This window comes from Equus asinus, chromosome 28 (assembly GCF_041296235.1).
Source record: "Equus asinus isolate D_3611 breed Donkey chromosome 28, EquAss-T2T_v2, whole genome shotgun sequence".
In the NCBI taxonomy this organism is placed as follows: domain Eukaryota; kingdom Metazoa; phylum Chordata; class Mammalia; order Perissodactyla; family Equidae; genus Equus; species Equus asinus.
Genome location: NC_091817.1, coordinates 23,094,586 through 23,160,948, shown reverse-complemented (window position 1 = coordinate 23,160,948; position 66,363 = coordinate 23,094,586). Strand labels below are relative to the sequence as shown.

Sequence of the window (66,363 nt, the reverse complement as noted above, 5' to 3'; positions counted from 1 at the left end):
GCAGACCAATAGTCCTAGAAAACTTTGTTCTTTTATCAGAGAGAAGACCAATTCTAATCTTGTTCAGTGTACTTTTGATATTAAAATTCATTCATTCATCTTTTAAAAAACTTAGATATATTCCAATCTTAGCCAGCTTGACCATACCTATCATTCTTTTCCCAAGATTACTTTTGCACAAAACTTCTATAATTTTGTCCTATATATACTTTTTCTTTTTCCTCATTTTGAAATAACCATCCTCAATTTAGGGCAAAATTACTTTCTTTTACCTCAAGAAAAATGTATCTCCCTTCCTCATACCTTCTCTTACTGAAAACACACATCTTACCTTCTTTGCATGCAGAGATGCTTCCCTTATTATTTCTAGTAGGTTTAATGACATATATTACAATTCTTATTCCTTAAAAGCCTTAATTTCCAGTGAAAATTAAGGAGTAAACAATTGTAGATTGTTCTGCCAGCATGCATTAGATTGGCAAATTTATTAATACTGTTTTGTGCTGCATCACAACATTTTATTCAATAACAGATGGCATATATGATGGTGATTACATATGGGTATAATGTAACTGAAAAATAACTATTGCCAGTGACATCATAGTCAATGTAATGTCATAGCACAACGCACTACTCATGTGTTTGTGGTGATGCTGGTGTAAACAAGCCTATTGTGCTGCCAGTCATATAAATGGATAGCCCATACAATTATATACAGTACACAATACTTGAGAATAAAAATAAATGACTGTGACTAGTTTATGAATTTATTCTTCTATACTTTTTCTCATTGTTTTAGAGTGTATTCTTTCTGCTTATAGAGAAATTTGCTATAAAACAGTATGCCGTATTATGTCAGCAGCCACTTCATGATCTTGTGTTTACCACATCTCTTGTTTGCATCTATCCTCTTGTTTTTGATTTAGTCTAGTGTTTTCTTGTTTATCAAGACGCCCTAGGCATACAAAATCCATAGATAACGTTTCAAGTAAGAGGTCCTATGAAGTGATTGACCCGAAAAAAACATTAAAAATAATTATGGACTAGAATGTTGGAAAATTAGTGATGGCTATTGTTCTCTAGTCAGGCATGCCCCATTCCACCATAGCTATGGTCTTGAAGAACAAGAACAAAGTGATGGAAGCTGTTAAAGGATCTGCTACATTGAAGGCAATACGACTAACACAATTTCAAGAAGGGCCTATATCCAACATGGAGAAACTTCTACCTGAGTTGAAAACCAGATACAGAAGCGTCCCTCTCTCAGTGCCATGATGATCACAGCCAAAGCATAAATTTATTCAGCTGTTGAAGGAAAAGGCTGGAGCGGATGCATATTAAATTTACTGCTAGCTCTGAGTGGTTTAAACAACTCAAGGATTGGTATTCATTACAAAATGTGAAAGTGAGTGGTGAGTCTGCAAGTGCTGATGTGAAGGCAGCTGAATAATTTTTGGAAATTCTAGATAAGGTGATTGTGGAGGAAAATTACTTGCCATAGCAAATATTCAATATGGATGAAAGCTCCCTAGTCTGGAAAGGAATACCTGAAAGGGCTGTCATCCATAAGGAGGCCAAGTCAATGCCAGATTTCAAGGCTTTTAGGAGAGGATAATAGTCTTGCTTGAGGGCAATGTTGCAGGCTACAAATTGAAACCCTTTGTGATCTGGCAGCGTAAGCACCCAGGGCCTTCAAGCACATCCATAAGCACACACTGCCAGTGTACCACAGGAGCAATGAGAAGTCAAGTAACCAAGAAGATTTGGGGAAACTATTTAAGTAGACATACCATATAATATAAGTATTGCTGAGAAGTTCTCCTAAAAACTCTTATCTCACTTATAAGTATCTAAATCATTGCTCCCCGAAATTATGTGTAGACTAACCATGAAAAATTCTTGAGATATTAGACAAAGTAAGCCATCATTCTGTTATTTTTCTTGGTGACGAATTTTGTAACGGAGATACTGTGAGATTTTTGACTAGTAAACCCAGGTAGAGAAAAAGTTTATGTGTGCATTATATTTAATCCTGATAACTCTGAAGACATATCTAATTTAATTAAACCAACAAACTTAAACTAGCTTTAATATCCGATATATTCCCAGATCACATGAACCTGAAAAGCCTTTGGGTTAATTCCTATTATATTTCTGTGAACATTAGGAATACTTAATTTAGCACTAGTTTGTGTTTAACCAATTAAGTAGAGCTAGTTTACAAGTTAATTTTAGGAATACCATCTGGAGGTAGAAAAATATCATACGTCTATAACATACATACATAGACATATATAAACATTCAGACAAACATAAACAGAGATCTTACAGCTTTTGTCTGAAAGTCTTATCCATGATACACGTATGATGATACCAAATTCACTAGTTATGAAAGAAGTTGGATCCAAATTTTGTTTCTGGCAGATGGAATAAATTAAGGTTACCTGCTCAAATGGCTAAAGCTTTTTACAAATATTTGTGGAGAAGATGATTAAGATTTTTCATTTGCCTAAGTTGCAAATAATCTTTCCCTATTTTGTTTTTCTTCTGATAAGAATTTCCTCCTTGAAGTTTGCATTTCAAAAACATGACCTAGATAGTGTTCCTGGAGAAGACCAGGTAGCATATTTCTATCTCAAAGGCAAAGGAAAAGAATGCAACTTCCTCCAAGAAGGACGTTTGTTTTCTGAGGTTAGAATTTGTACACTATTTGCAAGCCTCTTGAGAGAAATCGGGGAGTTTTTGGGATTGGTAAAAACGATAGGTAGACTTTGAATTGCTCCTAGAGCTGCATTTCTGGTTTTGCAAAGATTTGTAAGAGAAGGACGGATGCTTTTAGTTCTTCAAGGAACTGGGTTGCAGCTGAAAACATATCAAGGGCCTAATCGGCTTGTGCGACCATGCTATCTCCACATTGCTCTTTCTTTTATTATCTGAAAGACGATTTCCAAGCAGGATGGAAATCAAAAGATTTTTATGTTCTGGATTTAGAACTTTGCTTTTGGAATGTTTTTCTCTTCCTGTTGGTACATTTAGCGTCGGGGATGAGTCCTAGACAAAGTTTCTATCAGTCTCTGAATATCAACTTTAGTTTTGGTCAACTTTTGACATTAGAAATACTTGAAAAATCCTTTCAAATATCTTGCCAGTTTTCAGCTGGAACAAACAGTAAGTATTTTGGCAGTATTGATCAACCCCCATGGACCCAAGGAGCATCCCTAAAGAGGGTACAAAGACCCAATGGGTCAGGATCTGGACAAGAAAGTGCAACGTGAAATTTTATTTTTCTCTCTCAACTGGGCACTGCCGAAAGAGATTCAGGAGAGCTGACCCTGGTAAGAATTCTCACCCTTTGCTGGCTTCTGTCAGTTTTCCCAGGATCCCTTCTGTAGGTTCTAGTATCTACTAGAATTTAGCAAATTTTGCGTAATTTCAATTTTAGTTTCTCTTGGCCGTTTAAAGGAATAATGTAGCAGTTTACCAGAAATCCATAAGAGTTCCATCAACTCTGGGAAGCATCCTTAAGGGGGCCCTCTTATGAGGGTAGATATGAGCGTGTTTGTCAGGCCACTAACTTGGTGGACTTCTGTTTATGGTCGTACAGTCTCTTCAGGGTGGAAAGACAGTTCAGACAGAGGCTTGGGGACTATCAGTAGTAGAGTGCTCAGTGAAAGGAGGATAGACGGAAGCCATAGGAGTCTTGCCTGTCTTAGTCTTTTGTTTTATGTACCTCTTGTGTCTTTAACTTTTCCTTAGTGTTTTGCAATGAATCTTTCAGTGAAGTTACTTTGGGATCTTGAAGCCTTTTGGACGCTTCTGCATATCAATTAAAATAGTTATCCCATTTTGTCTTTTGATTTGAGAGCACTTGCTTTTAAATTCACTTCTTAAGTGAACAATGCTGTCTAATTGCAAAATTCCTCATAAGGGTCATTGTGATTTTAGGTTAAGGGCTGGCAGCAATTTAGTAGGATGCCAGCTGCAAATGAAGTTCAACCCACATTTCTGTCTCGAGATATCCAGCCACAGATGAGGTGCAATCCACACTTCTTTCTGGCCATCTGTTGGGGCCCCCAATGTGACAGTTATCAAGCCAAGTTCTCTGGACATAAAACAAGCTTAGTAATATTTTGCCATTTTTGTAGATATCTCCAGCTTCTGGGAACACAGTTCATAGACATAAAATCAGCGGTTGTGCTGGAAGGTGGTGTACTCAATTGTTTAAAACTTAAAGATCCTGGGGCTTGCCCGGTGGCCGAGTGGTTAAGTTCGTGCGCTCCGCTGCAGGCGGCCCAGTGTCTCGTTGGTTCGAATCCTGGGCGCAGACATGGCACTGCTCATCAAGCCACGCTGAGGCAGCGTCCCACATGCCACAACTAGAAGGACCCACAACGAAGAATATACAACTATGTACTGGGGAGCTTGGGGGAGAAAAAGAAAAAAAAATAAAAAAACTTAAAGATCCTATTTATTTAACTAAAGCTTGCGTCCCTCAGAGCCAAAATTAATACCTGAGTGATGTGCCCCTGCGTTGGAGACTGTCTGAGGTTTTACACCATACCTCATTGCACAGAAATTTGCTTGAGGCCAGGAGGTGACACAGTATCAATCTAACCTATTCGTGACCGACTTATCCTCACAAGGGAGTCTTAGAGTTAGGTGGTGAGTGCTCTAAGAGCTTTGAAGTGCTTGACCCATGCCCACCAATTTTGTGGCTTTTGGCCTCCAAGATTCCCATTAGCAATAGCCTTTTACTATACAAAAAAAGACAAAGAAGTATGTGCATATTAACACACAAGCAGTGAACAAAAGAGATCTTCCTGAAGACTGGCCAAAAAAAGGAGACGAGGCCTTAGGCGCACCCCACCAGTAGTTCTCAATATGGAACTAGGAACGGAAGTGGCAGACACCAATCGGTGAAGACTGTGGCCTTAATCAAGGTCTAGACCCTTGGGTTCTGGGTGGGACAATCTGCCAACTCAAGATGACTCACTGAGCCCTGGACTGGGATCATCGACTATCCAGAAGAGTTCAACAAATGGGGACTGCAGAATAACCCAGTGCTAGGGACTCAGTTCCAGGACTCAGGATCAGCCTGCCAGCTCAAGCTGATCCACTAAGCCCTGGACTAGAAAGCCAATTAGATGTGAAGCTCGATGCAAAGAGAGCCGAGCTCAGAACCAAGAGGAAATTACTCACAGCTTTTGGAAACGGTGTGAGAGGCAGAGAACCCAAATGATTTCTGGGCACCACGATTATAGAGAGCTGGACTTCATTACTGTAAGAACATTCTATCCCAAGATTCCTGTCTGAAAAGGTAGTGAGTTCACTGACCCTGGAGGTGTGCAACAGGAATCTGAATCACTTGGCAGGAATATTGTAAAGTTAATTTAGGCAGCAGAAGGGAGCCTGGATGAAATTTAAGAAGCTTCCAAACTTGGCAGCATAGAGCTCTATGAAATAGAAACCCAGGGAAAAGAAGAGATTTGTCCTTAGTTCCCCAGCTGAGCAGCTGTGGGGCTGGGAGTTGCTCTAAAAGTTTTCAAGCTTATTCTGAGGACGCCAAGAAAGCCGCCCCTTGCCAAAAAGCATCTATCTGCTTGTGTCTCCCTTTGGGAAGCTCCCAGTGCACTAAGGTTAGAGTCCCAGAAGGGAGCAATCTTTGTTTAGCAGATTGTTAAAAAGTCTGTGGCTATCTATAATTGGAGAGTTTAGTCCAGCACGTGTACATACAAGAGGATAATTCTCGGTGGGTGTGGCTTGGAGGTGCCAACACCCAGGTGATCTTCGGAAGGGAGGGAGCTTTTCTGTTATCTCCCGATTAGGCTATAGGGCGGTGGGTGGGTGAGGGAGATGGGAGGGCGGGGTCTGGGGCTCTGGGGCGGAAAGACCCAGCTCCTCAGATTGGCGCAAGGAGCCACAGGCCCAGAACCTGCTGTCCTTCCACGATGTGGCTCTTGGCTCTGGTCCTGGTCTCCCTTGCCCATTCCACAGCTTGGGGTGAGTCTTTCTGAAATACAAATAGCGAGGGGAGGGGATCACTTTTGGAAATCCTTGTCCTAGGACGAGGTGGGGGAGATGTTTATGGCTCATGACAGGTGTTGTTCTGCAGCAGCGCGTGCCCTCCATCCAGACTTGGAGCATCAGAGCCTCCCCAGCCCAGGGCTTGACAGAGACGCAGGGCACCATTAACACCAGAGACCGCAGCTGCCCGCGCCATGCCCAGGAGGGCACCAGCTAACCTCATGTCTCACAGATGAGGACTTTGGAGATCGCAGTTTATTTTCTCCTGATTGTTAGTCTGCATATGGCCAAATCATGGAGAGCAGCTTAGCAGAATTTTAAAAGTATTCACTCTGGAGCTAGAATTCTCGGGTTCGAATCCCAGCTCAGCACTTACCAGCTGTGTGTCCTTAGGCAAGGTAGTTCACTTTTCTGTGCATCAGTTTCCCCCTCTCTCAAATGTGGATGAGGACAGTACCTACCTCATTGGGCTATTGTGAGAATGAAATGGGTGATTGTTTCTAAAGAGCATAGTTCCTTGTATGGAGAAAGTGCAAAAAAAAAAAATTCGTAAATAAAGGGGTTGTTTTAAAATATAGTGTATTAATAGGGATTTGAGGTATAGTATGACCATCAGATCAGGAGCCAACTGCCGTTGAAAAGACAGTGTGCAACTAACAGTTCCCAAGGTGAGGCAGCATGTCACCACCCTGGTGGGCCACAAGGTGAGTTGGGGTGGGTCAGGAAGCAGAGGGAGGACGAGGAATTGGGGACATCCTGGTTACTGTGGGAAGGAAGGGGTTGATACAGGGTAAGCAGGATTAAGTGGGACAGTGAAGAGGTGGGGCAGGATAAGCAGGTATAAGATATGCAAACTAAACACACTGCTCTGGGGCGTGGGTGCCCTCCACAGTTGCCAGGTACCTTGCCCTGGAGTGATTATGGAAGGATGACAGTGGCTTGGCGTGTAAGAGCCCCGTGAAAAAGTGGATCGGGCTATGGGCTCTGGCATGCTGGAAAGGACCAGCTGATTCCTGCCTCTAGGAATGGCCGACTCTGGGAGGGGTGGTCCCTCCAGAGTCAGCAAGGCCCCCAGTGTCTCAGCATCTGATCAGAGAAACTAAAAGACACAGTTAATACAAGGGTGCAGCAAGGTCCTCGGAATACATCTGTGCCATTTGATAGATGGAGAAACTGAGACTCAGACAGGGAGATGTACTTGTCCAAAGACAACTGGAAAATCACACTCTGGAATCTATCTGTGTCTCCTGAATCCAGAGGCTGTGCTCCGGCCATCTGTGTCCTGACAGCCCAGGCCCCACGTGGACTTTATCTTCTTTCTGGTGGTGTGACACCATGAGAGGCCTGGAACTGTGTCTAAGGGCAGAGTAAAAATTAGGAGGGATCAGTCGTGTGTGGAACCACACCACTTCAGTAACCATGCTGTGGTGGTGGCTCACATAGAAGCACTAGAAGGACTTACAACTAGAATTTACAACTATGTACTGGAATTTTAGAGAGAGGAAAAAAAAGTAGAGAGAGGAGTCTGGCAATAGATGTTAGGACCTTACTGGTCCCTCTCTCAGGACACTGACCACTTTCTTCCCAGCAAGAGGGTCAAGTATGTTTGTGGCTCATTCTCCCCACAAGGCTCAGAGCTTCTGAGAAGAGGGGCCACCTCTTGTCCATCCTCCCATCCAGCACGCAGCTCAGCGCCAGGATCCTAGTGGATAACTGTCTCCAGGGCTCCTGAGAGCGCAACCCCAATGTCTGCTTCACTCCCAGCAGCTCTCCTTCTTGCAGTTCCTTCTCACTTGATGCCGTTTTACCTCCATGTCCAATTTGCTCCTTAAGACAGCCCTGGGAGTTAGGAAGGACAGTTAACCTCCCCTCCCTTTTACATAAGAAGAGACTGAGGCCTAGAGAGTTGAGGTGGGTCATTCAAGGTTGCATGCTGAGAGTGGCAAGACCCCTGGAATCCAGGTCAAACCTTTCACTGCTAACCTGTCTCATTTCCTCTTGCTGTCCAGCAGGGCACCCATTCTCACCACCTGTGGTGGACACCACGCAGGGCAAGGTCCTGGGGAAGCACGTCAGCCTGGAAGGATTTGCACAGCCCGTGGCTGTTTTCCTGGGGGTCCCTTTTGCCAAGCCCCCCCTGGGATCCCTGAGGTTTGCTCCACCACAGCCTGCAGACCCATGGCCCTTCGTGAAGAACACCACCTCCTACCCTCCCATGTAAGCCGGGGGCTTTGGCATCTTTCAGTGGGTGTGTGCCTCAAAGTGACGCAGGAAGGAGCCAAGGCCATCCTCCAGGTGCCTCACACTTTGTTCTGGAATCCTCAAGATATTGTAGATCCTTAGAGACATTCCAGAACTCTCACACCATTCTAGAGCCCTGTATTCAACACATGGTTATTGAGTACCTACTGTGTGCCAGGCATGTTCTGCATTCCTGGGATCCTCTAGTGAACAGAACCAAGATCCCATCTTCATGGAGTTTGCATTCTAGGAGGGGAGACAGATAATAAACAACATGCAAATTAACAAGTGAATTATGTCATATGGTAGAAAATGGTCAGTGCCTTGGAAAAAAAATAACAAGTTGAGCAGTTGGGGGGATCAGTAGTAATGACTCTATTTATTCTTCTGTCTTGCAGTTTGCCATAGTTGGCGAGTAGGGTGAGCCAGGAGGTGTGTAGGTGGGGAGTGCTTTGGGTTGTTGGCTAGGCAAGTTCTCAACTTCCAGGTGCGTCTAGCCACCTAGTCATGAGCAGAGCATTGGTTGGTGTGTCCCAGTAACCCTGGCCACCCAGCCTTTCAGCCGCCCCACAGGGCACCTAGGAGGCTTTCATGCATCCATTCAGACCTTATACTTCTCAGGACGGCATTTCTGGAATTTCCCGGGTCCTTCCTCATGCTCCCTTCTTTTCTTTTTTCCTCTTCTCTATCTTTCTCTCCTTTTTTTCCTTTCTTTTAAAAATAAGATTCACTGTTTTTACTTCCCGATTGCAAGTGTAATAGATACTTACTACGGAAAAGTGAGGAAATACAGGTAAGTAAACTTAAGAGACTGAAAATCGTACGCGATTCTACCCCCTGGAGAGAGCTGCTGTTTATATTTTAGATTGTGCTTCTCCAGTTTTTGATCATTGCATATTTTCTCCCTTAAAAAGAGAACCACATAAGATTCTGCACCCTACGCATTTGTGCATGTTTTTTTTCCACACTAACAAACAATTCTCTGACACCAACTGGGTATCTTACAATTCAACTAATTCTGACATAATCCATCCCGAGACAGCATCAGATTTTAGAGGTTAAGGGCTCAGTCATGTAACACTGCCCTCAGCTTTGTATACCAATTCTAAGTCCAACTTGTTACTTGTGTGACTGACTGACCGGTTATAAATAAAAATTTCCCTTGACCCCCTCCTTGGGTTCCACTAATTTTCTCAGGCAGCTCACAGAACTCAGGAAACTAGTTTACTCAGTAGATGACCAGTTTATTACAAAGGATATTGAAGGATATGAATAGTAGCCAGATTAAGAGATCCATAGGGCAAGGTCTTGAAGAAAGGAGCTTCCGTCCTTGTGGAGTTTGGGGCCCAGCACAATGGCATGTGAAAGCATGGTTGTTCACCACCCTGGAAGCTCTCTGAACTTCATCCTTTTGCATTTGTTCAAAAACAAAATTCACTGAGTCAGTTTTAAAGATCTTAGTTGGATTTACTCAGTGGTTCATGAATTGGGCAGCATCCCATCTAGAAGATAGAAAGGGGCTCCAAAGGGCTGGACAAAATGAAAGACTTATAGGCAGAAGGGGGAGGGACAAAAAAGTCACCGAAAAAGACTATTGCTAGCAAGGCCACTTCCTTTAGGGGAAGGCTAGGGTTGGTCAGGGAAATTACCTCATTAGTGCTGACCTGGTAATTCCAGATTGACTTGTTTAAGATTTCACTTGTAGGAGATGTTGAAACTGTCATTGTTAGGCATTAAATCTGAGTTTGGTGACATGGACTTAGCACGTGTGACTCCAATTGTGCCTCTTGTCTCTCTTTAACAATTCCCTCCTTTTGATCAGCCTCGGAGCTTGGCTGGGAATTGTGATCAAAACATAAGGCATTGGTGCCACTCTCCACTACCGGTATGAAGTTCTCACACATTTTCTGATCCTCTGTGTGGTATTCATAGGTCATGACATTTTTTGCTGAATCTCTGTGATATTCACAGGTCCCGACTTTAGGTTCCCAGTTGATCATTCTCTTCATTCCTTTTCTGACTTTCAAGTGTCAGGAAATCATTTGTTTGGTGGTTAGTGGCTGCAAACATGCATTTAAAGCTTTTTAGAGAATACAGTACAGCAGGGAGACTCCTGCGATTATTGTAGGCAGGATAATTCTCAATATCTGGAAAGCATTTCAGAGCCATGGTTCCCAAGACCGACACCAATCAAAATGAAACAAGTTAAAGAAAGACCGCGTTGAGGGAGTCCCTTTCTTATGCTAAGTGGCTTGTTTAGTAATCTTATGTAGCCGCTGTGGTCAGGAAGCCAAACCAAAGGCTTGTCATCATAGTTTACCTGCAATACCTGTAGTTTGGGTGAGTTCCTCTCTTCTCAAGGTCCCTGAAAATATCCTGAGGTTCCTGGGCCTGCTAGGACGTGACCTTCTTTACTCATCTGGTAAGGCTGCTGAGAATCCTACAAGCAAGGTACCAGGCCAGATTTTCCAGGAAGTTGCATAAAGATGTCTGGTCGTAGCTGAGCCTATGGACATCTCTCTGAAATTTGACCTTTCAGTCAATGCCTTGGTAATAAAGCCAGTGTTTCCAATTGTATTCTGTTATAAGGAGAACAGATTCTTACTGAACTTATGCAATTAATTAACTCTATTGTCATGAAAAGAATGTTCAAGAGTTCCTGAATTCTGGAGTGATCAAGTAGGGAGAAAGTAAATGTCCCGTCTTTGTTCACAAAGGTATACTTTACCAAATTGCTATAAGTCATAGATAGCTTAAGAGAAAAGCTTTCCTTAAATCTGGAAAAACAAAACATTAAGGAACCAGCAATGTTTCAAACAAAAAGTCATAAAAAGTGGTAATCACCTTCCTCAGTTCATTCAGTGCCATGTAATTAATGCTGGTTTTGTTTGAATCCTACTGATTTTTTTTTTTTTGTGGAAGATTAGCCCTGAGCTAGCTACTGCCAGTCCTCCTCTATTTGCTGAGGAGGCCTGGCTCTGAGTTAACATTGTGCTCATCTTCCTCTACTTTATACGTGAGACGCCTACCACAGCATGGCGTGCCAAGCGGTGCCATGTCCTCACCTAGGATCCGAACCAATGAACCCTGAGACACTGAGAAGCGGAACGTGTGAACTTAACCACTGCGCCACTGGGCCGGCCCCTGAATCCTAGTGATGTTGAAGTGTTTTTCCCTTCTTTGACTTTTTAATTTCTTGTTTTATGAATATTATGCCCCTTGCTCTTGGTAATCTGGGCAAAGTTCCCCCAGAATGGAAATCAGGAAGTCATCTTTATGGGCTCTGACAGTGCCACTTGACAGCTGTGCCATCCAAGCACTTTAGTGCCTCAGTTTCCTCATCTACCTACTGGGGGCAGTGAGGCCTGCCTTCTGGGTACATTGAGATCAGGACACATTGCTTATAATATCCTTGGAAACATAAACACTCCATAGTATGGATCTTCCTGGCTGTGTGACCTTGGGAAGGTTCTCTAACATCACTGTGCCTCAGTGTTCCCCACTGTAAAGTGGGGATAATAATAGAACTTATGTTATGGGGCTGATGTGAAGGTTAAATGAGTTAGTACAGAGGAGGACTTAAAAAGAGCTAAAAGAGGCTGGCATGCTGGGAGCACTCAATAAACATTACCAAGTATATTGTCTGTTGGATCTTTAAGATCTGTTATTAAGTCAGCCAATAGCGCTTCCCTGGGATCAGTTGATGGTAGAATCTCAGCATATCAGGGCTGTAAGACCCTTGTAGAAATCACTCCTCTCACCTAGGCCTTTCAGATTTAGGCCCAGAGCAGGCGAGGAGTTCACCCAAGTGGACCCAGCAAATTAGTGACTGAGGCAGGACTAGAACACAGTTATCTCGGTGTGGCCCCACAAATATTACACCCCTGAATTGCTTCTCACATTAAATATCTGCCATTTGAGTGACTTCTCATGCTTTATGGAAGTGTGCTATGGACTAGAACACTTGGTTTACCTGGTGGAGATGCATGGTCGCCATGCATCCCAACGTACGGAGGCCAGTTGGGAGCCAGGCTGAGTCAAGGGCATGCAGGAAATGGTCCTCTCCCAGGTGTAGAGTCAGCCTCCTATTCTTGACCCAGGGCATCCCAAAGGCTCTGGGAAGGGGACAGGTGCCAGGCCTCCTCACCATACGCTGGCCTGGAAGATCTTAGTGAACCCAAGAGTCCCCCACCCAGATTCTCAGATGCTTTCCTGCCCATTCCAGTGTCTCCAGTCTGCTAAGAACACCTCTGTTACAGGTCTAACTCTCCAAGTCCAAGGCCCAGACTGACCGCAGGAGACTTCTCCTTGCTTAGCTCTGACTGGCTCAGGACTTCTTTCTCCCCACTCCTCCCAGATGCTCCCAGGACGCAGTGGTGGGGCAGATGGTCTCTGACATCATTACCAACAGAAAGGAGGAGATTGCTCTCAAGTTTTCCGAAGACTGTCTTTACCTAAATATTTACACTCCCGCCGACTTGACAAAGAAAAGCAGGCTGCCGGTAAGTGGTGAGAACCACTGGTCAAGGCTTTTCAGACTCAAGCTAGAGGTTGGGGAAGGTTCTTCTGGAAAAGGAGGGGATCCCTAGGTTGGAGAAGTGAGGGGTGTGAGCACCCAGCCATCTCCCAAGGCACACCTGACATGATGCCCAGGAGTGGAGGAGAGCATCTGTGAACTTGTGACTAGAAGTGGCACTGCATGTGGTGGGGACAAAGGTTCACCCATTCTTTCATTCTTCTGTTTTGTACTCAGTGCTCCATATGAAGAGCTAGATTTGGGGGTTAGGAGAAAGGAGGAACATCAAAGCATTACCAAGCAGCCCCTGCTCTCGAGGGTCTTAGTGTCTGGGCTGCACAGACGGAGACTAACTTCAGTCAATCTCTGCTGCCCTGACCTCGGCTCAGCCTTCACTCAGAGATGACTCAGACTCAGCCGCTCCACCTGGAGGCAGGCGGGGATCGGAGGTGTGGGAGGAACAGGGGCTCTGGGACCCTGCAGGCAGGAGACCTCTAGTTTTGGACACAGTTTCTGGAACTAGAGTCTCCGCTGAAATCCTGATTCTGCCTTTTACTCGCTGAGACACCTGGCTCTGTTTCCTCAAAAGGAGAATAATCATGTGTGAGGATTCAACGATGATGATCAGGCTCTTTCTCAGTGCCTGGAAGCCAGGACAGTTCTCCTGACACGTCACTTAGAGCTGAAGGCAAGATCTTCCTCCTTCCCTAACAGCTGACCTACTGCACCCTTGACATTGGATGTAGTGTGCTGGGTGGCCCATCATGTGGATCTGGAGCCAGACCGCCTGGGTTCAAGTCCTGCTTCCACCACTTATTAGCTGCGTGACCTCGGGCAGGTTAAGTGCCTCAGTTTCCCTGTAGGTTAAATGGGACAATAGCAGTGCCTAGCTATTGGATGGTTTAATTTTAAATGCTTAAAGAGTACTTGGCACATAGTTTGTGCTATGAGTTATTTTATTAACAGAATTGTTACAGGGGCTGGCCCGGTGGTGTGGTGGTTAAGTTCCCATGCTCCTCTTTGGTGGCTCAGGGTTCACCGGTTCCAATCCTGGGCCTGGACCTGGCACCACTTTTCAGGCATGCTGTGGCAGCATCCTACAAAAAATGGAAGAAGATTGGCACAGATGTTAGCTCAGGGCCAATGTTCCTCACAAGAAGTAAAGAGATTAGGAAAATTATTACAATATTATTATTTTAACCACTCTCACTTCCTTGCCACGTGAGCTCTTTAAATGCTCTTTAAATGGAGCCTTGAGTCATGAATTGTTGTATGCACACTGATCCTCAATTCTTATCACACTCCCGGCAGATAGTAGGTTCTCAGATCAGTTTAGTCAAATGATTGAGGACTTCTTGGAGGAGGTGGCTTTTAGGCTGGGCTTTGGAGTATCGGTGGGATTTGGGGATGCAGAGGAATCTGGAGGGGGCAGAGGGAAGTCGTATCAGGAAGACATACCACTGGGGGCATGTGTCCCTCTTGAGATAATCATTCACGCATGAAAGAAGTTTAATTCACCACATAAGAGGTAACTAAGATGAAGCTGAAGTACAAGGGCTGCCACACGCAGAGTATATTGAGCTGGGTGAGGGGTCCAGGCATGAGGATGATGGGAGTGTTGGGGAGAAGATGTCACTCTGAGCCTTGGCTGTTCCCATGATGGTGTTCTCAGCAGGAAGAGCCCTGGAAGGAGGAGGCACTGAGGCTGGGGAGACACGCAGGGGCAAAGAGGATGCATTGAGTGGGGTGGTGGCCTGGGCCCCAGCTGGGAGAGTGGGGGAGGAGAGCAACTGCCTGCTCAAACGTGGCTTGGGACTGCTGGACTTCAGGGCTCCTTGAGTCATTGCTAAGAGATAGGCGACCAAAGCAGACGGCCTGTTGAGGTCCTTCTCAACTCTGCTGCTTATAACCAGTGTTCTTGCTTCCTCCCTGTGCAGGTGATGGTGTGGATCCACAGAGGTGGTCTGGTTGTAGGTGGAGCATCAACCTATGATGGGCTGCCCCTTGCTGCCCTTGAAAACCTGGTAGTGGTGACCATTCAGTACCGCCTGGGCATCTGGGGATTCTTCAGGTAAGATATTGGACTCTCCTCACTCCACATTGGCGCCCAAAGCAAGGGTGCTAGGACTCAGCTCTTGTCATGTCAGTGCTCAAGGGGATCTTTGCTAAATTCCCTAGTAAGGCCTGCAAGTCCTTTCATAATTTCGCTCCACCTACCTCCTCATTCCCCAGGCACACTGGTCCCCTTGCTTCTGATCTTTTTTTATTTTTTATTTTTTTTATTTTTTTCTTTTTCTCCCCAAAGCCCCCCAGTACATAGTTGTATATTCTTTGTTGTGGGTCCTTCTAGTTGTAGCATGTGGGACGCTGCCTCAGCGTGGTTTGATGAGCAGTGCCATGTCCGTGCCCAGGATTCGAACCAACGAAACACTGGGTCGCCTGCAGCGGAGCGCACAGACTTAACCACTCGGCCACGGGGCCAGCCCCTTGCTTCTGATCTTTTGAATGTAATGTTCCCTCTGCCTGGAATGCCTGTTCTAGCTGACACACTCCTATTTATTATGCAGGGCCTGACCCAAGTGTTACCTCCTCAGAAATGCTCATCTCCTTTTCACCTGTGCTGCCCCAGCACATTGCAGCCTCTAAAGTGACAGTTAGCATGCAGCACAGCAGTTAGAGGCTTACACATCTTACCTCATGGGAAAGGTAGGCACGAACAGACTCACGGTGGGAGCTCAATGAATGCTTGTGGGTGAAGGAATGGGTGGTTGGAGCTGGGTGATCGTCCAGCATGTAAGCCCTGTGGACAACTTCCCAGGAGGAAGTTTGGGTTGATTCATCCCATTTCCTTCTGCATTTGGCACATGAGTGAGACAAGGCTAGAGTTTTCTCCGTTGCATCAACTTGCATCAACACGGAACCAGAACCAGGTTTCCTGCAGGACGCAGTTACTATGAATCTTTTCAGAATGTGCTGACGCAGAACCTGTGACCCTGAGGTGGCTGATGGGAAGCCTAGGGGAGGGATGGACTTCGTCCTAGAAAGACCTGTTGAGCTTCAAGAAGGTTATTTCAGTGAGTCATGTCGCAGGATGTATTGCCTTTATTAAGACTCATCCCTTTCACCCAAGGTCCTTCTCTCTGCTCCCCATTATAGTAAAACTGCTACTTTACACCTTCGTGCTTCCTCTCTTCCCAGTCTATCCTCAAACTTGTGCCAGTCAAGTATTCACCCCAACAATGCCATCACTGTTCTGATCCAGGTAACCAATGACCAATGGCTCTTGGCCCACCCTTGGCAAAAGTTCGCAAACGATCTTGGCAGCATCCATACACAGTTGCTCACTCCTTTATGAAATGCTTCCTTCTCTTGGCTCCTGGCCACCTCCTACCTCACAGACTGATCCTTCTCAGCCCCTTCACTGCACTCTTTTCCTCCTTGTCCTAGAGCCTCTGTGCTTGTCTCCCTCTGCATTTGCATTGGTGCCCTGAGTGACCTCAGGGACACTTTCACTGTCCCAACTTTTAGCCCAACTTCTTCGAAACCCAGATGCACATCATTGACTACCTCCTTCTACCTCCTGCTGTCTCCACTGGACGTCTAAAGGGCACCTCCCACTTCACTTGGATAATCTTAACCCTTGACTCCCACTGCCCCTCCCCCCAAACACTCTTTCTTTCCCTACAGTGCCTCCTGTTCAGCTACTGGCAGCTCCATCCTTCTGCTTGCTCAGGATAAAGTCTTTGTGGTCAGCCATGACTCTTCCCGTTTTCTCACATCCACATCCATTGGACCAGAAAATCCTCTTGGGTCCACCTTTAAGATTCATTCAGAATCCAGACACTTCTCATCTCCTCCCTTGCACCCACCCTAATCTAAGCCCTCTGTGCCTCTCACCTGGATTATTGTAACAACCTCCACTTTTATAATCCTGCTACTTTTGTACTCTGTCTGATCTGCGCAGTAGCCAGAGTGATCATTTAAGACATAAACGGAGTCATGACCTTCCCCAGCAGTGACTTCCCCCTTTACTTACATTGACTACGATGTCCTTACCAAGGCCCAAAGTACCATCTGTAGCTGGGTGTCTTACACTCGCTCTTTATTCACTGGACCCTGGGACCTTTGCACTTGCTGTTTCTTCCACCTGGAATTCTCTTCCTTGGATATTTGCAAGGCTCATGTTCTGATTCACTCAGGTTCTACTGAAATACCAAGCCTCCAAGAGGCCTTCCCTGGTCATGTGATCTGAAATAGGATCCCACTGCCCCACCTCTGCCATTTCCCCTACCAGGTTTTATTTCTCCTGAAAGCACTTTCACTTCCTGACATAGATTGTATACTTCTCTCTTTATTTGTTTATGATCCATAGTGTGAACTCTGTGTAGTCAGAGGTTTGCCTGTTTTGTTCTCAGACGAGCTCCTGGCTCTTAGAACAGTGTTGGCACGTGGTAGATGCTCCATAAATAGATGCTGGATGAAGGAATGTAGAGCCCACAACAGAACAATGCTACAGGAGAGAAAGGCAGGTGAAGAGCCTTCGGTCAGGGCCGTGGAAGCTCCATCTTATTCCAGAAGGCTTGCTTAGAGCCCACAGCCCCATCTGTGGTCCTGAGAGCCCTGCCATGACATCTCTGCTCCCACCCCACCCTGTTCTCTTACTGAGAGCACAGGGGACGAACACAGCCTGGGAAACTGGGGTCACTTGGACCAGGTGGCTGCACTGCGCTGGGTCCAGGAGAACATTGCCAACTTTGGAGGGGACCCAGGCTCCGTGACCATCTTTGGGCAGTCAGCTGGAGGTGAAAGTGTCTCTGTTCTTATAAGTGTTCCTGGCCCTGTTGTGGCTCCTGATGGGACCCTTTAGAGACTAGCCAGTGTAGCCAGGAGTCCCTTTATTGACAAGACCTACATTCAAGACTGACCCCACCCTGCACAGCATCAGATGGGAGAAGAGCTAATGGCCAACCTCTCCTTGGCCCCCAGGAAGCTCAGAGCTCAGGTTAGTGTCCTGAGGCCGTAAGAATCTCCCGCTGCAGGTGCTACAATGACGTTCTTCTCTTCTCACTTGGTGAGCTCTCTCTCTCCTTCCCAATCATTTTGACATCAGGGCTCACCTCCCTTCTCTTGGAAATAGGGGTTAGTATCATGTATGAGTAAGAAGAATCAACCCTGAGAGTTGGGCAGAGTGTCATCGTTTGGTTTGAAGCCAAAGGTGTCAGGGGGACACGAGCACTAAGAACCATTCAGAGGCCTCCTCTGAGGTGGTCTGATGCCTTGTCCATGCCCAAGAGGGAGGGCAGCAGTCTCTGGGATGTGAGATGGAACTGGGCTGGGGAAGGTGAGTGAAAGGGAAGAGGGGCCAGAAGGTGGGATGGGGAGGGATGTGAGAGGGGATGTGGCACGCAGACATGACCTGGGAGCCTGCTGTGGGAAAGGGGGCTGAGGGAGACACTGAGGGAAGCAAAGATAGAAAACCAGGTTAGAGGTCCTGGAAGCTGTAAGGAACCCTCCAGCTGCCTCACTGTTGAGCAGAGGGTCAGCACTATTACTGTACTATTAAAACACGTATTGGTTTTATTGTTGAATATGCAGAGGGAAATGTTTTACAAATGGAGAAAAAGGAAAAGTATAGATAACCCTAAAAAGGAAAAGAGTCATCCATAATTTAATTATCAAGGAATACCCATGACATTTTGACATGTATGACGTGACTTTTGACATGACTCACCCTATCTATCTTTCTATCAATCATCATCTATATTTGTCTATCTTTGATCTATCATCATCTATATATTTATCTATTAATCTATCTTCTATCATCTCTCTATCTGTCTCTCTCTCTCTCTCTCTATCTACCTAGGATATTTTTAAACAAAAAACCTTCTTCAACATTATAATACAACATAAATATTTCCCTAATTATTAAGTATTCTTCTATAATTTTATTTTAAAAGTGGTGTCGTATTCCATGGTAAGAATGAAAGATAGCTTATTTACCCAATCTCATAATATTGGGTCCTTAGATTATCTCCAATTTTTACTCTTATAAACAGCATAAGCATTCTTAGAAATAATTGTGTGTCTCCATGATTATTTTTCTTAGGATATATTCTGAGTAATGGAAATAAGGAATCAGAACTGTGTCTTTAAAGTGATGATAGGATTTTCCAAGAGTCTTTCAGATATGTTTGATTGTTATAATCACCACGTGCCACTACTTCCTGTTCTGTCCCACACTCTGTGCTCCTGGTTCCCTCCAGCTGAGGGAGTTTTCTTGGAAAAGCCGAGTCCCAGTGTCAACCTGGGGAACAGGCCAGGCCAGGCAAGGATATGTCATGTCCACTGAGCCACACAGTCTCCAGGGGAAGGGCCAGGGCAGAGCTGTGGATGGGGGTGTCTCCTGAAGACCCCTTTCCATAAGCGTAAACTCTCTTCATCTCCACTTTCCTCCCAGGTGTTATCTCCACTGGCCAAGAACCTCTTCCACCGGGCCATCTCTGAGAGTGGCGTGGCCCTCACTACCGCCCTGGCCAAGGAGGACTCAAAGGCTGCAGCTCAGGTGGGTCTCATACTGGGACACCCCTGTACCCTGAGGTCTGCTCTCCTGGAGTCTTCAGGGGTCTTTCTTGCCATGGGATCCAGATGAGACCCTCAAAGCATCACAGAAGTGAGAATGGCTGGGTAGGAAGGTCGAAGAGACACCTCAGCCAACCTCCCAGTTATCCAGCTGAGCAGACTCGGACAGAGAGTGGAAGCAGCTGGCCAAGGTCAGAGAGTGATGAGGGCAGAGCTGGAACTCAAGCTCACGATACTGGACTGCCAGCTCAAAGCACTGTCCATGGACCACACTTCGCAAAGTGTGCCAAGGTGGGGCACCGGGCTGGACAGTGGGCAGTGGACTGTTACTGTGTGTTGTGTCTCTCAGGGTCTGAGTTCTGGTGTACCCACTTGCAGCATATGAGCCTGAGTGGGTCCTCTCTGAGGGCCTGTGCCTGGGAGTGCTTTCTAGAGAATTCATTCATTCACTCAACAAATAATTTTGCTATAGCCAGACATCTAGCAACCTCATGAGGCTTCCATTCTAATGGAGGTGACAGATTAATGACTACATAATCACACAAATTCTAAACTTATAAAATGTCAACTCTGACAAGGCAATAATGCAGAGAGAGCTGACGTCACAACAGGATCCAAAGGAGCAGTTAGTCCAGTGAGTTGCGGGAGGGTATCATGAAAGGCTTCCTGAAAAAATGATCAATGAGTTAAGATAAGAAGGATGAACAGTAATTAACTTGGTGAGAAAAGAATATTCTAGAAAGAGGAAATGGCATGCAAATGTCCTAGAGCAGGAAGAAGTAGAGAGTTGGCAAGAGAGAGAAATGCTGATGTGGCCAGAGCAGAAGGAGCAGAGGGAACGTGGAGTGAGCTGAGGATGGGGACATTGCGGGGGCCGTGCTGCACAGGACCCTGGTGAGGACTTTGTCTTTATCTGGAGTCTGTTAGGAAGCCAAGGAAGAGTGAGCCACAGGAGGCTCTGCTGAGGAGAGCCCAGTGGAGTCGGTGATGTGGGGCGTTTACGTAGGGCTGTGAGAGCTGGTTTCATGGAGCAATGGAGGCAGCAACCAGACTTAATGGGACTGATGAGCAGGAGGAGAGGAAAGGAAGACATCAGGAATTTTTAGAATTTTTGAGAATATTTTTCGGAATTCTCTGGATATTTATAAAAGAAGCCCACTCGACCAGGCTTAAGTCGAGAAGGGGAGATTTAGGTGAGAAGTGCCAGAGATGGGGCTCGATTTCACTATCAATTGGGAACCAGAAATCAGCAAAATGAAGGGAATCTAAGACTCTTATTCTTGCTCTTTCCCTCTTGCTCTCTCTCAATCTCTACTTCCCTCTGCATCTTTCTATTTATTCAACAATTACATTCTGAGCACTGAATCTGTGCCAGACACTGTTCTTGGCTCTGGGGAGTCATGCACACAATCCATGGCCCCACCATCATGGAACCTGCCTTCTCTCCATCTGCATCTTCTCCTCTGGTCACTTTGTAAGGGACTTGCCCAAGGCCAAATGACTAGTAAGTGGATGAGCTGAGATCTGAAACAGGACAGAGTGATTCTGGACTCCATGCTCTTAGCCCCACTCCTGCAGCCTCTCCTTCGATGTTCAGCTCTGAGATCATTGTGCCCGTTCTAAGAGACAAGGTAACAGAGATAGAGGCTGTGTAAGTGGCATGACTGGGACCAGGACACACACCTACTGGTCTAGAGCATTTTCTGCCACCCCTGCTGCCTTTAGAAATTGAGGTTGGCATGGAACACCCCTTCATTGACCAAGGGAAGGGACATGGCTCTGAATTCTGCTGTCGCCTGTGATCTCTGCAGCAAATTGCTCTGTATGCTGGGTGTAAAAGTACGAGCTCGGCTGTCATTGTTCACTACCTATGCCAGAAGACAGAGGGAGAGCTCCTGGAGACGTGGCTGAAGATGGTAGGTGCATCTATTCTCGTGGCCACACAAGCCCCGTACCCTGTCAACTTGGCCACAACTTCAGCTGTCTCCTTGCCCTGGAAAAGCTGCCTTGGACTATGTCTTGCCTCAGGAGCAGTGTCAGCCTTGGTATCTGAATGGGAAATCTCTATTTTGTTAAGAAATATGTCAAAAATTAGCAAAGCCTAAAAATAACAAATGAACAATTGTGTAATTATTCCTCAGCTCTATTAAAACTTACTATTTTGCCGTCTTGTTTTCAGATATATTTTTAAGAAATTAAACGTTACATATTCCCAGAGGTAACTACCATCTTGAATTTTAGGGATGAGGATTTTAAGAACAAAGCTTTTCGGGAAGGTTGTCCAAATTTATCTTGGCTAATTTAGGAACTGCTTCAATTATAACCCAGTTGTGACCCAATTTTCTAGATTTTCTGGGACTCTGCCTCTATTGTGATTCTAGGATAAGTATACATTCACCCGTTCATCCATTCAACCAACCATCCATCCATTCCTCCATCCTTTCATCATCTGATTATCCAGCTATCCACCCACCAATCTATCCAATTCATCGATATCCTTTCATCAATCTAATATCAATCTATCCATTACATTCATTCACCCATTATCAATCATCCATGCATTATGCAGCCACCATATATCTTCACTCCATCATTCATCCTTCTAAAATCAATGATTCATCTATCACCTATAAGCTAGTTTTCATCCAACCATCCACTTATTCATCCAGTTCACCCATACTCCATGTATTGACCAACTCCATCCATCCATCCATCCATCCATCCAAGCTAGGTGTGTGGGGGCAGGTGGTAAAATGGCAGGTGACATAGACATGAATCAGATAGAGTCCCTGCTCAAAAAGAACTACCCAGGAGAACCACTCCATATGTTTCCTGGGTTAAATTTGGTGGGAGTAGAGAGAAGAGATACACTTATTATAGTCAGCAGGGATACTTCACAGAGAATGAGGATTGATGGATAGCTATGGCAATGGGCCATCACAGGGGCAGACACCTAGAGAATAAAGCATCTAGGGCCAAAGACAATCGTTCACTTTGTAGGGGAAGGGTGTTAATGTGAGCCCAGGAGTAGCCTGAGCCCCTACATTCTCTGTCTGGACCCAGGGCTCCTGAGGATTCTCCTGGACCCCCAGGAACAGTCCTCTAGCACTGTGCTCTGCTCCATTTCCATGGTTGACGTCCGTGAGGCCTTGGGGCTTGAATCTTTGTTTCTCACGCTCAAATAAGGTGACCAAAGTGTTCAAAGAACCAAAACACAACTCTTTTCTGATGCCTGGAAAGAGGAAAATTTATTTCAAGAGTTCTCCATGGGGCTCAAAAGTATCCTCTAAGGGGAGATTTGGCGACTTTGGGAAAACCCATAGAACCTATGGGTCCATGTTATCCTTCTGAGATTTTCTGAGATCATGTGGGAGTGTTTCCATGATTATCCACCCTACCCTCTTACAGACATAAACTCATACATACAGCTGCTACGGCTACAACCCATAGGAGACAGACCTTACTGGTCATTTGCTGCATACTGATCAGACCTGTTAACTACAGTGTAATGTTACAATCAGTGCAGTCTAGGTGAAAACACAACAAAGAGAAGTGTAGGGTGGGGTTAATTTCTGTGAGCATGTAGGAGTCAGGACTTTGAAATGCGAGATGAGAAATCTCATCTCAAATTGCCTGGAGCAGAAAAAGGATTGTGTTGTAATAGAATCTTCAGGTGACTAACTGACCACTAAACTCCAGCTCAGAGGTAGATGGCTTCAGACATGGCTGGATCCAGCAGCATACAAATATATTTTTAAGATTGTATCTGTCCCCTGGGGAAGATACAGAGAACAACAGCACTCTAGACTTACATTCTATCTGCCTGGAGACCCTCTTTCCGAATAACGCCAGCAAAGTTTATGGGGTAAATTCTATTGAACTGACATAGGCATGTGTCCCTTCCTGAACTACTGTCTGTAGTCAGGGAGATGGGGCACCCCAGGTGACATATAGATGCTTGAATTCATGGACTGAGAGTGGGGAAGAAGGAGGTCCCCTAAAAGACAAAGAGGGTGCTGTTGCCTGGGGGAACAAGAAGGGGAAATGGATGGAGGGCGGGGCAGGCACCACCACAGACATCCTCTCCAGAGCCCCCTCCCCTGTCCTACACCTACAGCCTATGCTCACGCCCAGGGCAGCCAGGGTCCGGCTTTTCTCCAGGAAGCCTTCTGACGGACATCCTCTGACTTCGTCTTCACAGAAATTTTTCACCGTTGATTTCCATGGAGACCTCAGAGAGGTAAGGACCTTTGGTTTCTTGATTACAGGTTTTAAGTCTTGAGACCTTTAAGCTCCAGTTAAATATGAATGAAAGAATTCTCCCTGTGGACTCATAGTAACTCCCTGTGTTCACACTGCCAAGGCCCAGAGAGGGACAGTGACTGCCTGGATAACACAGCCATGAGGGCCAGACGTAGGACTGGAACCTGTTCCCCTGACTGCCAGCCCAGTGCTCCCAGTCATCAACTCTTCAACCTACCCCCCTTCTTGTTTCCACTTCCTGATCCCAAAAATGCCCCCAAAAGAGAAGGCTGGACTAGGGACTTCCACTATGGGGAGATGGAGATAACTGGAGAAGAGATTTCTTCAGGAACCTTCACTGAGGAGCCCAGATCTTCTCATGGGAGGCTGCGGGGCTGGTTAGCTGTGCCAGCTGCACTGTCTGCAGGGCCGTCAGGAAGGGAGCCAAGAATCTCAGTCCTGAGGACTCCACCCTCCTCCCAGCCATGCAGGAAACTCCAACAGCATCCTCCCCATCTTCTTCATCCTCTTCCCCTACCTTCCAAGGTTTCCAGGTTCCAATGACATTACCATCTTACTATTCTGTCCTCTCTACTCTGTCCCTTGGGAGAGTAACACCTTAAGAGGTGTAGTGAGGATTAAATGAGATTCATTCAGTCATTCAGCAAAGATTTAGTTAGCACTTACCATGTGCCAGGACCTGATTCAGGAGGTGAGTATATAGCAGCGAAACAGGCAAAACAGAGGGAATCCCTGCCCTCCTCTAGTGAGGGAAGAGTCAATAAATAGACAAATAAAACAATACTGTGTGTGATGATGGTCAGCATTAGGGTGGAAAAGTAATTGGGAAATGGGGCTGGAGTTTGCCAGTGATCTGAATTTACATGGCAGAGTTTGGAATGGTCCATGAGAAGGTGACATTTGAGCCAAGTGTTGGAGGACTTGTCAGCTGTCAGGAGTGTTCCAGGCAGAAGGAAGAGCAGCTGCAAAGGCCCTGAGGCAGGAGGCCAGTGTAGCTGGAGTGGAGGAGGAGAGGAATAGGTCTGAGGCTGAAAAGGGAATGGGAGGTGGGGGGTGGTCCTTTCAAGGACTTGGATTTTGATTCCAAGTGTGATGGGAAGTCTTGGGAGGGTCCTGAACAGAGGAGTGAGTGACCTTGGATGTTACAAAGGGCTCACTGATGGCTGTGTTAAATGGAAGGTGGGGAAGGGGCAGAGCAGATGCGAGGACAGCAGCTGGGGGGGCCTGGCCTGGAACTTTTGAAGAAACAGCTGACAGGATTTGCTAATGGACAGGATGTAGAGCATAAGAGAAAGAAAAGGAATGAAGCAGGACCCTGGGTTTCTGACCTGAGCCAGGGGATGCAGGAGCCCCACACAGGGCAGCCACCTGCAGCCACTCTGGACAGTGGTGATCACTGCCCTTCCCACTGTTGCTGGTGTCCATCAGCCCCCACTAGATGCTGCTTCAATTGGGCCTTCGTTGCCTGTCTCCTGGAATTTCACTATCTTCCACCTCTATGCTCCCTCCTAGTCCCATGCCCCACGGCGCAGCCAGACTTACCCTTGTAGACACAGGTCAGGGCATGTCGCCCCTTCTTAAAAGGCTGACCCTCCTACAAGACAAGTCCCCTCACCTCCATGGAGTTATCCTGCAAAGCATATGTGAGCCCCTGCTCTGTGCCGAACATGGTGCAGAAAGTGTGCTGCACCATCTGCTCTCTCTCTGTCCATGCCCCACAGCCTTCCTCCAAGCCCAGGGCTCCCGAGGTCTGAGGTTCCAGGGATTAGTGCTACACAGTGACACCTCGGTCACTGTGCTCATGCCATTCCCATTGTTTGGAATACTGTTCATTCCTCAGGCCCACTGCAGATGGCAGGCACCTCCCCCATGTGGGCTGCCGTGTGTCTTCCTCCCAGAAGGAGTTGCTCCTTTAGGTGGCTTCCCACAACAGCCCTTTCTGAACTGCACAGCCTTTAGAAGAGAGCAGTGTGGCACCCAGATCCTTGGCCCTATTGTCAGCCATATTGCATTAGGATGTGGGCCCTTGACCTGCTGAGTCAGATCACTTGACACAACTTCTCCTCTGCAGCCAGAACTGGCTCATCGTCATTGGCCCTTGTGGAGCAGACACAGGTCCTGGGAATCACAGGGTCTCAAAGCCTGGGGGTTGTCCAGTTTCACCTGCCATCCAAGGGAGAATATGACACATAGTATGTGGAGCTGGAAATATGGCACAAGGGGCTGGGGTCTATACGAGGGATATGGAACAACGCTGCTCATGAATAATATCTAATGTTTACCCAGCCCTTTCCAGGTACCAGGGACTGTGCTGAGCATTCTGCTTGGCTTCAGCCATCTAAGCCCCAAAAGAAACTGTCTTATAGATGAGGAAAGTGAGGCACAAACAGGTGAAATCGCTTTCCCAAGGGACCAGCTAGTAATTGGCAGAGCCGGGTTTCAAATCCAGATAGTCTGGCTCCACAACCCACGCTCTTAGTAACTGCTGTGACCAACTATGAAATATAACTGTACCCACAACCAGCTTTCCAGGTGCTGACGTGTGAGTCAGGCTTTGCAGGATCTGTGGTCATGCAAATATTTCCCATCAACAGTAAAACCTAAAATTAAGACATTTATCCACACAACGTGAGCCCATCCCTGATTCTTTTTCTCCTGCTATTCCTCTCTGATAGGGAGTCAAGTCTTAATTTAGGCACCTTGGGTGATGAGGAGCTCACGGCCTCCTTGAAGCAAACCACTCATCAAGAATAGCTCATGTTTAAATATAGACAGAGAGATACTGTCAGTTGTCATTAATCGTGAATTCTGTTTTTGTGAATTCACTACCACTGAAATGTATTTGTTACATGAAATCAAGACTCCGGGCACTTTTGTGGTCATTCACGGACATGCTTAGAGGGGCCAAAAGTGTGAGTCATGTGATGACACGTATGTTCCCATTTGATATCCAACAAGGCAACACTGTGTCTTCTTGTTTCATCTTTCATAGTGTTCACAAGTGTCTTTTTCATGGTCTGTTTAGTGCCACGTTTTTCAGATTTTTCTGCTTACTATTGGTGGTTTCTCTGTTGAAAATCTCCCCCAAGCATAGTGGTGACATGCTGTCTAGTTTTTCTCAGCACAAGAAGGGGGTGATATGTGCCCCAACATGGGAGAAAGTGCGTGTGTTTGATGAGCTTCGTTCAGGCGTGGGTCACAGCGCTGTCAGCTGTGCGTTCAGTGTTAATGGATCAACCCTGCAGCCCACCCAGAAAAAGGAGGAGGAAATTTGCTGTCAGGCTTCTCTGGAAAGGCTAGAGTAACATCCGTAGGGTGTGATGAAGCTGTGGAAAAATGGCTACAGTTGTGGATTCATGAGATGATGATGATAAGGAGCATATTATAATGAGGGCTGGGTATATGAGAGATACACACATAGATATATGTATACTTCAAATTGAAATATATATAAATATGTATGTGTGTGTATACATCTGAATACTTAAATATATGCTTATTAGTATATGTAAATATGGATATATATGCATGTATGTTCCCATTTGTGAGAGACTTGCCTCCATCACCTTACCACCTCTAGCCCCTGGTCGAAGTGCTGCCCTCTGGGGTCACACAGACTTAGCCTCCTTTGATGCGACTCTCAGTTCTGTGGTCACTGCCATGGGCATGCAGGTCTGTGGTGCTGGCCTTGCACTCAGACAGGTGGAGATGCGGAGGCAGGTGTTTCCTTGAGAGACGAAGCACAGACACTGTTCTCCCTCTTCCCCAGAGCCATCCCTTCCTGCCCGCTGTGGTTGATGGAGTGCTGCTGCCAAGGATGCCTGAGGAGATTCTGGCTGAAAAGAAGTTCAACACTGTTCCCTACATCGTCGGAATCAACAAGCAAGAGTTTGGCTGGATTATTCCAATGGTGAGAATGTGCTGGTCTCTCAGACTCACCTCCCCTGCCCTTCACATCACCTCTCCCATCTCAGGTCACAGGAGCTCCTCCTTCTCCAGACCCTCCTCGGGGTCCAGGACGGCAGTCCTTTTCACACAAGTTGATATCTCCGTGGAAACCTTCTCAGCGATGGCCCAACTGCCACCTGAGTGTGCAGCCTTGGGGACCTCTCTCCCCAAAGCCTCTCTGATTGCGCTCCAATCTAAGAATGCAGAAATGTCAATGCTGGGAGGGCCTGTAGAGACAATCACAGGAAAGATGAGAAAACCGAGGCCTGGAAAGGGAAGGAGCTCGGGGCTGAAGGAGTGTGAGGCTGGGGCCCTGCAGCCTCTCCCCTTGGGCTTGGTGCTTTCATGGTTTCTCCATAAATCCCACACACACCTCCAATCATTTAAATGGGAAGTTTCAGGGGAGCTTGCTGCCTCTTTTGTTAAAATTGACTGCTAAAAGCTAGGAGGAGTGAAGAGGTGAGGACTAGCTGAAGAGGTGAGGACAGGTTTTATTCATTTATACCACCAGGAAAAGAGTCCAGCGTGAACTGAGCTGAAGTCCCTGAAGCTAAAGGCTGGAGCCTATTTTTTTTTTTTTTTTATTAAGGTTATGATAGATTACAACCTTGTGAGATTTCAGTTGTACATTATTGTTAGTAATGTTGTGGGTACACCACTTCACCCTTTGTGCCCTCCCCCCACCTCCCCTTTTCCCTGGTAACCACCGATCTGTTCTCCTTGTCTATATGTTAACTTCCACCTATAAATGGAGTCATATAGAGTTCGTCTTTCTCTGTCTGGCTTAGTTCACTTAACATAATACCCTCAAGGTCCATCCATGTTGATGCGAATGGAACAATTTGGTCCTTTTTTATGTCTGAGTAGTATTCCATTGTGTATATATACCATATCTTCTTTATCCAGTCATCAGTTTCTGGGCATTTAGGTTGGTTCCACGTCTTGGCTATTGTAAATAATGCTGCGATGAACATAGGGGTGCATGGGATTCTTGGGATTGCTGATTTCAGGTTCTTAGGATAGATACCCAGTAGTGGGATGGCTGGGTCATAGGGTATTTCTATTTTTAAATTTTTGAGAAATCTCCATACTGTTTTCCGTAGTGGCTGCATTAGTTTGCATTCCCACTAACGGTGTATGAGGGTTCCTTTTTCTCCACAACCTCTCCAACATTTGTCACTCTTCGTTTTGGATATTTTTGCCAATCTAACGGGTGTAAGGTGATATCTTAGTGTAGTTTTGATTTGCATTTCCCTGATGATTAGTGATGATGAACATCTTTTCATGTGGCTATTGGCCATACTTATATCTTCTTTGGAGAAATGTCTGTTTATGTCCTCTGCCCATTTTTTGATCGGGTTGTTTTTGTTTTTTTGTTGTTAAGCTGTGTGAGTTCTTTGTATATTATGGAGATTAATCCTTTGTCGGATAAGTAGCTTGTAAATATTTTTTCCCAGTTTGTGGGCTGTTTTTTTGTTTCAATCCTGTTTTCCCTTGTTTTGAAGAAACTCTTTAGTCTGATGAAGTCCCATTTGTTTATTCTTTCTATTGTTTCCCTCATCTGAGGAGTTGTAGTGTCCGAAAAGATTCTTTTGAAACTGATGTCAAAGAGTGTACTGCCTATATTCTCTTCTAGAAGACTTATTGTTTCAGGCCTAATCTTTAGGTCTTTGATCCATTTTGAGTTTATTTTTGTGAGTGGTGAAAAAGAATGGTCGATTTTCATTCTTTTACATGTGGCTGTCCAGTTTTCCCAGCACCATTTGTTGAAGAGACTTTCTTTTCTCCATTGTAGGCCCTCAGCTCTTTTGTCAAAGATTAGCTGTCCGTAGATGTGTGGTTTTATCTCTGGGCTTTCAATTCTGTTCCACTAATCTGTGCACCTGTTTTTGTACCAGTACTATGCTGTTTTGATCACTGTAGCTTTGTAGTATGTTTTGAAGTCAGGGATTGTGATGCCTCCGGCTTTGTTTTTCTTACTAAGCATTGCTTTAGCAATTCGCGGTCTTTTGCTGCCCCATATGAATTTTAGGATTCTTTGTTCAATTTCTGTAAAGAATGTCCTTGGGATTCTGATTGGATAGCGTTGAATCTGTAGATTGCTTTAGGTAGTGTGGACATTTTAACAATGTTTATTCTTCCAATCCATGTGTATGGAATGTCTTTCCATCTCTTTATGTCGTCGTCAATTTCTTTCAAGAAAGTCTTGTAGTTTTCATTGTATAAATCTTTCACTTCCTTGGTTAAATTTATCCCAAGGTATTTTATTCTTTTTGTTGTGATTGTGAGTGGGATTGAGTTCTTGACTTCTTTTTCTGTTGGTTCATTGTTAGTGTATAGAAATGCTACTGATTTATGTATGTTGATTTTATACCCTGCAACTTTGCTGTAGCTGTTGATTGTTTCTAATAGTTTTCCTATGGATTCTTTGGGGTTTGCTATATATAAGATCATGTCGTCTGCAAACAGCGAGAGTTTTACTACTTCATTGCCTATTTGGATTCCTTTTATTTCTTTTTTCCTGCCGAATTGCTCTGGCCAGCACCTCCAGTACTATGTTGAATAGGAGTGGTGAAAGTGGGCACCCTTGTCTTGTTCCTATCTTCAGAGGGATGGCTTTCAGTTTTTGTCCGTTGAGTATGATGTTGGCTGTGGGTTTGTCATATATGGCCTTTATTATGTTGAGGTATTTTCCTTCTATACCCATTTTATTGAGGGTTTTTATCATAAATGTGTGTTGGATCTTGTCGAATGCTTTCTCTGTATCTATTGAGATGATCATGTGGTTTTTGTTTCTCATTTTGTTAATGTAGTGTATCACGTTGATTGACTTGTGGATGTTGAACTGTCCCTGTGTCCCTGGTATAAATCCCACTTGATCATGGTGTACAATCTTTTTGCTGTATTGCTGTATTCAGTTTGCCAGAATTTTGTTGAGGATTTTTGCATCTATGTTCATCAGTGATATCGGCCTGTAGTTCTCCTTCTTTGTGTGCTCCTTGTCAGGTTTGGGGATCAGAGTGATGTTGGCTTCATAGAATGTGTTAGGGAGTACTCCATCTTCCTCAATTTTCTGGAATAGTTTGAGAAGGATAGGTATTAAATCTTCTTTGAATGTTTGGTAGAATTCTCCAGAGAAGCCATCTGGTCCTGGACTCTTATTTTTGGGGAGGTTTTTGATTACCGTTTCTATTTCCTTACTTGTGATTGGCCTATTCAGATTCTCCATTTCTTCCTGGTTCAGTTTGCGGAGGTTGTAAGAGTCCAGGAATTTGTCCATTTCTTCTAGGTTGTTCAATTTGTTGGCATATAGTTTTTCATAGTATTCTCTCATGATCCCTTGTATTTCTTTGGTATCTGTTGTGATTTCTCCTCTCTCATTCCTAATTTTATTTATTTGAGATTTCTCTCTTCTTTTCTTGGTGAGTCTGGCTAAGGGTTTGTCGATTTTGTTAATTTTTTCGAAGAACCAACTCTTTGTTTCATTGATCCTTTCTACTGTCTTTTTTGTTTCAATATAGTTTATTTCTGCTCTTATTTTTATTATTTCTCTCCTTCTACTGACTCTGGGCTTTGTTTGTTCTTCTTTTTCTGATTCTGTTAGGTGTTGTTTGAGGTTGCTTATGTGAGCTTTTTCTTGTTTAGTGAGGTGAGCCTGTATTGCAATGAATTTCCCTCTTAGGACTGCTTTTGCTGCATCCCAAATGATTTGGTATGACGTGTTCTCATTTTCATTTGTCTCCAGATAATATTTGATTTCTTCTTTAATTTCTTCAATAATCCATTGTTTGTTCAGTAGCGTGTTGTTTAGTCTCCACATTTTTGCACCTTTCTCTGCTTTATTCTTGTAGTTGATTTCTAGTTTCATAGCATTATGATCAGAAAAGATGATTGATATTATTTCAACTCTCTTGTATTTATTGATGCTTGCTTTGTTTCCCAAAATATGATCTATTCTTGAGAATGTTCCATGCGCACTTGAGAAGAATGTGTAGCCTGCTGTTTTTGGATGAAGTGTTCTATATATATCTATTAAGTCCATCTGGTCTAATTTTTCATTTAATTCTATAATTTCCTTGTTGATTTTCTGTCTGGATGTTCTATCCATTGGTGTTAATAGGGTGTTGAGGTCCCCTACTATTATTGTATTGTTGTTGATGTCTTCTTTTAGTTCTGTTAAGAGTTGCTTTACAAATTTTGGTGCTCCTGTGTTGGGTGCGTATATATTTATAAGTGTTATGTCTTCTTGGTGGAGAGTCCCTTTTATCATTATATACTGCCCCTCTTTGTCTTTCTTTATCTGTTTTGCTTTGAAGTCGACTTTGTCTGATATTAGTATAGCGACACCTGCTTTCTTTTGTTCATTATTAGCTGGGAGTATTGTCTTCCATCCTTTCACTCTGAGTCTGTGTTTGTCTTTGGGGTTGAGGTGTGTTTCCTGGAGGCAGCATATTGTTGGGTCTTGTTCTTTGATCCATCCTGCCACTCTGTGTCTTTTGATTGGAGAGTTCAATCCATTTACATTTAGAGTGATTATTGAAATGTGGGGGCCTACTGCTGCCATTTTATGTCTTGTTTTCCAGTTCTCTTCAATTTCCTTTGTTTCTCGTCCCATGATTTAGTCTGTTCTGATGGAGAGCTGCTACTGTCTGTTGTTGTCCTTCTACTTATCTCCTTTTCTCTTGGTTTTGTAGCCCCTTTCCTTTTTTTGATTTTTCAGGAATGATGGTTTTCCTGAGCATTTCTTGAAGAGGAGGTTTTTTGGCAATGAACTCCGTTAATTTTTGTTTATCTGGGAAAGTTTTTATTTCTCCATAGTATTTGAAGGATATTTTTGCTGGGTAGAGAATTCTCGGCTGCAGGTTTTTGTCCTTCAGATTTTTGAATATATCATTCCACTCTCTTCTAGCCTGTAAAGTTTCTGCTGAGAAATCTGCTGATAGCCTGATGGGGGTTCCTTTGTAGGTTAATGTCTTCTGCCTGGCTGCCCTTAGTATCCTCTCCTTGTTGTTGACTTTTGCTAGCTTCACTACTATATGCCTTGGGGTTGGTCTACTTGCATTGATAAAGTTTGGAGATCTATTGGCTTCTGTCACATGAAGTTCCTTCTCTCTCCCCAGGTTTGGGAAGTTCTCAGCCATTATTTCTTTGAATAGGCTTTCTGCCCCCTTCTCCCTCTCTTCTCCCTCTGGTATACCTATATTCCTTAGGTCTCATCTCCTAATTGCGTCAGATAATTCTTGGAGAGTTTCTTCATTTCTTTTTAGTCTTAGTTCTCTGTCCTCCTCTGCCTGCAGCATTTCTATATTCCTATCTTCCAAATTGCTGATTCTTTCCTCCATATTATCGGCCCTACTGTTCAGTGTGTCTAGATTTTTCTTAATCTCCTCTATTATGTTCTTCATTTCCAGTATTTCTGTTTGATTCTTCTTTATAGTATTGAACTCTTTTGTGACATAGCTCCTGAACTCGTTGAGTTGTCTATCTGAATTCTCTTTTAACTCATTCAGTTTTTTAATGATGGCTGTTTTGAAGTCATCATCATTTAGGTTATATATTTCATTGTCTTTGGGATTGTTTTCCGTGTGTTTGTCATTTTCCTTCTGTTCTGGAGATTTAATATATTTTTTCATATTGCTTGATGGTGTAGATTTGTGCCTCCGCATAGAGATAGAGTTTAGTTACTGCTTCCACTTGTTTCTACTGGTGTGGTGGGGGGACAGCTGTTTATACTGCACCAACCAGGAACCCTATCAGCTGTTGCTAACTGGGCCTGGGCCCCTCCTCGCATTCACAGTGATCCTATGGGTTCCCTCTTCAGCTGTGGGGGCTGTCACAAGGGGGCTTCAGGCTGCTGGTGCCTACTGTTGCAGACCACCTAGATGTGCTCCCTCCTTAGGGTCTGCAGCAGTGTTATGGGCTTTCCCAGCAGCCAGGGGTAGGATCACTTATATTTGCAGCTCTGTCACTGTCGGCACCCACAAAATCTCACTTGTCCACTATGGGTCACAGCACAGCTATGGGCATCTTCTGCAGTCTGTGGTTAGCTCACCTAGCTATGCTACTTTTGTCCCAGGGTCTTCCAGCCTTGTGGTTGCCAGGTGGGTGCTCTCTACTAGTGCTGTGCAGAGGCTATCGCTGAGGCTGCTGTGAGACTGTAGAGTTTCCCCCTGGGCCACGGAGCCGGGTCACTGGAACTCCACCCAGCCCCAGTCCTCTCACCTAGGATCTTGGGGAGCCCCTTGCCCTGTCTGGGGGATAGCTGGAGACCTTGAGTTCAGTGGCAGCTGGCCGGCTGCTGCCCTGCCTGGGATTCTCCTCTTTGGGACCCTCCTGGCATTGTGGATGCTGGGTGGGGCCTCTCCGCTAATGGCAGGTAGAGACTTTGCCTGCTGCCTGGACAGAACTCTGGAGTTTCCCCCCCGGGCCACAGAGCCAGCTGCTGGAGCTCCACCCAGCCCCAGTCCTCTCCCAGGAGATCTCTGGTAGTCCCGAGCCCCTCCTGGGTGAAAGCCTGGTCAGTGGAGCTGGCGGCGGCAGCTGGCGGGCCACCGCGCCATTTGGGATTCTCTCCAGGAGCCTCCCGGCATTGTGGATGCTAGGTGGGGCCTCTCCGCTAATTGCAGGTAGGGGTTTTCCCCACCACCTCAGGTGTGTAACTCTGGAGCTTCCCTCTGGGCTTAGGTGTAATTGCGGGAGGCTTAGGTAGGGCTCTGGTCACCTGTTTCCACCATTGCTCCTCTGGTGTGCGCTCCCTCCTGCCCTTGGTGTGTGGTGATGTTCTGGGGGTGTCTGCTGGAAGAAAGCCACTTGCAGGTACTAGGCTGTTTGGGGGTCGGGGTAGGAGAGTTTTCACCTATCTCTACCTCCTCCCAGAGGGAAGTCCGTCCACCTTCCGATGTATATAAGCGTGGGTCTCTCACACATCCTGAGATGCTATATGGATATCCAACAGCCAGATGAAGAGAGACATAGGACAAGGTCCCGAATAAAGGAGCTTCTGTCCTTGTGGAGCTTGGGGCCCAGCACAGTGACATGTGGAAGCATTCTGGTTCCCCAGCATGGAAACTCCTGGAGCCTATTTAAAGGCTGAGTGTGCTCAGGGAAAGTCTATGGGATGGAAGCATGGGTTTGTCCATGTGAGTGGTCTATCTGGATTAGTTAATTGGTGCCTACCCAGAGGAGAAACAAACTCTCTTGTGTTTATGACAGGAGGCAGTGGCATAAGTTGGAGCAAGGTGCCCAAAGAGGTTAGCTGTTTACCTTCCCACAGAGAATGAGAGAGAGCAAAAGTCATCTCCTGAAGTCTGCGTTCCAAAGAGATGGCTCTCAGGTCCTTGAGGAAACAGTTGGGGTAGTTTATTTATATCTTAAACATCAGAGAAAGGATTTCTACTTGCAAATTCTTTAAAGTAACTGCTCTAGGAGGGGTTTCAGACACCTACCTACCTATGTGCAGCTGTGGGTAGAAGAAATAGTAAATTCTCCTAGCAGCAGGGAGCTTTCTCAGGCAGGGGTTTGAAAGGGCACTGGGTCATCCTAAAGACAGGGCCTTGAGCTCCTAGAAGGCTTGATAGAGTTTGGTCAAGTCCCTTAGTGCAGAGGTTTGGATGGAGTAGTTATGTGCAGAGTTCTGCGGTTCTCACTTCAGAACAATTTAGAGGTTACATTGAAGGACTAAAGCCATAAAGGCAGGATTTGGGTTGTCCTCAGTCATTGAGACAGGGAGGCTATTTGTGAGCTCTGTGTCCTCTGCCCAGAGCCCTTCACTTCCACACAAGTCTGGCTTAAGCCTTCCCTCTCTCTCATGGTGACCATTATGGGGACCCTAGCCTGACATATATATGCACATATGTACTGCAAAGAGCTGGGACAGTTTCTCTTAACATTTACTCTATCCTCTTTGCACTCCTTGAGTTTCTGGATATGACAAGTCCTTCTGACTCACTGATTTTGCCCAGCTTATCCAAAACCCATGCCCATCAAGACATGACAAGGTGACCTTCAGACTCCATTGATTTGGTTGGTTGGTCCGTTTGTTTCTTCCTGCTAATTCCTAATAATTCAGAATTGCTTAACCATTGTTTTAACAGATGATGGGCTACCCACTCTCTGAAGGCAAGCTGGACCAGACGACAGCCACGTCTCTCTTGTAGAAGTCCTACTCCATTGTTGTAAGAGTCTAGGGAATCCCAGGAACTGGCTGAGACCAAAGATAGGAGGGGCTTGCCTCAAATCACAGACCCATTAAATGACAGAGTGAAGACTGGGGCCAGAGGGATCTACCCCCATTTTTCTGCCTTTTCCTGCCACTTTGGGTAAAGGGTGGTTGCACAGGAATCAAGAGGTTCACCACTAACCTAAGAAGAGAAGCTGTGTCACTCACCAGAGAGTGGCAGTCACTTTCACTCTTGATCAATTTCAGAATATCCCTAAGGAACTGACTCCAGTGGCCACCAAGACATATTTAGGAGGAACTGATGACCCTGTCAAAAAGAAGGACCTCTTCCTGGACTTGCTTGGAGATGGGATGTTTGGTGTCCCATCTGTGACCGTAGCCCATTACCACAGAGGTAAGTCCTAGAGGTTGGACAGCAAAGGGACACTGATCCCACCAGCTTCACTGCTTATCCTGCCCACCTTGCAGCATAGACAGATAAGTGGAAACCGCCAAGAGGTAGTCCTCTGAGATCAATTCCATACGGCCTGGGTTGGGACAATGTCCTATTTTGGTTCCACCAGAAGCTGACTCTGAGAAAAGGATCTGAAGACAAGTAGTTTATTTGAGAGGTGATCCCAGAAAATACCAGTAGAGGAGTATGGAAGTGACATGGGAAGGAGAAGGAAGCCAATTCACGATGCCCTGTCAAGCAAGTATCCACATGGACACTGGAGTTGGGGAGCTCTGAGAAACTAGCAGAAGACATTCTCAGGGTTATCTCGTGTCAGCGGCATGGCCACTGGGGCATTTATCCTCCAACTCCCATAAGTCATTGGTTGAAGGCAGTTCCCAAGGTTAATTGGTTCCCAGGTTAATTCCCTCATGATTTGACCTGCTGCACATATGGCAAGAGTGGTCTCTGGTGGCCAAAGTCCTCAGGCAGAGATCTATAGGTGCCAGACGCAGAAGTCAGGCTGGCATACCCAGAAGTAGGGGGTATGGTGAGGTACAGTCAACATGTGCTAAAGGGACTCATCACCTAAAGTTATGTCTATATGGGAAATCTTGGAGGACGTGTCTTGGAAGATTTCTAAGGTCAGAGCTAGCTGGAAACTAGTTTATTAACCAGTGGAGCTGTGGGTACAGTGAAGCCAAGCACAGGATCCTGAGAGTTGTCCGGGACCAAGAAAGCCCAAAGAACTGAGCAATGAGACATGAGAGGGCAGGTGGCCTGGAATTCTCAATGTCTGCGGCTAGTTTTTGTCCATCCCAGTGTGTGCTGGGTCTACCACAGGACCTTCTACATTGGCCCAAGCCATTGTGGGTGGAGTGTGAGGTCATGGTGGATGAACTCGCCTAGAGAGGAGGTGTCCCTTCTGGGTCCATTCTGAGGTCCTCACAGGACCCCTCCTTTTCTAGGAGCCCTCCTTCATCTAGTCTGCAAGCCAGGAAATGGTTCACTTGTCCATACCTCTCCCTCTAACTGTGCTGGGAGGGCTGTGAATTAAGGACATAATAAGCATGATAAAAAGTAGCTACAGCTACCTATTATGTCCCCAGGCACTCGGGACAGTAACATACAGGTGCTGGTTACCATTTCCTCCTCCCAAGGGTCCTGAGGAAACTCTTCAGCCAAGGGCCACCTGGGGTCAAATCTGTTCTTTCATGAACTTGGTCTTGCCTCCTGCCATGTGTCTACTTTGTGGGATCCCTGTCTGCACTGTCTCCTGGTCCAGCTATAGCAGACTTGTGTTTTTTATCTGATATTTCATGACTAGAGTTCAGGGTCTTTTGCCAGGTCTACACAGATTTTATCAACGTTGTTCTCTCATTTTTGTCTTTGTATCACTCCCTCTTTGATAAAAAACAGAACTTTTCAGAATATAAAATCAATTTCTTATAGTTGTAGAAAGTTATGAAAATACGGGAAGACATGGAGGAGAAACTAGGCACTACTCATCACTCCTCTACCTAGAAGTATCTTCTATAAATCTTTGATATATTTTCTTCTAATAGTATTTCCATGTCTTAGATATAATTTAAAAATTAATTTATACTATATTTTTGTTCATAGACTCTTGTATTTTAGGTATTTTCCCAATGTCATTAAAAACTCATTGAAAACATACATTATTTCATGGATTAAAATTTACTTTAGCGTTCCTGTCCTATTGGCTATTTAGGATTGCTGCTCATATTTTGGTGCTCCAAAAAGCATTATGCTCGATCTCGTGTTCATAAATCTTATGAAGTCTCTAATAATTTTCTTAGGATTGGTTTTTAGAAGTGAAATTACTAGGCTGGACTGTAGGGGCATTTAAAGTTCTTGATGCAGATGGCAAAATTGGCTTCCAGTGTATAAAAGTGTGAATTTCTTAGTTCTCTCACTTGGGATAGTCAGTTAAAATAATAAAATAATGTTACCATTATTTTATTAGGTCCTTCCTCACCAAAAAAAATAAAAAATGATAATAAAATAGAGCATGACACTTTTAAATTGCGTAGTTTTGATTAGTAGCTCTCTCTTTGGCTCTGCTTTTCTTGTTGTTCCTAATTGTTATTATCCAAATTTGTGCCCTACTTTCCTCTGAAGACATGTTGTGATTGTGGGAATTTTATAAATCACAGTGGTTTAAGGCAGAATGTTAAAAAAAAAAAAAAAAAAAGATTTTTTTTTTTTGGTGCAGCATCCTGCCAAAAATAAGTTCTCTTGTTCACAGACAGTCTTTCTTCTGTGGTTGGGTTCTGAACATGATCTAAAATTTTTGAGTGGCAGAGGCAAGGTTAAACCCCTCCTTTCAATGAGTTCTGCTTGACCTTGAAGCAATTATTTAACAATTGGATTTCTTGTGATTCTTCCAAACGACACCTCTTGCTAAATTAAGGGTGCAATTATAGGAGGTGAGGGAGACAATTACATAAACTATTCTACATCCTCATGTCGGGGTGGTGTATATTGTTAAATCATTTTGTGGTTGAATCTTTAACGATTAAAGATCTGATTATTGTCATTAGAAAATAACAAAAAATGTACCCCAATTTTGTATATATAAATGGGATATGAGTGAAAATATTAGCAGACGTCTCTGAGTAGTGGGGCTATAAGTGATCCTTTTGTTCATTTCCCTTCTGTCTTCATTTTCCAGATGTGATATTGTACCCAAAAAGTTGTAAAATTTCTCCACCAGCCAGACTTGTGGGCATTATCATTGTTGCAAACTGCCAACTTCCCTGGGCCCGGTGGCTCAAGAGTTAGCCCTGAGGGAGCAGGGATGGGCAGCTCTGGTAAAGCCGTCAGCAGGAAAACTGACATCTCTGGGGCTTGGAGAGGGTGAGGTGAGGGGGGAGACAGGGGAGAGGAGGAGAAAGGGCAGCAGAGAGGCAACTTGTCCTTCCTACACCCCCTCATCTCTCTTCAGCCACCACCAGGCCGAGCAGGAGGCAAGAGATGTGAGGTTGACAGAGAAAAAGGAAAGGCTGAGTTTGCGGTTTGTTGAGCTGCAGGTATTCTCCAAAGGAATGAAAACTAGCCTGTTATCAATGAAATACAGTGGTGTCAACTGCATGTATGTAGATGTTCTTGAGTGTGAATGCATCAGTAGGTGAAGGGGTTTATGTGTCTTCACCCAGTGCCCCCATAATGATAGTTATTTTGAATGGATTTACCCAGGGTTTCAAGATTCACTCATTCATTTATTCAGCCAGTCTTCGTTCGCTCATTCCTTCAACAAGCACCTGGCTCAAAACCCAGTTCCACCTCCATCAGCTATGTACCCTTGGGCAAATCAAGGAAGTTTTCTGAAACACTGTTTCTCTATTATGCTGATAACCAGGGTTTTCCTGCAGGGCCACACAGTGTCCAGCACACAGCTGACACTCACAATGGGCAGCTGTTATTAATGTTATTGTTGTTGTGTACTCAGGACCCAGGTGTGCCACCAATTCCCTGAGTGGTCAGGGCCTCTGGAGACCATCCTGGTGTGTCTCAGGTAAAATGAACTGTGCGTGAATCCATGTCTCCTTAGACGCTGGAGCCCCCACCTACGTGTATGAGTTTCAGTATAGCCCAAGCTTCTTATCAGACATGAGACCCAAGGCAGTGACAGGGGACCACACGGATGAGCTCTTCTCAGTCTTCGGGGCCCCATTTTTAAAAGGTGATGACCCTTTGGTGACTACGAACTTGGGATTAGGAGATCTGGGTTCAAGTCTCAGTTTGGTGCCCTTCGACAAATTCCTCCTCTCCAGGTCTTAATCTCTGAAATTCACCATAACAGAGTTGAACTATGAAGGTTCCCAGTCTTTCTCTTGCTCTAATGTGACATGTGCCCTCATTCATGATCATTATAAGAATCCATCCCTCGGCATCAATATGACGAGTGGTGGGTCACTGGCAGGGTCCTCCTCAAGGGCCACCACCCACTTCCCACTCAGCAAAGCATATCAGAATGAGTGGGAGTAAGGTTAGAATGGGTGTTGACCTTGAATTAGGGAAAATGTGTATCTAACTGTCTATCTATCCCACCATCTATATATCTATCTAAAACTCATACCTTATTAAATTTAATATATTTAGGAAGGTAATATTTTAAAGAAAATCTTTCCCAAATGTCTTCAGTACCTTAACTCTCAATAGTTATAGGCAACTTGTACCCCCCTCAGACCTGTTTGTAACATACCAGTGCCTCTGGGCATTTCCTGGTTGGGTGAATCCTTAGGGCCATTGCAGCTCCGTTATTTGTCAGATTTTGTACATATGTTGGTGGGTGAAGGAGATTGAGACAAGAGCCAAAGAAGAGCAATCCTAGGAGGTGAGGTTGCTGTAGTGGAAACCCTGGGATTTGGCATTGCGACCCTGAGGGGAGCCCACTCATGAATTGACTGCATTCCTTTGCTGAGTCCTAGGTTAGTAACTCTCAATCTTAATGTGCTCATAAATTACCCAAAACTTCTTAAAATGCATCTTTTGACTCAGCAGGTTTGGAGTAAGGGCTCTGATTCTCAATTACTAACAAGCTTTCAAGTGATGCTGCAGGCTCATGAACCACACTTTGAGTAGCACAGAGGGTGCCTCAGAAGAGGAGATCAAACTCAGCAAGATGGTGATGAAATTCTGGGCCAACTTTGCTCAGAATGGGTGAGGCTGGTGGCCAAGATGGAGCAGGGTTGGGAAGCTGTGGGGCATATCTTTTGGGAAGTGGTAGCTTCTAATGTTTGATTGTCAAATTCCTGGCTCTGTGTCCTCTGACATGAAAGCGCCCTAAAAATGGACAGGCTTCCCAGGAGATGGTGAGCTCCCTGTGCTTATGAGCCTCTTGGCGGAGATGACACCATGGGTTCTGTGTAAATCTCAGAGGGTTGTTGAGATCACACAGTAGTTTTGGGGAATTTCTGCTTGATTCTGTTCCCAGGAACCCCAATGACAAGGGACTGCCCCACTGGCTGGCCTATGACCAGAAGGAAGGGTACCTGCAGATTGGCATCCCCACCCAGGCAGCCCGGAAGCTGAAAGACAAGGAAGTGGCTTTCTGGACCGAGCTCCTGGCCAAGCAGGCAGTGGAGAAGCGACGCCAGACAGAACATGTTGAGCTGTGAATGAGCGGCCCAGCCGGCTTCAGGGGCCTGGGGGAGCTAGCACAGGGCTGTTCTAGAAGAGATGTTTAGACCCAAAGAAGCATCTTATTGTGGAGGCTGGGGAATTGTCTCATAGGAGGGGGTAGTGGCCAGGGAGGGGGAATTTCTGTATCAATGGTCAATTTTGGGAATAAATGTTCTTTTGGACACCAAGTCCGAGTCTGTGTCTTGGGCTGGAGGTTAAGCCATCCTCCTTAGAGAGAGAAGGATGAAGAGAAAGGGCACCATAAGCAGAAAGGTGCCTCTGGCCAGTCTAGGTTGGCCTCTGGATAAACAGAATCCAGCAGGTTGGGCCTGGGAACTGCTGGGGTCTCTGGGCCCTCAACAACTTCCAGTAACAAGATGTGGGGTAGCGAGGGTGTAGTGTCCCTCTCCGCCATGTGGAGCTAAATGCAGAGGTGGAGGTGGCATAGACTGATGATGTACCTGGAGTAGGAGAGGGGAGGAGGTGCCGTGGTGACTCAGTGGCATGTTTTGTGGACCTTATTGTCGTTTCCGTAGGCCCACAATCCTTTCTTCAACATGCACAGTATCCTCGCAGGCCACTCACTGAGGCCGTCTCTTCCAACAACTTGTCTGAGCCCCTTCTGTAGCCTGGACCACTCAAGGTCCAAGCAGTGACCACCTTGGAAGGAGTCCCTCAAGTGTCACCCTAAAACTGCCTCTTTCAGAATCCCTGGGGTGTCTTGTGGCTTCTGGAGGTTGTAGAAAGCTCTAGGGAGTGACACTCCCACCCTAACCGCAAGAAAATGCTGGACTCTCCTCAAAATCATGACTTTCCCGAACCATTCAAAGAGCTGAGGTTGCGGGTGAGCAATCAGCTTGAGGTCTCAGGAAGACAGGCATTGTGGAGCAGAGATGGGATGTGGATGCTGACTCACTGTCTCCTGCAGTTGGAAGATGGGTTCACCGTGGGTGTGAGTAGAACTACTCTAAAATTCCTGGTCAAGTGCTAACGGCCAAATGTGGGTTGGTATGAGGCTATAAAGTCCTCAGAGCCACTGACCCACGTGGGATTGTACACAGACTCTTCTCCATGGACCTCCATCAGGGGCTCCTGAGAAAGATGGGGAACAGGTAGGAAGACCAGAGAAAGCCTGCCTCAAGGGTACAGGCATGAAGTGCTGCTCAGACACTCCTCCCTTAGGAAGAAACTCCCTAAACCACAGGGGCAAGGGCAGCAAACCCGCCTCCCTCAGGGCCCTGGGGAGAGCTATTGAGGCTGCAGAAGAGGAAAATTTAAAATCCCTCTACTCCTGTGAAAGGGACAGGAGACCCACGTGGTTCCTTGTCCCTAGAGATCTTTTACTGCTGGGGAGGGGCAGAACCACTGAGAAAGCCCCCTCTCCACGACCAAGGGACACAGGGTCTGCCTAAGGCTGAGGCCCGACCAGGACAAGAGAAACCACTCCTGGATGCCAGCACTCAGTTTTACAAAGTGGTTTTACATTTTAACTCCTCCCAGCAATGTACACTCTGCATCTGTGCCAGTACGCGGTGTAGTTAGTTGCTTTATTTTTTATTTTTAGCCCTTTGGGCGGGTGTGTAATGGTACTCACTGTGGTTTCAGTCACGTTCCCTGGACGGCTGATGATACTGAGCTTCCTTCCATGTGCTTATTGGCAATTTGGACAGCTTCATTTGTCAAATGCCTGCTCAAGTCTTTCGCCCATTTTTAATGAGGTTTTTGTCTTTTTATTCATGGGGTGAGAATTCTCATATATTCCAGATTTGATTCCTTTGTGAGATGTACATATTGTGAATGTTTTTCCCAGTCTGTGGCTTGTCTTCTTGCCTTCCTAATGATGTCTCTTGATAAGCAGAAGTTTTCAATTTAGATGAAGTCCAATTTATCATTCGTTTCTTTTCTGATTAATGCTTTTGTATCCTCTCTGAGAAAGCTTTGTCCATCCTGATATCATGAAAATATTCTCCTACGTTTTCTTCTGAAAGCTTTATAGTTTAGTTTCCACATTTAGTTTGATGTGTCCTCAGTTAATTTTTGTGTATGGTGAGGTAGGTGTCCACGGACCTTTATGGTAAGTGTTGATATTTAGTAGTGTAAGTCCTCTGACATTTTTCAAGGTCCTTTCAGTTTCCGTATAAGTTTTAGAGTCAGTGTTTAAATTTATCGCAAAAGAAAAGCCTGCTGGATTTCTCATTTGGATTGAATTCATTCTGCACATCCGTTTGGGGAGATTTGATATCTCAATAACGAGAGCTCAAATGTATGAACATGGTTCCTCTTTCCACTTCTTTGGATCTTCTTTAATTTCTCTAGGAATGTTTTATTGTCCTTAAATCAGGGGTCTTCATATCTTCCATTGAAAGTATCCATGAGTATTTGATGTTTTTTGATGATATTATAATTAGCATTTAAAAGCTTTATTTTCTGATTTTTCACTAGTAGAAAAAAATAGATTTTTTCATATTGAAAATAAATACGTTCCCACAAACTTAGTAACAGGCTCTTTTTATTTTTTTGAGGAAGGTTAGCCCTGAGCTTACATCTGCTGCCAATCGTCCTCTTTTTGCTGAGGAAGATTGGCCCTGAGCTAACATCCATGCCCATCTTCCTCCAGTTTATATGTGGGACGCCTACCACAGCATGGCTTGATGAGCAGTGCCATGTCCACACCCTGATCTGAACCACTGGCCACCGAAGTGGAATGTGGGCACTTAACTGCTGCGCCACCGGGCTGGCCCCTGTAACAGGCTTATTGTTGTGTACCCATGGTAATAAGTAGCCACCAGAATTGGTTTTGAACTTGTTCAGTTGATCAATGACAACTTGCTTCAGTGAATATACTTTTGCAAATCACCCAATTCCTAGGTTCTTGCTTCTGAAAATTAGCTCATCAGGGACAAACTCACTTTAATAAACACACTTCTGAGTGCCAACAACAGGAGTGTCCCCTGAGTACCCATGCCTCTGCAGGTGACATCAATCCTCTTGTGTTATCTGCAGTTCACCCATCCCTGAACTCACTGTCTAATCGCCCTTGTGAGTTTTTCCTTTGCCCCACGGGTACGTTGGAAGTTTGTTGTTTAATTTCAAAGTGTTTGGAAATTTTCTGATGATCTATTTGTCATTGATTTCTACGTTGTGATCAGAGAATATACTCTGTGTTATTTTAATACTTTGTGATTTATGCAAACTTATTTTAGGGCCCAGCGTATGGTCTATGTTTGTAAATGTTCCATGTGTCCTTGAAAAGAAGGTATAATCTACAGTTGTTAGGGTAGTGCTTTATATATGTCAGTTAGGTCAAATTGATTAGTACTGCTGTTCAAATACATATGTTTAGTGATTTTTTTCTGTCTAGTCAATTAATTATAGTTAGAACTATGTTAAAACTTCTGAGCTATTTTCGATTTCCTCTTTTGTTCAATTTTTGGTCCATATGCTGTGAGGCCCTGTGGTTGGTTGGGTACATAGACAACTTGTATTCTTATATCTTTCTGATCATGGTATTTTCTTTTCATCACTCAAAAATGATCCTCTTAATCTCCAGTAATATTTCTTACCTTGAAATCTCTTGTACTGAATATCTTTGTCATAAATTGCCGTGCTTAGTCCATTTTCATTAAAAGTGTTTACCAATATGGGTCAGCTTAAATCTACCTTCTGGCTATTGGTTTTGTAATTTTTTTTCCATCAGTTCTTTTGTTGTTTTTGTTGTTTCCTCTTTCCTATTTTCTTTTAGGTTGATTACGTATTTTTTATGATTTGTCTTTTGGTCTCTTCTATTGAGATTTTTAGCTACATAATACAAGAAACTTAATATAACATCAATCTCTTTACCCCCTTTTGTGTTATTTTGCCATATATTTTCCTTCTGGGCATCTTAGAACCCCATAGTACACTTGCATTATATTTGACTTGTTATTTTCTTTCACCTGAAGAATATCTTGTAAGTTTGGTAGCAATGTTCCCACCTTCATTAGTGATTTTAGTATTTTGAATCTTTTGTCTTTTTGCCTTGGTCAATCTAGAAAAAAGTTTTTTCCATTTGGTTAATCTTTTCAAGCAACCAGTTTTTGGTTTCATTGATTCTCTTTATTGTTTTTCTGTTCTTTATTTTGTTTATCTCCACTCTTATATTTGTGGATTTCATTCTTCTGCTTGTTTTGGATTTAGTTTGCTCTTTGTTTTACAGTTCCTTAAAGTGTAAGGTTTGGTTATTTACTTGAGATCTTCCTTCTTCTCTAATGTAGGCGTTTACAGCCATAAATCTCCCTCTGAGCACTGCTTCCACTGCACCCCATAATTGTAGCATGTTGTGTTTCCATTTCATTTACCTCAAAGTATTTCTCGCTTCTCTTTTCATTTCTTCTTTGACGTACTCGTTAAGAGTGTCATTTTTAGATTCCACATATTTGTCAATTTTCTGAATTTTCTTTTGTTATTGATTTCTACTTTCACCTCACTATGGTAGGAAAAGATCATACACTTTGTATGATCTCAAGATTTCAAAATTTATTGAGACTTGTTTCGTAGCCTAACATACGGTATACCTTAGAGAATGTCCCCTGTACACTGAGAAGAATGTGTATTCTGCTGTTGTTGGTTAGAGTGTGCTATAGGTGTGGGGTGTAGTTAGTTTACAGTGTTTGCAAATCTTTTATTTCCTTGTCAATATTCTGTTTAGATGTTCCATCCATTATTGAAAGTGGGATACTGAAGTGTCCAGCTGTTATTTCGAAAAACTCTATTTCTCCCTTCAGTCTTGTGAGCTCCTGCTTCATATATTTTGGAAATCTCTTGTTAGGTGCAAATACGTTTATAATTGTTACATCTTCTTGGTGAGTGGACCCTTTCATTATTATAGAATGTCCTTCTTGGTCTATTGTAACGATTTTTGTCTTAAAGTCCATTTTGTCTGATATTAGTATAATCACTCCAGCTCTCTTTTGGTTACTGTTTCCATGGAGTATCTTGTTCCATGCTTTCACTTTCAACCCATTTGTATCTCTGGTTATAAAGTGAGTCTCTTGTAGACAGCATGCAGTTGGATCATGTATTTTTATCTACTCTGCTGATCTCTGTCTTTTAACTGCAGAATTTAATATTTTATATAATGTAATATATATTTAAATGTGTTTAATGTAATATATTTATATTTAATATAATAATTTATAAGGAAGGTTTGACTTCTGCCATTTTGCTATTTGCTTTCTCTATGTCTTGTATATTTTTGATGCTCTATTATTCCATTACAGCCTTCTTTTGTGTGAGATATTATTACAGTACCATTTTTTTCCCTTCTTATTATTTTTACTGTAGAGGTATACCTCAGAGATGTTGTGGGTTTGTTTCCAGACCACTGTAGTAAAGCGGATATCTCAATAACGCAAGTCACAGAAATTTTTTGGTTTCCTATTGCATATAAAAGATATGTTCTGAGGGCCTGCCCCGTAACCGAGTGGTCAAGTTCACACACTCTGCTTTAGACACCAGGGTTTGGATCCTGGGCACAGACATGGCACCACTAATTAGGTCATGTTGAGGCGGCGTCCCACATGCCACAACTAGAAAGAGCCACCACTAAATATACAGCTATGTACTGGGGGGATTTGGGGAGAAAAAAGCAGGGAAAAAAAGAAGATTGGCAACAGTTGTTACCTCAGGTGCCAATCTTTAAAAAAAAAAGAAGATAAAAAAAGTTATGTTTACACTATACTGTAGTGTAATACTTGTGCAATAATGTTATGTCTAAAAAGCAATGTACCTATCTTAATTAAAACTTTCTTTATTGGTAAAAGTGCTAACCATCATCTGAGCCTTCAGTGAGTTGTAATTTTATTGCTGGTAGTGGGTCTTGCCTCAATGTTGATGGCTGCTGACTGATCAAGGTTGTAGTTGCTGAAGGTTGGGGCGACTGGCAATTTCTTAAAATAAGACAACAATGAAGTTTTCCTTATCGATTGACTCTTCCCTTCCTGAATAATTTCTCTGTAGGAGACAATGCTGTTTGATAGCATTTTACCCACAGTAGAACTTCTTTCAAAATTGGAGTCAATTCTCTCAAACTCTGCCACTGCCTTATCAACTAAGCTTATGTAATATTTAAATCTTTCGTTGCCATTTCAACAATCTTCATAGCATCTTCATCAGGAATAGATTCCATCTCAAGAAACCACTTTCTTAGCTCATTCATAAGAAGCAACTTCTCATTCGTTAGAGTTTTAACATGAGATGGCAGCAGTTCCATCACATCTTCAGGCTCCACCTCTAATTCTAGTTCTTTTGCTATTTCCACCACATCTGCAGTTACTTCCTCCACTGAAGTCTTAAACTGAAAGTTATCCACGAGGTTTGGAATCAGTTTCTTCCAAACTCTTGTTAATGTTGATATTTGACCTCTTCCCACGAATCATGAATATTCTTAATGGCGCATAGAATGGTAAATCCTTTCCAGAAGGTTTTCAATTTGCTTTGCCGAAATCCATCAGAAGAATCATTATCTATGGCAGCCGTAGCCTTACAAAGTGTATTTCTTAAATCTTAAGACTTGAAGGTCAAAATTACTCCTTGATCTCCGGGCTGCAGAATGGATATTGTGTTAGCAGGCTTGAAAACAACAATAATCTCGTTGTACGTCTCCATCAGAGCTCTTGGGTGCCTGGGTACATTGTTAACAAGCAGTAATATTTTGAAAGGAATCTTTTTTTCTAAGCAGTAGGTCTTAACACTGGGCTTAAGATAGTCAGTCAACCATGTTGTAAACAGATGTGCTGTCACACAGACTATGTTATTCCATTTATAGAGCACAGGCAGAGTAGGTTTAGCATAATTCTTAAGGGCCCTAGGATTTTGGAATGGTCAACAAGCATTGGCTTCAAAACTTTTGAAGTCACCAGCTGCATTAACCTTTAACAAGAGAGTCAGCCTGTCCTTTGAAGCTTTGAAGCTGGGTGTTGGCTTCTTTCTAGCTACGAAAGTCCTAGATGGCATCTTCTTCTGATATAAGGCTGTTTCATCTACATTGAAGATCTGTTGGTTGGTGTAACCAGTTTCATTACTTATCTTAGCGAGGTCTTCTGGATAACTTCCTGCAGCTTCTACATCAGCAGTTGCTGCTTTCCCTTGCACTCTTATGTTATAGAGATGGCTTATTTCCTTACACCTGATGAACTAATCTCTGCTATCTTCAGATTTTTCTTCTGCAGCTTCGTCACCTCTCTTAGTCTTCATAGGATTGAAGAGAGTTAGAGAGTCTCGTTCTGGATTAGGCTTTGGTTTAAGGGAATGTTGTGCCTGGTTTGATCTTCAATCCAGACCACTAAAACTTTCTCCATATCTGCAATAAGGCTGTTTCACTTTCTTTTCATTCATGTGTTCACTTGAGCAGCAGTGTTAATTTCTTTCAAGATCCTTTCCCTTGCATTCTCTACTTGCCTAACTATTTGGTGCAGGAACCCTAGTGTCAGCCTATCTCGGCTTTCAACACGCCTTCCTCACTAAACTTAGTCATTTCCAGCTTGTGATTTAAAGAGAGAGATATACTACTCTTCCTTTCAGTTGAACACTTAGAGGCCATTGCAGGGTTATTGCTTGGCCTAATCTCCATATTGTTGTGTTTCAGGAACTAGGGAGGCTGGGGAGAGGAATTGAGATGGGGAACAGTTGGTCAATGGAGCAGCCAAAACACACACAACGTCTATTGATTAAATTTACTATCTTATATGGGTTTTCTTTGTGGTTCCCCCAAACAATTACAATAGTAACATCAAGTATCACTGATCAGAGATCACCGCAATAAATATAATAATGATGAAAAAGAATGAAATATTCTGAGAATTACTAAAATGTGACACAGAGACATGATGTGAGCAAATGCTGTTGGAAAAATTGTGCCAATAGACTTGCTCGATGCAGGGTTGCTAGAACCCTCCTTTTGTAAAAAACAGAATAGCTGTAAAGTGCAATACCATGTAGCATAATAAAGTGAGGTATGCCTGTATGTTTTTCCATTTTTTTACTGGTTCTTTTGGAAATTACACTTATCTTAATTTATAATGACCTAATTTGGATTAATACTAATTTAGTTCCAATAGTATATGAAGCTTTTGCTACGATATAACTCCACCTCTCTTTATTTTGTTTTTGTCAAAAATTGCATCATTACACATTTTGTGCCCATCACTACCAATTATGATTCTTTTATTTTATTTTATTTTTTATTTATTTATTTTTTAATTGGTGTAACATTGGATTATAACATTATATAGCTTTCGGATGTACATCATAATATATTTTGAATTCTGGGTAGATTACATCATGTTCACGACCCCAAAACTAATTCTAGTCCATCCTCTCACATGTGAGCCTAATCACCCCTTTTGCCCTCCCCCAACCCCTATGGTAGCCACCAATCCAATCTCCAATGCTATGTGTTTGTTTGTCATTGTTTTTATCTTCTACTTATGAGTGTGATCATACGGTATTTTCCTTTCTCCCTTTGACTTATTTCACTCAGCATAATACCCTCAGATCCATCCATGTTGTCACAAATGGCCAGATTTCATCATTTCTTATGGCTCAGTAGTATTCCATCATGTATAAATACCACATCTTCTTTATCCACTCGTCCCTTGATGACCTAGGTGTCTTCCAAGTCTTGGCTATTGTTTATAATGTTGCAATGAACATAGGGGTGCAAGTATCTTTATGCTCTTGCATTTTCAATATCTTTGGGTAAATATCCAGCAGTGGGATAGCTGGATCATATGGTAGATCTATTCTTAACTTTTCATAGTGGCTGCACCAGTTCGCACTCCAACCAGCAGTGTACAAGGGTTCCCTTCTCTCCACATCCTCTCCAACACTTGTTGTTTCCTGTCTTGTTAATTATAGCCATTCTGACTGGAGTGAAGTGATACCTCATTGTGGTTTTGATTTGCATTTCCCTGATAGCTAATGATATTGAGCATCTTTTCATATGCCTGTTAGCCATCTGTGTATCTTCTTTGGAGAAATCTTTGTTCAGATCCTTTGCCCATTTTTTAATTGAATTGTTGGTTTTTTTTGTCGTTGAACTGTGTGAGTTCTTTGTATATTTTTGATATTAACCCCTTACCTGATATATGGTAGGCAAATATCTTCTTCCAATTGTTAGGTTGTCTTTTTGTTTTGTTGATGGTTTCCTTTGCTGTGCAGAAGCTTTTTAGTTTGATGTAGTCCCATTTGTTCATTTTTTCTTTTGTTTCCCTTGCCCAGTGGTACTTGAAAATATGCTGCTAAGACTGATGTCAAAGAGCATACTGTCTATGTTTTCTTCTAGAAGTTTCATGGTTTCGAGTCTTACATTCAAGTCTTTAATCCATTTTGAGTTGATTTTTGTGCATGGTGTAAGGGAATGGTCTACTTTCATTCTTTTGCATGTGGCTGTCTAGTTTTCCCAACACCATTTATTGAAGAGACTCTCCTTATTCCATTGTGTGCTCTTGGCTCTCTTGTCAAATATTAGCTGTCCATAAATGTGTGGGTTTAATTCTGGGCTCTCGATTCTGTTCCATTGATCTGTGTGTCTGTTTTTGTGCCAGTACCATGCTGTTTTGGTTACTCTGGCTGCGTAGTATATTTTGAAGTCAGGGAGTGTGATACTTCCAGCTTTGTTCTTTTTTCTCAGGAATCCTTTGGCTATTTGGGGTATTTTGTTGTTTCGTATAAATTTTAGGATTCTTTGTTATATTTCTGTAAGAAATGTTGTTGGAACTTGGATAGGGATTGCGTTGAATCTATAGATTGCTTTAGGAAGTATGGACATTTTAACGATTTTAATTCTTCCGATCCAAGAGCATGGAATATCTTTCCATTTCTTTGTGTCTTCTTCGATTTCTTTCAACAATGTTTTATAGTTTTCGGTGTACAGATCTTTCACCTCTTTGGTTAAGTTTATTCCTAGGTATTTTATTCTTTTTGTTGCAATTGTAAATGGGATTCTATTCTTAATTTCTCTTTCTGCTACTTCATTATTAGTGTATAGAAACGCAACTGATTATTGTACGTTGATTTTGTATCCCACGACTTGACTGTATTCCTTTATTGTTTTTAAAAGTTTTTTCGTGGATTCTTTAGGGTTTTCTAGATATAAAATCATGTCATCTGCAAAGAGTGACCGTTTCACTTCTTCTTTTCCAATGTGGATACGTTTTATTTCTTTTTCTTGCCTCATTGCTCTGGCTAGGACTTCCAATACTATGTTAAATAAGAGTAGTGAGAGTGAGCATCCTTGTCTGGTTCCTGTTCTTAGAGGGATAACTTTCAGCTTTTCTCCATTGAGCATGATATTTGCTGCAGGTTTGTCATATATGGCCTTTATTATGTTGAGGTACTTTCCTTCTATACCCATTTTATTTAGCGTTTCTATCATAAATGGATGCTGTATCTTGTCAAATGCTTTCTCTGCATCTATTGAGATCATGTGATTTTTATTCTTCGTTTTGTTAATGTGGAGTATCACGTTGATAGATTTGCAGATGTTGAAAGATTGTTTTATTTTAAATCATATTAAAAAAGAGCCATTACAAACCAAAAGTACATAAATATTGAGTTTTAAACTCACTGTTACTAGTGTTTTTTATTTCTTCCTGTAGATTCAAGATACTGTTTATTGCCCTTTCCTTTCAGGCTATCGCATTTCTCATAGGGTAGATATACTAGTGAGAAGGTATCTTAGTTTCTGTTTTTCTTGGAATGTCTTAATTTCTCCCTCATTTTTAAAGCATAACTTTGTTACATGTATAATTCTTAGCTCACAAGGGTTTTTTTCCTTTAGTACTTGGAATGTGTCACTCCACTGCCTCCATGCTATCTGATAAGAAATCAGCTATTAATCCTATTGAAGATAGGTTGTATGTGACAAATTGCTTCTCTCTGGTTGCTTTCAGGATTCTCTCTTTGTGTTTGTTTTGAGTGAGTACTTTTTGGGGCTTGTTGAATTTGTTAGATGTGGAGATTCATGTCTTCCTTCAAATTTGGGAAGTTCTTGGCCATTATTTCTTTAACTATTCTTTCTACATTTTTCTCTCTCCTCTCCTTCTGAGACTCCTCTTATATTTTGTCTATTGGGATGCTTAATGATATCCCACAGGGTAGACTTTATGTTTTTCATTCTCTTTTCTTTCTGCACCTTGAATTGTGTAATCTCAGTTGATCTATCTTCAAGTTCACTTATTCTTTTGCCTACTGAAATCTACTGTTGAACCTCTCTAGTGAATTTTTCATTTCAGTTATTATACTTTTCAATACCAGAATTTGTATCAGGTTTCTTTAAAAAGTTTCTATTTCTTCATTGCTATTCTATGCGATATCATTCTCATGGTTTATTTTACATAGTTTCCCTTAGTTCTTTGGCATATTTAAAATAATTATTTAAAGTCTTTTTCTAGTAAATCAAAAGTCTATACTTCCTCAGGGACAGTTTTTTTCCTTAAAGATTGGCACCTGAGATAACATCTGTTGCCAATCTTTTTTTCTTCTTCTTCTTCTCTTGAAAGCCCCCTGCAGGTAGTTGTATATTCTAATTGTGGGTCCTTCTGGTTCTGCTAGGTGGGACACCACTTTAGCATGGTTTGATGAGTGGTACTAGGTCTGCACCCAGTATCCAAACTGGTGAAGCCCTGGGCTGCTGAAGTGGAGCATGTGAACTTAACCACTCAGCCACGGGGCTGGCCCCAGGACTGTTTTTATTAATGCTTTTTTCTCCCCATATATGGCTCATTCTTTCTTGTTTTGTTGCATGCCTCATAGTTTCTTTGTTGAAAACTGGTGCTTTTGAATATTATAATGTGGCAACTCTGGAAATCACATGCATCTTCCTCCCCAGGGATTGTTGTGGCTGCTTGTGGTTGATGTTGTTTGTTTTAGTGACTTTTAGGGACTAATTTTGTAAAGTCTGTATTGTTTGTTTTGTGTGGCCACTGAAATCTTTGTTTGTTTAACTTAGTGGTCAGCTAGTGATTTGATAGAGATTTCTTTAAATTCCTGGGACAGCAACAAGAACAACCTTGACTACCACAACAGAAGCTCCTAGATTTTGCAGATGTGCTCTTTTTCTTGGGGTATGTCTTCAACAGTTAGCAGTTTACAGTTCTGTCTCAGCCTTCATGTTTGCTTGGAAGAGCCTGTAAGTTATATATATGTGACAGCTTGGGGTCTTTACATGTCTCTTCTGAGTATGCTCCCAAAGATATGCTTGGCATTAGAGCAATCCCCCATGTGGGGTCTTTTGTGTATGGAGCAAGAGCTGTCAAAGTATGGGAGGTCAAAAGAAAACCTCTGAAACTGCCAGAATCCAAGAGGCCATCACCCTATGGCCAAGATAGTCAATTTAAAAAGCAATATTGTATGCTGGGGGAGAGGTATGGCAGAGATTAGTGCCACCATCAAGGACCTCAAACATGCAGGGATGGTGGTCCCTCTCACATCTTCATTTAATTCACCAATCTGACACCTGCAGAAAATTAATGGATCCTAGAGAATGACTATAGACTACCAGAGACTTAACCAAGTGGTAACCCTGATCATGACAGCTGTGCTAGGTGTGGTATCCTTGCTTGAGCAGGCTAATAAGGCCTCAGCTACAAGGTAGGGAGCCACTGGTTTGACAAATGCAGTCTTTTCATTCCAGTTAGAAAAGGAGATCAGAAACAATTCACATTCACATGGGATGGATAATATTCATTTACAGGACTAAGACTCCCACTGTCTGTCTAATATAGTCCAAAGACATCTAGATTCCCAGGAGTCCCACAAGACAACACACTCACCTATTACATTTACAACTTTATGCTGAGTGGACATGAGGAGGAAGAGGCAGCTAGCATTCTGGATGTCTTGTGCTCCAGAGGGTAGGAGAAATATCCTGTAGAAATTCAGGGAGTAGACGCTCCAGGGAAGGTTTTAGGAATCCTGTAATTAGGCACATACTATGATCTCCCATCTAAAGGAACAGACAAACTTATGCATCTTGCAATTCTTGTCAAAAAGCAGGATGCAAGGCCTCCTGGGTTCTATAGGAAACAAGTGACAAAGAAGGCCTAAATAACAAGTGACACGAAAGGCTGTCAGAGTTGAATGTGGTCTGAAGAGGAATGGCACTGTGGAGCAATCAGTCCCGCTGTCTGAGTGATAGGATCTGCCAGGCCCTATGATGGTCGAGACGTCAGGGGCAGGATAAGATACAGTGTGGAGCTTATGGCAAGCTCCAGTGGGAGAATCATGGTAGAAGTCCTGAAAGCATGGAGTAAGGCCATGCCAACTGCAGCAGAGCATTACATGCCCTGTTAGAAGCATCTCCTGGTATGTTCCTGGGTCCTGGTAAAGAAGAAATGCCAGGCAATGGGCACCAAGTGAACACACATCTGGAACTTCGCAGTATGAGATTGGTCGTGGCTACAAATCACTTTAGGGAAGGAATGGGGGAATGTTTATCGTATATATTTGTAGTGGCATTGCATAGTTCTTCCTTGGGGGACCCAGCATCCTTTAATCGATGGTCTCAGTAGTTTTGAAAACTGGTTTAGAAAGATCTGGGAAGAAATTTTGTTTTTTCTTCATTATGGTTGACATCAAACTTTTGCTCACCAGCTCTTGACATTTCCTGGTTTTCCAAGCCGAATAATGGTCAAATTGGCTGCCCACCTATCTTACTTCTGTGAATACCATGGTCCATTATCCACTGTCATGGATCTTGTGGACAAGGAACCCTGGTTGCTGCTCTGTCTTTGCTGCCCATTAAGGTAATTATTTCCACCCGCTCTCTCAGGCTTAAATAGCACCAACTGGCCTCTTCTATTCCAGAGTCATTCACATTTGCTGAATCTGAATGAATCCTATTTTCCTGGTAGCATTGCCTATTGTCATGCCTAACCTTACAAGAACTGTCACCATCGGGCTTCTCAAAGATGTTGGTGCCCTCTGCACCCAGTGCATTCCTTACTGCCCTAGTGAAGAAAGATTCTGGGCACTCCTGATAAACATTATCAAGTTGTGGGCTCCCTCATTCTCGGAAATAAATTTATGCTGACAGACCCACATCCCCGAACCTTCTGATCTCTTCATCGGTACTCTTCTATGGCAATCCTGGCATCTTCATCTCACTTACTGTAGGCTGTCATCATGTTTAAGCTTCAAGGAGCCATTCTTGCAGGATTATTAGACCAGCCCGAGGCATTCTTTCAGGAGAACAAATTCTGAGTCATGAAAATGTGCTCTTGTAGTAATCAATTCTCCCCTGCCCAGTCTTATCTTCTTCCTCATGCCTCAGGTCCACCACCGTGAAGATCCACTCCCACACGTGTTTTTCTCAGCTCCTACCAGGACACATTAACCACATCATGCTATTAATTCAGTGAGAAAACCATTTCCTCCCAAAGAGGGACTAAATTTCCTTGTTCAGGCCATGCTGAGACCTGGCACTAGTTCTTGGCCTTGGGCAATGAGTGGAATAGGGTGATCTTGTTGAGGAAACACATTTGTTGTATGTACCATTACCCAAAGGATACACTTTTACTTTTCTATCCATATAATCTCTATTATATCAAAATCATCCCCATTATATCCATATCATCCATATTAAATCCATTTGATTCATATAATCCATATTATATCCATATAATTCCCATTATAACATATAATCCCCATAGTATTCCTACAATCCCTATTATATCCATTTGATCTATATTATATCTATATAATCCCTATTACATGCATACCATCCATGTTATGTCCACAGAACTTACCAGGGTAATTAGTTTTCCTTTGTGATTGCCTCAAGATTACACATGAGGAGCACAGAGGAGGAGGGTTTCCTGGAGTCATCTGGGTCAGAGATCTCCAATCATAGCCTGAATCTGGCCCACAGGAGTGTTTTGTTTAGCCCACACAACGTCAAAAATGCTTTGGAATTAGTTTCCAGCTAAATTTAAATTAGGGAAATTTCACATTAGCAGCCATATTTCCAGGTTTTCCAGGAAAAAAAAAAAAAAAAACTCTAACCACCTTGGAGTTGCATTCACGGATGGTAACCAGGGTTTCTGGCAGCCTGTAGAGCACCTTTGTGCACTGAGAAGGCATGTTTTCCTCTAAACCCTCTACAGACATCTTCCAGGAAACTGCCATTGATGAGCATCTACATCTATGACGTGACCGACACCTTTTGTGAAGTAGCACCCTTGTGCAGTGCACAAGTTGTACAACTATTCTCAGTGACCCTGATGGAACAATCTGCAGGAACTGAATATTGTCTGCCCCCTTTACAAAGGCATGAGCTCTCAATTTTCCACAGTCCTCACTATTCCCTTTCGTCTTGTACCTTGCCTATTCCACTCACTGATATTACCTGATCCCTCAAGGTATTTAAGTTTGGACCCCTGACCTCTCATTTTACAGTAATCTGTGGAATGGTGAAGGGAGTCACCTAGCATCACTCACTGAGTTAGCAGCAAGTCCAGACCAGGCCTTGAGTCTCTTGTTTCTCCAGAGCAGGACTCTTCCTGCCATGCTGCCTGCCTCCCTCAGCAGATGGTCCAAAGCTGTTGATTGTCTCTGGCTTAGGTGGCTGTGGGAGGGGTGGATAAGGGATGCTTGGGGCACTGTAAGGCTCTAGGAAGAGAGACCAGACCAAGTGCAGGCAAGCTGGGAATTGAGTTTCCTCTGCAGCTGCAGAAGGCTAAGGTCTACGTTGATATTTGGAAAAACTAACAGCTAGAAAACACCACTCAACTCACTTAAAAATTTCTATCATATTAAATGATGCTACATATATTATGTATATCCTTTTCATAGTCCCAGCATCCTCAAATATGGGCCTAATTTAAAGAGGTGTCTTGCAAGAAGGAGAATATTTCGAAGTCATCCTCTTATGGGGGCCACTTCCATCCTTGTTCCCGTCCACATGAAATCAGAAGTTTTATTGAGTTAAAGTTGAAATACCAATGCCACTTGGCATCCTGCTTATTTTCCTTGAACTCAGGGTTTTCTATGGGCTGTAAGAGAAGATTCACTTGGAGGACTTTCCTAAATTCCAATGCCAGGGCCCCTACCCAGTCCAACTGAAGCAGACTCTTCTGGGATGGATCCTTAAATCCACATTTTCAGGTTTTAGGCTTTCAATGCACATCCTGATTAAGAAGTGTTGAGTATTAACATATGCATTTTCCACGATGCTAGAGGATATTTAAACAATCAGGTTTTGTATCTGCCTGATGAAGAACCATCACAATCTCTTTAGCCACCAGCTACTCCTGGACGTTTATGGGCATAATTTGATGGGCAACTTTGGGAATGAGTACTTTTACTTTTAAAAATTATTTATGGCATTGGCAGACAGAGAAAGAGGAACTCTGTATGACTTCACTCATAGGTGGAAGTTAAACATAGAGACAAAGAGAATTAATTGGTGGTTACCAGGGGAAAGGGGCAGTGGGGGGAGGGCACAAAGGGTGAAGTGGTGCACCTACAACATGACGAACAATAACGTACAACTGAAATTTCACAAGGTTGTAAACTATCATAATCTTATTAAAAAGTTAAAAAAATTATTTATGGCATTGGAATTGCAGAATATGGACTGGGTCAAAGTCTGTGACCTTTTAAAATTGTCTCCTTGTGTCTACACATTCACCTCCCTTAAGGGTCACATCATTTCATCCTCCTCAGCAAGACAGGTACATGTATTTCACAGTCAACTCTGCTTTTCCATCATTGTAAAGCATAAAGTATTAAATTACTTTTATAGAGTAAATTAGACACTTTACTTGTTTACACAAAATTCTTTCTTTCTTTCTTTCTCTTTTCCCAAACAATATTGGGCCTGAATCACTAAATCAACCAAAAAAAAATTTTGGAGACGACCCGAATCAGTCTTTGCCTGTGATTGTCCTAACATCCAAAAAAGGGCAGCCATTACAAAAGGAGAACAAAAATTCCCCTCCATCTGAGGCTCCTGGGGTGCTGGTGATGCGATGCTGTAGAACTTGGAAGGAAAAGAAAGCACAGAAAAGAGTTAAATTACAAACTAATGGTACCATTCATCATTGTCCCTTGTCCCTGTAACATCTGGAAAGGGGAAACGTACAATCCATCACCTGAAAATTCTGACTGAAATGACTAGACTCACAGGCAGAACAGAGGTTGGGCCAGCAGTCTTTTTCTTTCCTAATTTGCCTGCCCCACCCCGAGGCCCACTTCTCCTCCCTCTCAGCCTGTAGCCCTGGCTGCAAGTCAGGGGCTTCCCCTGGGCAGAGGTGGGGAGGGAGGGAGGCGGGCTGAGACCCTGCACCTGGGAAGCTGCCCTGCCTGGCGCAGCCCCAGGTAACACATCTACAGTGTGAGCCTCCCTTCCCCCAGCTCAGACAGACCCACTGGGTCATGGCCCTTGTGCTCTGCTGAAAGTTTCTGTTAAGGGTGTGCCTCATGTTAGTCCCAGGGAAGGGGGAGCAGGGAGAGAAAAAACCTACTTTGTCGCTTGATTGTCAAAATACAAAAGAATTCCTCAGCAAAGAGACTGCTGTTCTCTGTGGATGGGTGGGGGCCCAATTTGGGGTGAAAGACTGGATAGAAGGCTAAAGGCCAGGAGAGGTGTGGTGGCAGCATGACCATGAGTGTGCAGTGGTGGTGAGGGGGCCAGCCCAGCTGACAGTGTGGCTGGTTTTGCAAGGATATGGACATACCCTGGAGATGAAGAGGAACAAATTTTAAACCTTGATATGTAGGAAACAGAATTCTTTGTTTATATGGGGATGATTGATAAAAGATGAATTTGTCTACCAGTCTAGCTGTCTGTCCATCCATCCGTCCACCCATCCAGCCATCCATCCATCGATCATCTATCCATCCATCCATCATCTATCTTATCTGTCCATCGATCCATCAATGTATCTATCATCTATGTATGTATGTATGTATCCATCTATCTAGCATCTATCTATCTTGGCCCCTTATAGAATACATTTGAAGCTCTATTGACCTCCTAGAATTTTCATATGCAAGACTCAATGTACTCAATATAGGTTTTAGGTAAGTTTAAGTAGGATTTATGTATCACATGTTATAAAGTCCTGATTAAATCAATTGTGCATTTGACTATTTGCATTCTATTCTATTTCTGTAATATATATAGTTCTTGATAATTTTATCTGTAGCGATCTTGTCTCCTCTGTTATATAACTTCTTAAGACATGGTACAAATTTTTGAATTTTTAAAGTGAATATAATTCACACACACAAAAGCACATAAGTATATGTAAATTATATATGTATGCATATAGCTACATTGTCTTGAATTTTCACTAAGTGATCCTGGCTGTGTACCAGCATGCAGATCAAGAGGCAGAATATGATGAACATCCCAGATTGCATTCTGAGCTCAGTTCCAGGCCCCGCCCACCATCCCTCTTCCTAACCATCACCCACATTGGTGACCGCGATCCTGACCTCTAGCAGCATATTTTAGTTTTCTGGGTGTTGTACTTCATATAAACAGAATCATGCAAGCTTTCATCTAGCTTCTTTCTTTCAACATCATGTTATGAAACTCATCCATACAGTATGTGGGTGTAGTTTGTTCTTTATCATTGCTGAATAGTCACTATTAGTGTGAATATCCCTTCTAGTGTTGGGCACATGGATGGTTTCCAGTTTCTGGTTTTTATGAATCGAGGTCCCTTGAATGTTCTAAAACATGTCTTTTAGTGACGACGTGCATGCATTTCTCTCGGATATTTACTTACAAGTGGGTTTGCTGGTCACAAGGGTTATATATGCCAACTTTATAGTAGAAACTCCAAAAAGATTTCCAAGGTGGTTGTACAAGTTTGTCCTCCTCTCAGCAGAGTAAGGGATTTCCAGCTGTTCACTATTATTGTCAACACTTGTTTTTTTCTGAAGGAATTCTACACTTTGTGTCTTATTATTTACTGTATATTTCTTGGCTTTGTTTTAATGTAGGCAACAACTGATTTACATAATTGCATTCCTGAAAATAAGCTACTGAATGGGAAACGTGGACCATTGATGGTTAGTTAGTAATAGAAGGGCAGAAACAACCTTGTCCACCATCATGACTCCTAGGTAGGTGACCAGGCACTGGCTTCTTCAAGGGTCACTGTCACTGCAGCAATGTCCTTAGACTTCAGGGACCTTCTTTTTGACACTCAGATCTCTGGACAGAAATCAATTATGTTGATTTTACCAAGGCCCTTCGGATGCTCTGCCGTGATCAGATGATCAGATTCCCAGGATTCAATCCCGTTCCAGGACTGGCAGAGGCAGAGCACCTGTGGGGACTGTGGCCTGGGGGTGGGTCTCAGAGGGGAGAGCTGCCCTCACCGTGTGCATAGGGTGAGGGATGCCTGCACCTGTTTCCACAGGTACCTGGCAGCTCTCAATCCAGAGAGTTTTCTGCTGCCTCCGCCTTGAATCCGTGTGTGTGGGTTCCCTCCTCCCTGTGCCTTGACTGTTACTTTCCCTGCTCAGAAAGCGGTCGTCATTGCTCTGTCCAGCTTCCACCTTCCAAAATGATTCCATTCTGTTTGTCCCTGTGGGGTTGTGCCTTTAAAGACTTTATTTTACTGTCCCTCTAGATGAATTTGGGGAGAGAGTGAAAATAAATGCAAATTCCAATCCTTCTTCTTTAGTAGGAAAGGGCCAACTGAATTCTTACTGAACATTTAGGAACATTATTATGTACATATCTACTTTGACAGCTACATTACATCCCATAGTAGGAATAGTTAATACATTACTTAACCATTTAAGGTTGTTGGTCACTAGGTTATTTTATAGTTCTCACTACTGTCAACAGCACTGAGGTGAAGCATCTGATACATGTGCATCTCTAGGCTCATTCAGGATTATTCCTAGAAAGACAATAGCTAGGACAGTGGAGAGTACCTTTTACTCTCCCCTTTTAAGCACAGTCAGCCCTCCATATCCGGGGGTTCCACATCCATGGATTCAATCAAATGCCGATGGTGTACTATGTTTATGATCTGTGGTTTGACAAATAGAAATGGCAAGCAATAGGATATATTGGAGTATATGAGGAAGCCATTTGGTGTAAACCTAATTCGTCCTGACTTTGTTTTTTCCAAAAGGGCCTGACCGTGGCCATTGAGCATGCATTGTATATCTGCTTTCAACATTTACTATGGCAAAAACAAATGGCCTTAAGATAAAGGTGCAGCTTTCCCCCACATTGGCATTTCCTTAAGGATAAGCAACTTTCCTTAGGCTAGGAACTGATTGCTGTGCTCACCTTTGACCACCCAGCTCACCTGTGACCACCCAGTTGGAGACAACAGGCCTGCCACCCTGCTGTGTCCACCGAGACAGCAGACTTACCTGCTGTGTCCATCAATCGCTGTGCCGACAGAGCAGTCTCACGACTATTGTAAAAGGGGCATTTCAATCTTATGTGAAGCATCCTGTTTGGGGGTATATAAGCAGTCTGTGCACCCCACTTCTTTGGTGCCCTTTCTTCCTTCAGGAAGAAAGGCCCCAGGCCATGGTCCTCACATTTCAGCTCAGAATAAACTCACCCAAATTTTCATTTATAGATTGGTTATGGATTATTTTCCTTGACAGGTTGGTGACATGAGCATCCACGGCGTTTGATGTGCCCAGGTGATCCTGAAACCAATGCCCTCACCAATACCCAGGGATGACTGTATTCACATATATTTTGTCACATTGGCCCCCAAGAATGCATGTATTAGTTTATCTCTCGTTAGTGCTGAAAGTGCCTGTTTTCCCATATCTTTCCAATAATTGGCATGACTGCTAAAATAATAATGGTATAAATCCTGACAATTTGAGAGGTGCAATTTGAGTATCTGGCTTTAATTTGCACATCTTAATGTTCATTCTTATTTGGATGTTGAAAGGACATTTTATGTGTGTGAAGCTTGAAAGGCCCTTGGAACCTGGTGACGGGATGAGGGACTGTGGACTGACTCATCCTCCCACACACACTCTTGTGCCAGCCCCAATGTGCTCCCAACCTGCTTCCATAGAAAGACAAGCAGGACGGAACAGACAATGATTTGGGGGATCTCAGAGGGTTACAACTTCTCCGTGGCTTCTATGACCTTCTAAAGTGAGAATTCAGGGCCACCATCAATAACTCATGGGACTTGGCAAAGCTTTGTGCAGTTCAGCATTTTGGAGATGCTTATGTCATTATTCTTGCTGAGGCCTGTGGGAACCCAAAAGGCCAAGCTTTCACACGCAGAGAGCTTAGCCATCTTTGGAAAGGAGAGCTTACCTTCCTCTCTGCCAGTGAATGCCTGAATGGTTCCTTTTCAGAGTAACCCTCTTGGCCTCTCCAATGGCTTGCCTGCTTCTGCCAGATTCCAAATGTCCTTCTTATCTCGTCAGTCCCTACATTAAAGCCTTTCAATGACCCCCCATTGTCCAAGGTGAAAGTCAGCTTTCTTTAGCTTGGCATTCAAGCCCTCGCTCCTTATTCACCCTTCCAGCCCCAGTGACCTCCCCAAGAAGTCCCCAAACCCACCTTGCACCACTGCTAACGTTCTCTGTTTTCTGCTCCTCCAAATCCTGCTCCCCTGTTAGTGCCCAGTATAATCAGGAGAAGTCACGGAGAGTTTGGGGCATTAATACATATAAACTTTCAGGATAAGAAAACACACAAACTCTAGTTGAGGTTCCTGTATTTACTGTATGTGTATAATAAAGTATATAGTAACAATTTGAGTTTGCTGGGCTCTTTCCAGAATATAACTCATTCTAAATTTTTACTTATCTTTTAAATTCACCCAGTTACATTCTTTACTTATAAAAGGCTGAAGGAAATCTTTAGAGAGTAGCCCTAGCAAGCAGGGGCTTGGTTTACAATCAGGCTTTTAGAATTTAAATCAAAGAAATACAAATGCTCAGTGCTTACCAAAGTGTAGTAAACTTATTCTCAGAGTTATGCAATATCATTTCAGATGGTGTGCAAACAAACTTCAAAGCATGTATATAGTGGTTACGTAATTGCTTTCCTGTGTATTAGAAAAAAAATCCCTAGTATCAAATCCATAATTCACTGGATACTATTTGTGGCAGGAGTTGCTAGCTGTCTATTCAAGTCTGTCCTACCTTCTTTGGTGCACAACCAGACCACATTTCCCAGCCTTCCTTGCCATTAGATTGGCCATGTGGCAAAGATCTTTCCGGCAGAATCTGAGCAGAATTGAGGAGTGCCACATCCTGCTCTGACCCCAAATGCCTGCCCCTGCCATGTTCACCTCTCCATGCTCCTCCCTTCTTCAGCTAACTGGAATCAACACCCATAACAACATTAGGAACAACGAATTAATGATGGCAAAGCCACCATGGTCTAGATCAGTGGTCAGCAACCTATGGCCCTTTGGCCAAATCTGGCCTGTCATCTGTTTTTAAATTAAAATTTTATTGAAAAACAGCCATGCTCATTTCCCTAGGTATTGTCTATATTACTTTTGCTACAACAGCAGAGTTGAGAAGTTGCCAGAAATCATATATGACTCATAAAGCCTAAAATATTTACCATCTGGCCCTTTACAGAGAAGTTTGCTGACCCCTGGTTAGATCCCTGAATGACCACGTGGAGGACAGCCACTTTGTTGACCTGAACAGCCCCCCAGTTCTTTACATAAGCAGGAAATAGGCCCCTGAAATTCTGGGCCCATTTGCTCCCATAGTTTACCCTGCTCTCACAGTACATTCTTACTCAGCAGGAGCTAAACTAGGCAGTCCCATGTGATTGTCTGATGTAGATGACCTGACTGCCAGTTGTTAGTGCCATGCAGGATGACCACTTGTGCCCCTGGGGCAGTGCTCCCCTCCACGACTCACCCCCAGCTCAAATTTCCCACAGGTGCTCTCCCTCACTCAGTCCTAGGACCAGATCGACCCTAGGGAATATGACCCCCTAATTACAGCTGAGCAGCAAGAGCCCTGAGAGGGAGGAACATCATGCCATTTCTCTGAAATGATCTGAGTGTCAAAAAGAAGAAATTCCCTAAAGCTCAAGGAAATGGCTCCAGTAACAATGACCCTTGATGGAGTAAATGCCTGATCACCTACCAGCGGTCATGATGGTGGGCAAGGTTGTTGCTGCCCTTACATTATTGACTGTCAATGGTCTGCTTTTCCCATTGAGTAACTTTATTTTGAGTATAACCTTTTGTAAGTCAACTGAAGATGTTTTACTTATATTTCCTTATTCACTTTTTTTTTCTGAAGAAGATTCCCCCTGAGCTAACATGTGGGCCAATCTTCCTCTATTTTGAATGTGTGTCACCACCACAGGGTGGCCGCTGACGAGTGGTGGAGGTCTGCACCTGGGATCTGAACCCAGGCTATTGGAGCAGAGTGTGCTGAACTTAACCACTGGGGGACTGGGCTGACCCCTTGTATTTCCTTATTCAATTTTTATTTTAATATCATTTTAATTTTTAAAAATACAATGACACATTTTTCCATACTTATCTTTAATTCATAGAAGGTTATACAGGTCTTTCAGTGTTGGAAATGCTATAAAATTTCCTTTTTGAATGATTGGATTATAGTAAAAAGAACTAATTCACTTAAGGATAGCTGCTAATAATAGTAGGATGGTATGCTTATATGGCAAAAAACTGATGTTATTAGGAGAATAACTGAGGTTCCAGAAACACTTCATGTGTCTAGGATGCAGTGGAAAATGTCATAGAATTTTAGATTCACAGAGCATTGATCAAAGGTGGACTTTGCATGAGAGATCACCAACCCATAGCCAACCCTGCTTCTTACCACCCCATTCCCAGAAAGGATCCCCGAATGTCACCCAGTGGGGTTTGCTGACACCTGGGCTCCCAGTACAGTGTTCTCCACCTTGAAGGCTCTGCCTGGTTAATCCCATGGTCCGTAGATGAAGTCAAGTGAAGGGCCCAGTAGGACAGCAGCTCATAGCAGTTCAATGTTTGTTCCAGTATGTCCTCTCCATATATCTACTGCATAAATTGATGAGGATGGGAGGTTTGGGAGGCTCATTTGGAGCCCCTAGAGGTGTCTGCTCTCCTAAGACCTGCCAAGCCACTTAGGAGTTAAGTCCAATTCCTAGGATTTTACTCTTCAGATCATCTAGTTCTACATAAGAAGTCTCAGGGAGTTCCCCAAGAGAAAGCGATAATCCCAATCAACTGCCACTGATACAAGAAGAGCTGTATCTGTATTCCTTACAGGTAATGTGACCCACGGGGATTATACACATTAAACAAAACTGAGCTCTGGCTTTAAGTTTCATAGACTTCAGCCTCTCCCATCACTTCTGCAGAGTCATCATGGGCCAGGAATGAACTTCCAGGCTGCAATCAGACACAGCAAGCTCTGGGAGTGGCTGCCCCTGTTTGTAGAATTGGTTGGTGTCACAAGTGGGCATGAGGTTGAACAGTTGAGGTTGGGAGAATAATTCATCCCTGCCTTTTATAATGTGCTAATTCAGCACCTTAAAATCTTCATAAACTACAAGCCCAGGTTGTACTACTACTGTGTGCCCAGGTTACAATGGCCAACTGAGTGGATAAAGGGGCAGGATGGTTATGCCTTAACAGGGGTGTGCCTGTGTGTTTGAGTAGTGTGTTTGAGTGAGTGTGTTTTTGTGTGTATGTGCTTTGTGCTAAGTGCTTGGAAACAGCCTTGTTGTCTACTTGTGAGAACCAACTAGATTGTTCCGTGTGGACAGAGTCGGGGGTGCTCTTCACTAGGGTGCTCTTTATGACCCGTGTTTCTTTCCTGGATAAAAGGGAGGAACACAGGCCAGGTCAGTGTTTGCAGAAGCAAAGATGTCTGAGGACTGACTCTAATGCTGTCATAAAGTCCTCACCCCACCACAGACCCCTCCTCACCAGCCTGCCGCAGTGTCTAGAATTAGTGCAAATGAGCATCCCTTTTAGAATTTGTGTCTCCAGAAGCTTCATTTCAGCTATATCCTATGACTATGGCCATGGCCAAGAACCCACG

The 66,363-nt window shown here is 43.6% G+C and overlaps 1 pseudogene; it reads left to right on the top strand.

Moving 5' to 3' along the window:
- The first annotated feature begins 5,948 nt into the window (after nt 1-5,948).
- LOC106822260 (liver carboxylesterase-like) lies at nt 5,949-41,327 on the top strand (annotated as a pseudogene).
- Nucleotides 41,328-66,363: the final 25,036 nt, after the last annotated feature.